The 60,948-nt window shown below is 40.7% G+C and overlaps 1 long non-coding RNA gene across 1 annotated transcript; it reads right to left on the bottom strand.

The window, feature by feature from the left end:
• Positions 1–3,634: 3,634 nt before the first annotated feature.
• LOC130175060 (uncharacterized) lies at positions 3,635–52,186 on the bottom strand. The gene is made up of 3 exons (XR_008828686.1): positions 51,909–52,186; positions 51,303–51,404; positions 3,635–3,821 (listed from the first exon to the last, which is right to left on the bottom strand). It is a non-coding gene; the product is annotated as an uncharacterized LOC130175060 (long non-coding RNA).
• Positions 52,187–60,948: the final 8,762 nt, after the last annotated feature.

The following is a 60,948-nucleotide window of genomic DNA, read 5'->3' as shown; positions in this document are numbered from 1 at the left end:
TCCAATTACAGACAAAGGCACATGGGGAGAGATCAAGCTTTCTCAATATGTAAAGTGGTGAGTACATGTGTGTGTGTGTGTGTGTGTGTGTATGTATATTTTTTAAGTGAGAGGGAGTCATTCTGAAAAAGTCATAGAATCACCTCGGCCCAGTTTGCAGCAAGGTAGTGTTCGATTTCTCCTCAATTCTCCAGTGACAGAGAGAATAACCTGCCAGTCAGCCAGTCCATCCTGTCCACCTGCAGAAGTGTTGATTTGTCTGTAAGCCGCCCAAGGCTGATTGATTCCTGAGTGAAAGCTTCAGGCATTTGATTGACAACACATGATTACTGTTCACACATGGCTGCTGTTTGCCAGACTGCAGGCCTCATCACGTTATGACCACAGATAGGAAAAATCGGCAAAACATTAAGATACTGTGCAACCCTCCCGAATGTGACACGATCGCATTTGCCGAAGACTGTTTTGCCCGTGTGCATTTTCAAATGTCTGAGTGTGGTCCGTTAAGCTGCAATATTTATTAACATTGTGCTTTGCTTTAAAAAAAAAAAAAAAAAGAAGAAGCTATTTAATGTGAAAAAAAATCCATGAGGCCATATTCCTAATGTAGCATGAAGCTAGCTTCCCTCTGAGAGTATAGAGTTAATGGCGCCACGACCCAATGAGACATCACAGAAGGAAAAAATAAGAAGAGGAAACACATATTTCCCTTTGTTAGAAAAAGACTTGAGCAGCTTGAGACCTATAGCTGTACATGTTTGTTCGGGATTTCTGCAGGGAGTTAATGGGTGCATAGCATCATGTGTGTTTTTGTCATGGATAAAAGAAAAAGCAGTGTACATCTCTTGACAGTGGAGTAAATTATCCATTTCTAATGTGCCTTTGCACCTCCTGCCCCCTGTGGAGTAGATAAAATTGGATCATAATTGAATCACTCGCAGCAATTATGATGGCGTGCCCTTGGCTATACAGTAGGACACTGTCATGATGACACAGTGTCACACACACGACTACAAACACACACTCAGCGAGCTACACATTCACACACGCACTTAAATAAGCTATAGCACTTGTGCGATTTGACTCCAACACACACATTTTCAAAGTCTAACCTTTAAACCACCATGAGTATGATTTGAAGATGACTGCTCTTTGCATGTTGTTCATCCATAAATAGATGTTTGCGTCTTAGATGTGCTAACAGCAAAAAAAACGCCGTACTTCCGTACTCACTACACGACAGCACAGATAATGTCGAGGCAGCAGCATGAAAAGGAGAAGCTGGTTAGCCTCAGATAAATGCAGCCCTTTTAGCTCAAACTCACCACCTCTTCATTTAACCCTACCCATCCTCCAAGCAGCTAGACATCCCCAATCACCTAGAGTTTTAAGGTTGCCAAGCAACAACTGCTTATAAGTGCTGTACACAGGCCGTACGGCTGTGCCTGCTCTGCTTGATCACACAGATGTGACCAGCTGGGAAGAGCAGGGGCCAGAGGCAAATACATTTCTAAGCAAAGGGGGAAAGAAACTGTGTGTGGCTCTGTGTGCGTTAGACATATTTTTTTATATATAGCTCAAATGGCATGGAGGATAAAAACCACTGTGACTGAATATCTTATTTCCGTACACTTCCAGGGGATAAATAATAACAGTCAATTCTAATAAGGGACAAAGCAATTTATCTGAGCCTTTTATCCCAAATGAAGGAACCTTTCCTTTCAAATTAGCATAGGATTTTTGGTTAAGAACAAACAGGCAACTGCATTAAGCACAGAAGCTTTAAATTAACATAATTGTCTGGGCAATTACGCTAAAAGTGTGGAGAGAGTCTTTTTCGAAGTAAGCGTGATCTTGTTTTTAGGAGATTGAATTTTGCTAATTCAGTTACAGGCCACTATCTTCGGCGGCGGCATTGACCCTGTGTTATGCCAAGAAACCGCTCGCTGGAGAAAGAGGGGTGATGGGAGGGCGTGTCATGAAATTAAAACTGTTGGAGGGTAAACACTCATCCATTATATCCCACATTTCCTGACATTCAGGGCACCTTTAGACTTGACATATGCCACACACTCAATAGCGGTGATGTTAAGTTACGGCTTAAATGACATTTCTTGTTAAAATCATTCGTTTGGAAACACCAACAGCGTTGATCAAAATGCATAAATTTGATCGTATGACTTTTACACGTTGATTAAGGAATTTAAAACTACTTTTTTATTGAAGCTTAAGAGACATATGGGTTGTTGAAATAGAATTTATAGCTAATGAATAATAGCACGATAATTAAAGCATTTTGGTTAGTATGTTGTTCCAGCCATCTGGAAGTATAAATGACTGTATTCCTGACTGAAAATAAAGCAAGGTGTAAGATGACTTGAGGTCTGTTTTTGTTTCTCTGAGTGTGTGTTGAGTGTGAATGCGCACGAGTCCATGGGTGAGAGAGCGGGACTGACAGGTATATTTGTTTGTCTTGGCCTCTGGCTGTGACCTTGGCTCCCTCTTTGGTTTGTTCAGCGTGAAACCAAATCCCTTAATCAATCCTTTAAACTGCCCTCACCTTTTCCACCATTAAAGCAATTATGCTTTAGAGGCCACCAGGTTTTCAAACCCGACAATAACGGCGGGTGTGCTGCACCCCTGACTCCGTTGTTTCAGGGCCCGTGGAACCAATAAAGAAGGATTTACACTGAATATATGATATAGCTCCAGCAGGAATTGGATGCAATCTCTGTATAAAATAAATGAGCAAAATATTCAACATAAAAATCTTCTTCTTGTAGCTTCCAGACTTGCAGTTTTTTTTCCCTTTAAAGCCATAGTGTCAATGGGACACTAGCGTTACTGTAATAAGACAGATAAGAGTATATGGTCAGGATACTTATTCTCTCATCCTGTGGCAGACTACTTTTTCTTTTTTCCCCTGCAGTAAAATCCACAAGAGGAGATACCAGATAGTAAAGACTGAGACTGGTGTTGATATAGGGGACTTGCCGCATTGCTGAGACTCCCCAGGTTGGAAGGAAAGTACATCACAGTACTGCGCGGGAAACAGCAGAATTTCTTTGGAAATGAAGGCACCTAAAGCAGTGTTCCTTTTGAAATCAAAAATACAAGGACGTTTGGGTCGGAACTTTAAAGAAAAAAAAAAGAAAAGAGTAAGGAAGCAAGAAATGTAGGTCAACTATCTAAATAAATGCTCAGCATTCAAAAGAGGGATGACTTTATCCCTTTGTGTTCACAACAATGAATCTCAGCATCCATTTTTCCGCAGCTGAGACGACAAACAATAGCACTTCAGTCGCCTCTTATCTCTTTCCGATCACATCACACTGATGAAAACTCATGCTTGACCACCCATAGTAAAATGACTATAGTGCAAAAACAGATGTGGACTTGTCTGTGTTGCAAATATATTCATTTCACACATTTGCAGATACTGCTTCATATTTAGCATTTTGAAAATCTTGTTTCATGCGACGTAGCTGATGTGTAAGTGGGCGTCTGACCTCCGCTGACCTCTGCCCTTCACGGTTCATGTGACCTATATTGACTCTGAGGATGACTGCCCATGCTAACTGCACATAACAGTGTGTCTGCTCACACAAAGGCTGGCTCACCCGTTATCAAAAGTCAGATCTGGCTCTGACTACAATCCATTTCCCTCGTGGCTCTCGGTCTCCTTTGCCACCTCATGACAGCAGCTTTTCCAGCTCATTTCACTTGAGATAGCCACGTCACGCTGAAGACAGGGGGGGGGGGCATCTCTGCATTGACCCTGCCTCAATCAGCGCCGCTTTATTTGATGGAGTTCTGTAGCACTGCAAACAAGGAAGCACAGATGACATTGTATCCTTGTAAATAGGAACTGAGGAGACACCACTCTGAGCCAGCGAGGTCTAAAGGGCACACCAAGGTGAAGTGTTTTGCTTGATGAGCTTTTAAAAGTCATTCCGGGTCCAAATCTCTTGAAAGGTTCATTTAACCCTGATCCTCCTCTTGAAATGGCAATTTGATTTGTCCGGTGGTTAATGTAGTAGAGCGCCTTTAATGTAATTTGAAGGCAGGTGGGGATTGTTGGTGGCGAGACACAGGCAGAAATTATTTTAAGTAAAACTCCACAAAAGACTGGAGTGCTTTACAGTTCTCTCCCAGCTGGCCAAAGGAGGATTGAGGGCATCTCCGGCTGATCAGTGCAGCCTCTGATGGGACCAACAAAAGGCACCAGTCTTTGGCTTTATCTCGCCAAGCAGGAGGACTTTGTTAGCCACACCATAATAAACTGAATGCAGCCAGGCACTGGGCTCTAATTGAATTTTCTGGCTTGGTAACTCAGCTGCTCACCTGCTACTATACCATTGTTACTCACGACCTAGTTTCTGCTGCCTCCATCTCCCCTTCCAACCTGATAATGCAAACCACTTTACTACCACAGCGTTTGAAAACAATCAGATCAGACTAGTGTTGGGCATTAACGTATTACAGTAATATGATTACGTCTTTCCTGTAATGAGTAGCGTAACTCTATGTTAATTATTTGTGTAGAGAGGGTGGTTAAAATTCATTCTGTCACTAAGGAACATCGTCCACAGCATTATTAATAATTTATTTGGGCCTTCGTCTTGACTAGATAAAAACTACAATCCCCTCCCCCAAATATCTAAATATAATAGTATTGATTCAACAAGATTCACCAACAACTAAAGGGGCAGAGAATAAAGAATTAAGATGGTCTATGGTGGGTGGTATGTAACCTAACCAATTTTTTTGCCCTTTATCCTTTTGTTAATTAATCTAGAACGGAAATGAAATAAAATATAAATCTGGGTTGATAAAAAATTAAAAGACCTTGCCCTGCTTTTACATAAAGGTACATAACCCTCCCCCTTTTCTGATTTCCCATCCCTCCGTAATAATTTTCATACAGTCCCTGTAATAGCCCTGGAACTACAGTTACTAAATACAGTAATGCTCCATTTCGGACAATTCAAGGGTTAGCCTGATGATTGTCGTAGCCCGAGTTTGATGAAAGTTGAAATTAGTTTCTGTGCGTTTGGTTGAGAGACAGGTCAGAAAAGTTAGCTTGGTGAGGGCGCAGCTAGCTTCTACCACACATGGAGAAATGCTACAACCGACAACTGTTGTAATATTTACACATGGTGTGGTCTTATCTGAGTTGCTAATGTTAGCCGCTGGTAAACACCTGGTTTTGTTTCGTTACAGAGTGTCTCAATGTCTCAACTTCACTGTGAGGACAGAACCTCTGAGCGGTCAACAGGGCTAACGTTAAGCTAGTTCTTGATGGTCACAAACTACTTTCAAACTATAGCCCTTTTTTTTTTTTGTTCTCATTTTCTATTGTTGATATGAAAGATATTTTGGGTGTGGAGGCTTAGAAATGCAACTCTAACAGAGTTGGGCTGAGTAATTAAAGTTATGCGACTATTACTTTTGCTGTTGAGTAATTAGTAAAGTAATTAACTTTTTCAGTTGTGTAATGCATAATTGGTTCCCATACACCATTTTCTCAGGTATCAGATAAACTTAACTTTGAAGTTAACAACTAATTGAATCCAATTTCTTTAAATCAAAACATTTCATAGTATAATAAAAATGGATTATAGAAAGAAGTAATCTGAACAGACAGACAGACGGAGAGGCAGACGGACGGCTGTACAATCCTAAAAAGTAAAAACTCTTGTGAAGGGTGGTTGACCTTGAGCGAGCCAAGGTTACACTCCTGAGCACAGCTGGTGAGAGAGGCTGACAGTTTACTCACTGAATTAATGATACAAGTCAAGGTCAAGTGCTAAGTGATTATGCGCCCCATATGCAGCCAGGGGAAAAAACATGCTGCAAATTCCTTTACACCTGGAGACGCGATTATGCACCAATTCCTAAGTCACATTTAGTTTTCTTTCCCCCCCTCAAGCAGGCTGAAAGAGCAGCAGGAGCAGGCACCAACGGAAGAGGTACTTCAGGCACGTACGCTTCCTCTGCATGTCTGTGAAACCTTTGTTTTTTTCTGTTGGCAGTTTGGAGCCCAGCAGAGTGTGAGGAGATCGGTCACAGAGGCAGAGCAACATCCTGAAAATATGTCATCAGTAGCTTGCCGCTGTTAATTGAAGATGTTAGTGCAGTGGAGTGGGTAATGACATAGGAACCTTCTTGTTCTGCCACAGATGGACTCCAGACCCACACACACACACACACACACACACGCACACACACATTTACTACACTTTGCACACCACGAGCATCTTACATCCATCCTTTACAACATTTTTACCAAAGGTAACATGATGGAGGAGGGTACCCCAAGACCACCTCAGACTCAAAAAAGCTTTGACAGCTGAGGTACAAGGAAAGAGAGTAAAAGAGGCAACGATAAGATGCCTGATTTACATTTTCATTATAAGGTTTAAGATTCATATCTCAATTTAAAAATGATCTCATGAAAACAAAAAATCATTCAATTCTTGGAAATATATCAATACAAAATGTTTCCTTAAACATGATGCAGGTACAAAATTAGAAGTATTTGTCTGACACCTCTGAACAATCAGACTCCCACAATGCCCCCTAGAGGTCAGTATCAGTATTATGAGTATGAGGGGGAAAGAAAGAAGAAGTGAAATAGGTTAGAGCAGTGGTTCTCAAACTTTTTAACATCAAGGACCCCTGAACTGACACAAGTTAGATCATGGACACCCATCTGATATGATTTTTTTCATTAAATCATTCAATAATATTCTATATATGTTCTGCTCTAACCCCACTTTGAGAATCAGTGGGTTAGAGAATGTTGTGGATTTTTTTTTTTTTCAAACACAGTCTGAATTTATGAATATCAATCAGCAACACTTCTCATTCACATGCAAAGAAAAATTTTGTGATTTTCATGAGTAAATGACACTCATAAAGAAGTACACTTCTCCACGTAACTTATCCCCCCTTGACGGATTTTTAGGAAAAAAATATCTGTGCGTTCATACTGAGAATGCAAGGCTCCATAACTGATATGTCAGTGTTCAATCTTCCAGCAGAGCACCTCAGTAGCCGTCACCCAGCCCCAATGACTTGTCAAAGACTCTTTGAACTCCTGTGCTCTGTGAAAAAAAGTTCATCCTGATTACCAGAGCTTTTTCAGAGGATGAGTATGATGGTACCGTCACTCACGCAGTAACTGAAAAGAAAATCACTTGATGAAAGCTGTAATTCAATCAGCAGCTATGCTTCATCTGTGTCACTGCTAGCAGCAGCAGCAGCAGCAGCAGCAGCAGCAGAAGCAGCAGCCTCCCGCCAGGCATGGCATGCCTGGTGTTTATATGGCAGGAATAGGGTGCTAAGGATTCCAGCAAACAAACCTGCCTGATCCTCATCTGAATAGAGGCTGATTATCTCCACATGCAGCCCCAGCGTGTTGCGAATACACGGCCAGTGGAAGTCTACTAGAACCCTGAAGCTTTACAGGAAAACAGACAGACATCACCACCACCCTACTGCTCCCACCAAAATCACCATGAGCTTTAATTAGAAGCATACCTCGCTTTTCCCTCTTCCTCCCTCTAGGACTCTCTTGCTTGATTTGCTTGGATCTCTTACAGGCAAGTGACTTTTGTTTCTACCTCTGACACCTCTGGGGGTCTTGTAAGAGCACAGGAATAGTTCGATCTACCAAATAAGACACACAAAAAAAATAAAAAACACACATGCACATGCCACATGGCACCATCACCCCTGCTGTGCTGCACAGGGTGTCCTGTCACACTGTTAGGGGGACAGAAGTGGGGGGGGGAAGCACACTAATGCACAGCCATCAGTGGTGATGACAGCCCATCTTTAGGCTGTAATGAAGCGAGGAAGAGAGTAATGAACTCCGCACGTAGGCCAAACGTACAACAGAAGCAGAACAGGATGCACAGACACACAAAGGCAGTGAAATGGAGATAGAATAGGGGGGGATAGATAACAAGGCTGAGGTGTGACAAAAGAGTGTGTTAACCACGAGACCTTATCCAAGGAATGACAGAGGAACACACCCCCCGTTAATGCTCTCGCAACAATAGTCCCTACTCCATTTCAGGCCATTCTGCTCACTTTCCTCTGAGACATGGATTCATATCCTCTGAGTGCAAACCTGAACAAGGCTGACTGAAGCCAGCTCTAATAGGAATGTTTGAAGGATAAATAGCCGCTACCAAGCCATTAAGCCATTTAAATAACAATGCACACAGATGCATAAGTGTCGAACAGAAGTGCTTGTTTTTGGCTTCCTGACTGGGCAGACTTGGCTGGAAGGAGGATGAGAAACGTTTGGCTACAGCAGTTGCTTATTGCTCCCTATGTACGCAGGCAGGCGTAGCGATGTGGCAAGAGAGAAATTACTTTATCACAAGTCCCCCCCCCCCCTCCCTCCAGGATTTTCATTCTTAATCAAAAAGCTCATTACAGCACATGCAGGTTGGCTTGTCCTTTATGTCCTGCAGAAATGTGATATGACTACCTCCAGAAGTCGATGCAATTATTGACAAGCGAGACAGGAAAAAAAAAAAAAAAAAAAACATGGCTTCAACACATTTCCAACAGTTGTGTAACCTTAAACATTTACTCTTGCTTTTTGTAGTTTTCTCTGCAGTTCTGTTTGATTTCTCATTACTCCCAGAGTAACAGAATGAAAGCCACAGACGATAATGAAGCCTCTTTGTTCTGGCCTGCAGCTCTGATGGTCATTTTCTGCAGTTCCTAAAGAAAGTCATTCCATATTGGGTTCCATTCACCAAAATAGCCCATCATCATGATGCAATATATAACCCTTGCCACAAATTTCCCTCTTGCAGTCCCCCTAAAAACCTGCTGTTTTTGATCAAACAGCCCCTGGAGGCAGTGATAATGCGCCTAATGTATAGCATTGTTGCAGCTGAACCACAGTGGAAAGCAAGAAAAATAGACCAGAAAGCTGAACAATGACGTTTGTAGAAAATTACTTTCTAATTGAGGCATATGCCATGGACATGACAGATAAATTAGCCATTGTCAAGGCACTCAGCTGTGGTGCGTCACTTACAGCTTTGTGTGTTATTTGTCTGAGCATTCCAGCTGAATGTTTTTGTTTGTGGTTGTGTCTGGCTTTATGCTGATGTTTATCCTGCATTCACTTTCAAACTCAGCGACTACGACTAATACGAAATACATTTTACTGCTTCCACTTTTTTCAGCATAAGGAATGTTTCTGTTAACATTAAAAAGCTATTTGCCCCAAAGGTTAATGTCCAACAACCTGAACAGCCATACAGGTCTTTTTTTTTTTTTTTTTCCAACCCTCTGATACGGCCCATGGGAGTGTCTGCTGAAATTCTGCCTCTACGGCGGCAGACGTAGCAGACCTTGGTTGTCATGGTTACGATAAAAAATATGTGAACTGGTGAACTGCACCAACATTGGCATACCGTATCTTCATCGCCATGGTTACTATAAATGGCATGGCTTGGTTAGGTTTAGACATAAAAACTACTCAGTTAGGTTTAGGAATACATTGTGGTTTGGATTAATATAAGCACGTCTTTAACATTAGACAATCTTTGTTGTCATGGTTACAAAAATAACAACATGGTTTACTTTGTCGGACAATCACGGATAGAAGGGGCAACATAAACTACTACTTTCACGAGGGAATGGAACACCGATCTCCTGTGTCATATTCTTGTGTTTTGTTGACGCATCCATCCACCCAAAGCTGCTCCTAACGCAGACTTTGTTGCTATGTACTACGTCATCCTGTGCTCCTGTCATAATTACTACGGCTGCTAGATGTCGCCTAACAACAAAACATAACCATGGGTCATAATAACCTGCTGCACCAACGACATATGGGCTCGTTTTGGTTTTTGGTTTGATGGACAGTCTTCATGTCCAAATTGAAATCACATTTTTAATGAATAATAAAGTCCATCACATCAGCAGATGCTCTCAGATTGTCAGTATTTTGTCCATGAACCAGAAAATAAACCTAAAACCAACCCAGATATTATTACTGTAGTGACCGAGAGGCTTTGATTAGTTACACACTACACAAAACAAAGTGAGACAAATATTCAAATACAGTAACACTGACATATTGTAAATCCTGTCAGCACGTGTGTGAAAAGGCTTTTCGTGTGCAACAGAAGCGTAAAACAAGGAATGGAAAATGACACGACTGGTTTTGAACTCTTTCACATATCTTTCACATGCCTCTTGTCTCTAGAGATCTTAAGGAATTTTGTGTGATGTTTTTGGGACATGTATTTGTAATGAGCAAACATGGGTGTGAATATAAATTATTGCAAAAATAATTTTATTAAATTGATTTAGAAATTTTTAAAAACATTTAATATCATTGCCATTCCAAATATTTTTATTCCTTTAGTAACATGGTTTGGTAATCTTCTCCAAACAACTGCAGTCAGTTTTGATGGATGTATGCAAACACTTCCAAAGAAGTGTAAGATTGTGTGAGCCATCTGTACACAGAAACAACTGGAAAACAAAAAGTCTCACAAACTAAGATACTGATGCGTACAGTTTTTTTTTTTTTTTTTTGGGAGGAAGCACAGGCGTATACTGCTCATTAAGGAGCGAGACAACAAACTTGTGTATAGGAGTGTTTCATGTTCCTTTCTCTTAACAGATGGCGACGCAGCCTATTGTGCCACGAGTCTACCCAACAAACTTCTGAAAACAACTGGGCTGGGTTTAAACAGCGAGTGCAGACTGCTTTGGTGGAACTTGCAGAACAAACAAAAGTGGGCATAACAGAAGCTTTTGTGAAACGGAGCCAAACTTGTGAAGTGATGCAGCTGCTAGGGTGGACCCACAGCGGGCTCTCGGGGCCTTGTTTGGGAGAGGTGAACATCATCACTCGTGCCGGAGCTGCTCCACTGTTGCCTTCTGATGGGCAGTTTTTTGGATTTGTGTTCAGCAGTCACAAGATTATGTTCATCCTCTTGTAAAAAAAAAACTATTAGTTTTTAAAAAGACTATTTGTCTCGTGTTCTTTGAATCATCATAGAGAGTTAACACAAAAAAAAGGCTCAGAGGGAGCAATGGCTTATTTAACACTACATAATGAGACAACTGTGCTGAAAAGAGATGATGAAAAGGTGAGAATCAGTCACATGTAGTTTTCATTGTTGAATAAATACTCAGGAAGCGCCAACATCCCTCAACCGCCTCATCTCGTACCCGCTAGCTGGGCCCTTGTTGTAAAACCCAGCCCATAGTCCCAGAGTGGGAGCTGTCGAGTCCCAGTCAGAGCTGCTAGGCATGTGTCTCTAAATGGAAGTAAGTGTAATTACAGGATGACGAAGGCAGGTAGCAGCCAGCCAGGCAATCATTTTCCTTGATTGAGACAGAAAGTTAAGGTCTGAAAGGCCATCGGAGTGTGAGCCCACGGCAGGTGCAATCTGATGCCTCAATAAACCTGGCTGAAATTAGAAACTTTGTGTTCCATGCTTCCACAGCTCCTGGACGTGGGAGTGATTCTTTCATTGATGTGCCGAGTCTGGAGCTGGTGTGATGATATCTTCTTTAATGTCAACACGGCCCTCCTGTGTTTTGAGTTTCCGCTCCCCACTGCAACATTAATCACTTTGAAACAGGCAAAGCTTGGCTGTGTGAGAGCCAAGTTATTCGATGCATAGGACGTAATTGAATTTATTTATTTATCCAAAGCAATAACAGAATGTATTTCCCAGGCGAGATGTGAGTGTTGCATTTCACCGAACCGAGCAGGGAGATTTACCGTGCATGAGCACAATTATAAACATCCCGACAAAATTCGTACGTCAGAGCGAACAGACATTTGGAATTAAATTTTTTTTTTTCTGCAGATTCTGAGTCACTGCTATAATGCAGCGTTTTGTAACTAATTAATCATGACTTGTCTTTGTCTCAGAAGAATAAGTACACCTTAGGCAATATAAATCATTCCTGTCGGAGATTGACACTGATCGTACTAATCCCTTTATTTATGTATTCCACATCTAATCCTAGAACAGGCGCTCTGTCAACACTTTTCATGCAGGCTGTTTCTTTGGTATAAAATAGTTCCACTGAAAACTGTTCACAATGAAATCTGAGGATTACTTAGGAACATTGTTGCTGGAAACTGTATTGAGTGATGGTGAGAATCATCAAACGAAATAAAACCATATATATCAGCATGGCTTGATAGGCTAATACTGGAGAAAAGTTTTTTTTTTTTTTTTTGTTTAATTTTCACACATTAAAGGTCCAATATTGTATAATGTGAGATTTCAATGTCTTTTTTGATTATAAAGCAGCTCTAGGTTTTTATATTAACTACTGTGAAAGTATCAAAGTGCTCAGTCCACAGGGAAATGCACACAGGCTGTATTCAGAAACTGAGCCTTAAAACAAGCCGTCTGGACTTCCTGCAACTTTGTGATGTCACAACAAAGCAGTCACGACCCTCAGCCACACCCCAAGCCCAGACCCACCATCCATCCTTGCAGGATTATATTTTTGAGTGTTAAAATCTGAAAACTGAAATCTATTTTTTAATCTGATCACTCGGGAGACAGCCAGCAGCAGCCAGAAGAGAGGGTCCGGGCCTATCTTCTGATTGGCTCACCAACTTGTTGTTACCAGAGCCCCACAGAGAAGCCTGAGAGAGGAGATGTAAAACTACCTTGAGATGGATTTTGGTACTTAAAACCACAAATATATCTCTCATGGATCAACACAAATAAAACACCGGAAAAGTGTAAAATATGGGACCTTCAACGAAAGAGTTGTCGCACATCCAAAGGTCAAAACACAAGTTAGGATCCTGCTATCACTCAAATTGTCTAAGCCTTTAGCCCCCATATACACAAGGCCACAGATTATTATAAATGCTAAAAGCCAAAATCCCCAACCAGTCTTTCAACACTGAAAAACATTCATTTAAATGGAAAAATTGGTCCCAATATAATGCTTTCTTCCTGTCAGCAGAAATCGAATAGAAAAACACAAAGAAGTCCAACGGCGTTTAGCCATTCCACTTTAGCAGAAAAAAATAATTTTTGGCCCAATGTTTAGGAAAGTTCTGTGGGCAGATTAAGAGGTGCACTTAGCTGCACATGGGTGCCACGAGAGTGTATATGGGTGGCACAGCGGGATGCGAGGGGTGTGGAGAACTCATTGGCATCAGCCATCAGCCTCCCCAGGCGAAATATCCTCCTCTGCATTAACCCCGTGCTGTGAGATGCACTGCTGATGCTGAGCCTATAATTAATGAAGAGTGAGAGAGTGAAAGGAAGAGGGAGAGAGAGAGAGAGAGAGACAGAGAGACAGAGAGAGAGACAGAGAGCACCTGGGGAAACAGGAAAGGTTGAGGAATCTCCAAAATAGTATTTATTTATTTTATTTACTGTTGATATTTCTCAATGTCTTTGCCAATTTGCCATTTGCATTTGAAAAATTCTAAATTAAATCAAACTCTTAGTTTGGTCATATTTTTGTCAGGCATCTGTCAAAGTTTGTAGAGGGGTCATGTTTGTGTATTAGCTAGCCCATTAAAAAACTATGTCTTCCGGATCAGAAATGGCTTGTTAGCATTTTTTAGTATTCCAGTTTGACACAAACCAATACTGAAACCACCAGGCACAAGCTGCAAGTTATCTTATTAATAATGTAGCTGAAATACAATAAAAAGCTGGGAAGTGTACATATAATGGGAGCAGAGAATGTCATGCAATTTGTTCAAGAGTTGAATATTTTTGTTATTCATAAATATGCCAATAGGTAGTTGTGAAATGCCACCACTTTCACACAGGAGCACCACACGGAAAGAATTACAATAATGCTGTTGGCCTGAAAATCCCTCTAAGTCCCCAGGTGAATCAGATTTAATCTTTGCCTCTACTATGAGTGTCCAAACGTTTGTAGGTTTTTCAAGGACCATATTGATGCTTTCGCATATTACTTTCCTTTACTTCAGATCATGAATATTTTACATGATGGTACCAACCAATTTCCACTATTTTTTGTAGGTTTTAGAATGTATTTTTGTACCTTCCAGGCAGCAATAGTTTCCATTAGTCTACATAAGTAAGTAAGTGAATTTTATTTATACAGAACTTTTCACAGACATATCAGATAGTCAGAAAGTGTTTTACAGATAAACACAAAACATACACATTTTTCTGGCTTAAGATGAGGCGGAGGTTGTACCATCCTGACCATGGATATACATGATGAAAAAAATCAGCTTGCTTGAGATTCCATCAATTGAAACATTTATCTGTATTCAAGTTTTTCAAATGCAAAATACGTGGAATACAAAAGTTTTTTCCCAACTGCCAAAAAGAAAGCATAAATTGGATAACATGTTGGAAAAACTGGTACAACAATTGTGTGGAGTTCCACTACAATTACTGGGTTTTAAAGGAACTATTTGTAAGTTCTGCTATCGGCAGCCCGTTAGCCCCCTGCCCATCTCATCCCTTTTCCATAGAGACTCACTGTAGCCTCCAGTCTGCCCTGATGATGAAACGCTGCTCAGAGGACGTATTATAAAACTCTTGTATTATAAAGACAATGATGACTGAAACTCTTGTCAAGCGACAATCACCATGACTTGCTCTCGGCAAGAAACCACATTCGACGGTAGAGGAAACTTGCAAATAGCCCCTTTAAACCAGTAAACTGCAGACTGCTGATCGACTTTTATCTTATAAATAAAGTGCAGTGGAGGGTGATCATGTGTCAACAAGACCGCCCTAACACATGGAGCTGGTTGATTTAAAAATAAAAAGAGATGGATTCAATTAGATATTGCGAAGACAAGTATTCAAACCCTTTTGACACAGAGAGCATGAAAGGAAGGGAGACAGGGTTGTTAAACACACACAAGCACACACACACATGTGTATATATATATATATAAATATATATATATATAAATAAAACGGCAACATTTTCTGCAATAGCTGTCATTCCCAAGGGCAGGAAGGCCTCATGAGCCACGATAATAATGGGCTAGAGAACGATGAAGTTTTAAAGTACCAACTGGGTTTAGAAGAGCCCCGCTTTCATAAAATCAATGTAGCCTGAAGATGAGAGGGGAAATGGGTGCCAAGGAATGCAATGCAATGTCTTGATTGCTGTCGAGGGGAGCACACTCTGCTGATCAATATTGATTTATAAAAAAAAAAAAAGAAAAGAGCCGTCAAGCTGTCATTTTTGTTCTTTTCTTCAATGAACACGAGACACATGTAAAAGAATCGTCAAGAATGTCAAGAATCATGGCACCTTCTGTGTTTTGTTTTTATTAAGCTGTATTTGTATGACTTTTTCTAGAAATGATTTCACACATCTTTACTGATTTACCATTACCTAGTATACAGTTAAGTAGCTCCTACCCTGCGATATAGTTTCAAACTCTCCAGGTAAATTAATACTTTTTTTTCCAGATCACGTGTCACTGCATATCTCAGTGTGACACTGCAGGCTTTACCTTTGTTGGCCCTCCTAACGCCACAGGAGTATTGTGCTGATGGTGTCCCAAGAGAGCAGGTGTAGGAAATGCAACATATTAAATATTGCTTTGGTTGTATATACGAGGCAAGGTCAAAAGGACTAAAAAACATCATTATTCACAGCTTAAGTTGCAGGGGCATGCTATCAAAGAGCAATGAGTTGAGCGCAGCCATGTGAAAAGTAAGGACTTGATGGTTTTTCATCTTTACCTCCCCATTTTCCAGCACCAATGAGGAATTCATGCCCTGTGAGCAATTTAACATATCTATACAAATGTGAAGAGACAGATTTGCTATGCACTACCAGAAAGGTTCTGTAAAAAAAAGAAAACAGAGGGTGGGCAATGCAGACACAGTTCACCGATGTGCCACGCTTCCAAGCAAAACACTTTTCAAGTCAAGATAATGAAGAACCCCCCACCCCCTCAAAATACACAAATATGCGTGGACACACACTCACAATAATACAGTACATCAGCTTTAGCTGTCATGTAGACAGCCAGGCAGTGGCATCTATTCACAATCAATTCAAAATGGTCCCTGCCACTTTTATTGAATTTCACATCAAGAGAAGGGACAATTAAGATGATGGGTTTTGGTGGGCGGACAGATGAAGAAAACCATGCCCACAAGGCAAACTGTCCCTCCACAGTGTGCATTGCCTGATGGGAAGGGACTGTGTGGGACTGCAAATGTAGGTGGCACATACAGCAGAGAGATGACCGTGTTGCTGCCTCCTGCTAGAACAGTGGGTGAGCAGTTAGATCAGGGGTGTCGTCAAAAGTGTTGTCAAAGTGCAAACTGATGGTTTTTGAAGGACACTAATCCTGTGTGATGAAGAGATCCTGGTCCTCTTAGGTGATATTTCAGTGAAACTCACACCAAGAGCTGTTGGCAGCATTGTGCATAACGACAGAAGAAAACTCAAACAATTGAGACTTGCAATGATGTAACAAGCAGGGCTGCATGATTTGGTGAGTTTATATTGCAATTATAGTGGAGAATATTGCAATTACATGCAATTTAAATGAGCATTAAAAAACTAAAAAAAAAAAGAAAAAATTTGAACTGTACTGTTGTCAAAATAACTTAACATTTGCAAAATTAAATAAATTAGAAAACTCACAAAAAAAAATGTCAAAATAAATTTCTGTGAACCTGTTAGATAGTACAACTAAATAAAATAAATAGAACAATAAATAAGATAAAACAAATTTGCCCAAACAAACAAGGACATTTAAGCAGGGCGTAATATATAAATTAGCAATTAAGTTATAAAATGCAGCATAGTTTGTACCAATTCTTCTAAAAATGAAACTGGATGTAAATTAAAAGTGATGCTTTAGGTTTTATCAAACCCAAAACCACTCAACCTGTTGTCTAATGTAATCATGTTATTAAACTGTCGAGTTGTCCCTTCATATCCTCCCTCTTAATGGTCCCAGCTGTCACTTCTGAGGTTCTTTGCCAAATAAACCAGCATGTCCACCTTGTCTGGTTGCAGACAGGAGCGATGTTACCACCGGTGCTAAAAGCTCTCTCTGATGCAAAGCTTGTTGCTTGTCTGCACAGATACTTCTGTGCTGGTTTGCAGAGCCAGAGGAAGTTTTATTCACTGCAGTGGATCTTCTCCATGATCTACAAAGGGCACATAAATGTGTTGTTGTAGCTGATGTTGCTGAACTGCTGCGGAGAAGCACGCAGGTGTGTGTTCACCCCTGCTGCGTCTCTGCTGTCACCAGCTCTCTCTCTCTACATACAGTTTGCAGGTTATTGGATTGATGAATATTTCTTCATTATAAATTCATTTCTGATTTATTTTTGACAGAAAATGTCAAAAGTGCCACCGTCTCCACAGCTGCTAAAATGGTTTAAAAAATTATATTTAGAGTTTTTTCATGTCTGTGAAACATTCAGATTAGGCCTAGACATTGAAACTATAGTGGAAGTGTGAATATGACAACAACAGGCCTTTTCTCTGTCTATTTTCGCTTGGTGCTATGCGCATCACACGAGAAAAACAGGCGCGAGTCTGATTCTCTAGATCAGGCACATCTCACATAGGCAGTGTGTCCGCACCAACCCCGCTAACATGTGCGCCGAAATGAAAACCAAGACATTCCGCAGGCGCCACACAGCCGCCACACACACGCAGCGCTTCTAGTGTGTTCCCTGGCCTAAGGGTTGCCATCAGCAGCCACTGCTTCTCTTAACTACACCACTGGATCAAATGTGGTTGATGCTGATTCTGCTGGCATTGTGTGTGTGTACGTGCTATTCTCAAGGAAGCTGGCCAAGGTTTTGTTCTTGGCTTCAGCGACAGGTGGATTTTCCACATCCAGGCTATCCTTCTTTGTGCTACAGAAAGCTGCTGGTGAATCTGTTACATGGAATTATCAACAGTTAAGTAAAACATATTTGTGAGCGTGTGTGGTTTCACACGCCGTCAACTCAGACATCACTTGTTCCCTTGTGGTCTGGGTCTCTTCTGCACAGGTGTAATGTGTTAAGAACCTTGGGTCCAGGAATTTTGAATGTTGAAGTAGTTTTTGCTTTTACTGACTTAATCAGGTCAGTTGCCTCTTCCTCTTCAGCCGGTACTGAGGTGATCAGAATCTGCAGAACAGGCTTCAGGCTTCATATGCTCACACAACGTTCCCCTGACAGGGCATCTGTGAAGTCCTGGAGCGGGCTGAGGACCTTGTTCACAGATTCCACGTCCACATAGCACCGTTGTTGATGGCATGTTGTTCTGTAAGGTTGAGTTCTCTCTGTGCCTCCCCCAAGGCCCCCCTTTTCTTCAGCTGTGGGCGAAGTGACCCACGATCATCTTTTAGAGCATTTACTGTGAAAGAGGAGTGGGTGAAAAAGACGACCCCCGTAGAAATATTCTGAAAAACTGGCCCATGGTATTATCACTGCTGTTTTCTTAATAAGGCTTTGTTTGCGAGTGTGACATGTTTTTTTCTCTAACATTGGTTATCTTCTCTGTACAGGTTGGAACAAACATGCTACAACATCCGCAGCGAGCAGAGAAGAAGCTTAAGTATTCATAAAGATTTATTTTTAATTAAACAGTTTATCATTATTGAATAGTATTTTAGTTTTTAAAAAAACATATCATAAGTTGTTGATTTTATTAAGAAAAAGCAAACTAATACAGTGCGGCTTTGGAGCCCACTGTAGCCACATACACAAACAAATCTCAGACTGTAATCCAACAAAAGAGTTGAAAATAACCCAGTCACAGTAACCTCATATTTGGGAAAGTATTATGACCCAGCCTGTTGGGTTATTCTTACTGTATATGAGTCAGTTTAACCCAACATGTGTTCTGTTACAGTGACCCAGCGCTGGGTTGTGGAAATGATCCAACTGGATTGTTTTTAACCCTGAATTTTTTTGTGTCTGTACAGGAGTAAAAAACTAAACGTTCTAATAAAATAGATCATATCAATTTAACTGGACAATGGTGTGAAGTCTGTGCCCTAGTGCAGTGATTAAGCTCCACCGCTTTAACGATGTTAGTGCAGTTGTCTGTTGTGATATCGAGCTGACGCTCCTCACACGAGTCCCACACAGCTGATGCCTCTTTCAAGCCCAAGGCTATGTTCTCTCCGCTGTGATCCTCGGGGGAAGTGCAACATTTTCAGGCAGCGGCTTTTCAGTTCAAAGTCATTGTCAACAAAGTGCACAGTTAGTCTGATGTATGGTTCACTCATCCTGCTCGACCACATGTCTGTAGCATCTGAATAGAACTTCACTGGAGCCATTTCCACTTGAACCTCACCGGAGCATTTGTTGTTGAGAAATAGTTTCTTGAGGGGAGCTGGTACCTCCTGTGCAGGATGTGGATCATTTTCTGCAATCTCTCTTTTCTAATGGTGAAAGTGAGAACCATGGCAACTGGCAGGTTATGGAGTTAAGATTATTTCTTTTTTCATCCATATGACGTAACACCCAAACATATCTGTGATTGTGACTGACTTTCAGCTGTCTCTTTGTTCGTCAGGGCTGTTGGAGGTGGTGATACAAATTTATTATCCCACCGCGCAACTTTCATTTTGCATGTTCTACAGAGTACGTCTTTCTACTCTTTTTCTTTTTCTTTTTTTTTTTTTTTAAAGCCACCAGTTCAGCATCAGCTGACCATGTGACCATATAGCACACACCTAAACAGAGACTGATTGGTCGCCTCTTTATTATAGGCATAGATTATGGGCAGACTGCACACAAACAGAGAATAGGTTGCCTTGTTCACACATGCAGATTTTTTATTTTATTTAATTGCAGCCTTTTGCAGTTATATAATCGCACGGGCTGACGTACCATTTAATCGTGCGACACTAGTAACAAATGAAGATGTGTTTCACTTTTTCATTTTCACAGTGTAACTGTAAGTGGTTTTTCTTCATGCTGAAATACTGTGTTTTCTGGATAGATATCCATATAAGGGAATAACAATGCGCAAACTTTAGTATAACATTGTACATGCAACAAAAAACTATGCATCCAAAACAAAGAAAAAAAAAAAAAAAAAGGAATAAATGTGTAGGAAATGAGACCTGGAGGAAAGTGACAGTGCATGAAAGAGACAGCTCTCAATATAAAGAGAAATGATAATCTCTGCTTTGATCATAAATATAACATTAATGCACTTCTCTTCAAGAGAATTACGATATTAAGCCGACAGTGTGCGACATTGACCTTTCAATAAAACAAAGCCATTACTGGACAACAGAAACATTCATCTTTTGCAGATATCCTAGATTGGTTATTGAATGAGATCTATCAATAAAAGATATTGTATTTATGACCCACAGTATATGGCGCTCCGCGAGCAGCATTACAGTGATATCATGTTTCAACTGGTTGTTGTGTCAACCATAGAAATCGAGGACATTGAGAGGCAGCCAACAAATGCAGTGACACAAACATAAAGTGCTAGCCTTGCTTTAATGGTCTGCCCATGAATAGCCGGAGAAAATGGCAACCTAAAAGGCAGTTAAGTGACTTCTCTCTCAGCAAGCCTGGGGCAGAGACACAGGGGCAGAGCAGTGAAAAACAAAGAAAGTCGTTGTCCTGAAACATGGATGTTTGTGTCCAGAGGACAACTCCTGGCCTCAGGGCCTAAATTTTACTCCATTAGGTGAAGTGACCTGGACAAGATCGGGGCAAACATGCTGAAAGGACTCACTGAGAAAGACAGAGCGGAGAGAACAACATTTTTTTTCACTTTGTGCAGAGGAACATCGGTCCCTACACAATGACTGCTGTCTGATGGACTGACCTAAAGGGAAAACTTTTGTATGTGTGTATATGTGTCCGTGTGTGTGTGATGATTTCTTTATGTGACTGTATGTGGCTGATATATCAGCCACTTGAGGCTTGCTGTCAGAGATGTGTGACAGAAAAAAGCGAAGGCCATGTTGGACATGACAAACGGAGATGAAACGCAGGGAGGAACATTCTCTGTACAACAAAGATCGTCTCCATGGTACGCAGCGGTGATCCGGGTGGTTTTTTTTTTTTTGTTCTTTTTTACAACACGGCTTGTTGCTGTGATTGTGCCATGTGCATGTGGAGGACATGAATGTGTGTGTGTGTGTGTAAATGGATTCTAATTATTGTTGCATCCTCATTCTGCACTGTGGTTGAGTGGCCGAGTGTGACAGACACAGCTGCGAGGGTATCAGTGGGTGTCTTGGATTGGTGCTAGGCAGGAGGACAAGGTAGCTCAGGGGCCCTGCTTGACACACAACACTGGTCTGATTTCCCCTACCCCCTCCCCTCTCTCTCCACTTCTCCGCCTCCCTCTCACCATCCAGGCCTCTAGCCTTTTCACCCTGCGCTGATTAATGAGTCTCGTCAGGTACCGTCCGTTGCCACTCACGCCAATTAAGACATTAGGCATTTCCTCATGGCTTCCTGCTCTTAAACAAACAGCAGGACCGCTGGGTCCATCCTCTCTCTCGCTCTGGGCAGACGTCGAGTCTCTCGCCCCAATCAGTGTCCTGCTGACCCAGCGGGGAGCTACGCTTGTCCTCATTGGGGAGGACAGACAGGAGAGACAGTCTCGAGCTAGGGCCTGTTAGCCTCCTACAGTGGAACCCAGCACAGAAAAATGGAGCAATCAAAGCTGAGTGTCAAACAGTCTCTGTGTGACAGACAACCCTCCACAGAGATCTCGTCTTGTTCTCTGAGCTTCAGCCTGCAGGACGCCGCTGCAGGACTGCAGCCAGGTCTGAACCAAAGTCTTAATTGGATCGACCACTAACTGGCTTTAGCAGTGCAATGAGGGGGAAAGCAAATTACTGTCTTCTTGACTTGATTGGATGCTTTTAACCCTGATTCTCACCAGACCCTTCAAAGTTAATTGTCTCTGACCCTCTGCTGCCCATGTCAAGAAACTCTCCAAACCCTGGTTGAATACATTATCCTTTCTCTGAAGTGGACAATAAAATATCTTCCTCCATGATGGAGTGTCTTGTGTTTGTGTAATCAACGATAATACCTAGCCTGTGCAGCTTCAGCGGCCAACCTGTCCCCTGTTCTGTGACATACCCTAATGAGATTAGCCACGGATATCAGCGAGTCACATTATTTAGTACAGGACAGAGGGCGAGAGAGACGAGCTCTTAATGTGCGGTGATTCGTTCTGTGTGTCCAAGCGTGTTTTCTGTGTGTCAACGACAGGGGCCGCGCGCCTGCAGTCTTTATGTTTTCAGCGCCTGTGGTGTTCGCAGCCATCGCGTCACATTAGTATGCCAGTCAATCAAGTGGCGGGAGCCTGTCTCTCATCAAGGTGCTATGCATGATTGCCAATGCTTGAATGCGCAGAAATTTGCACCTCCCCGGAGAGTCCCCGCTGAGAGGGAAGGACTCATCTGTCACACAGACCACCGTACCAATCCACAATGACAGATGTGCAGTCTGACTCAAACGCATGACAGCACAGTACAGGAGGCTAAACAGTAAATGCATGTGGGGACACTGACATACAGCTGGCATAAAATGTTGGTCTACATGTGTATTGATGATATATAATCGGGGCACACTGAGGTATGAATATTGATTGTTTTCTATACACCCTTTTGTGATTTTTTTTTTAAGGATCATATAAATGCATTGAGTGTAAGGATTAGCATTTTATTCATACTAATCAAGGACGAGCAGGGAACAGTGAAGGTATTCTGCAAAGCTGTGCAAAATAAAACAATAACCTTAAAACTTCAAAAGCAAGTCTCCGGATATATTCAGCATCTCAGACTGCTGACTGATCCCCCTGCATTTTTAACTTTCCTTTCTGAGTTTGGATGTTTATGAAAAATACACAACAGCTACAGCTTTCTAAAAATCTTTCAGAAAATGTACTTGGTGCTGTGTATCTTTTCTGTTGGTAATCATTTTTCCTTTGTTGAACCCAGTCACATTTTCATCCATTTCACTCCCTGGTGTAGTGCCACCAGGCTTTTGGAACTTTGTCAAGTCTTTTGACCTGTAACAGAATGAAAAGGCAGAAGGCAGTTACTGCAGCACTCAGGACCAGGGAAATTAGGAGAGAGAGAGAGAGAGAGAGAGAGAGAGAGAGAGAGAGAGAGAGAGGGAGGGAGTGGGAAATGGAGGAAAGGAGAGGGGGGCCACAGAGCTGCAGAGTGTCGGGGGAGGGTGGAGGGCGGGAGGGAAATGTTTTCTATGTCACTGCAGTCCCATATTGTCCCCAGAAAATGTCACTCTGCCCTTGGGAGGCAGCGCTCCGAGGCGAGACTCATCTGTCTGACCGCATTTACCGAGATGTTCTGTGGCCAGATCCCGAGGAGCCTGGGAGGCGTCCCACTGCACTTTGTCTGCCCACCAACACCTCTCACATTGACCGTTTCCCACAAAACCTACGATGAACGGCCTTGATCTTTTCCGCCACACAACGGTCTTTGTTTTGAATATCATATTCATATTTTTATGCAGGGAGGGAAAGTGTGGATGTACACATATTGGAAAAGTCAAAGGTGCACTCTACATGTAAAATATCCTTATCTTTGAGTTTTCAAAAAAAAAAAAAAAGAGACAGAAACAATAAACGTGATGAAAGCTAAAGTACACGCATCGTCATGTTCAGTCACTCATTTACAATTCAAGCATCTTTTCAAATAATTATCCCACTGGTCCTGTCAGTCTGCTGTAATGACATGCAAATCTATGCATGTATCGAAAGTTAGCTGAACTGTGCAACATTAATGGTTCATCTCACGAAAAGCCTTTTGGGGGGGGGGGGTGTATACAGAAAGTATATATGTTTTCACTGAGAGCAATTCTCTTACTTCCTTTGTTGCTAACATCAGTTTATGCTGTTTAAAGGACAATGATAGAGAACCTGAATACTTTTAAAGGTCCCATACTTTCCACTTTCTGGTGTGTTCATATCCATAAGAAGATATATTTGTATTTTTAAGTACCTAAAACCATCTCAGTGTAGTTTTACATCTCCTCTCAGGCTTCTCTCTGGAGCTGTAGTAACAACAGGTCAGTGACTGTTTTCTGAGTGATCAAATAAAAATATAGCAGATTTCAGGTCAACACTCAAAACAAACCAAATCAGTTACAGAAGCACAGACGGCTCGTTTTACGGCTCAGTTTCTGAATACAGGCTGTGTGCATTTCTCTGTGGGCTGAGTGCTTTCACAGTATTAATACAGAAGCTAGATCTGCTTTATAATCAAAAAAGACATGGAAATCTCACTTCATACAATATAGGACCTTCAACAGAGAACTGATTTAAATAAATACAACTAACATGAAAACAGGCGCTACAGCTGCTAATAATCCCAAAGGGATGAATCACCCATATTAGTAATGGCAGTTTGTACAACACAAGCTTTTGATACGAGCATTGAAACAGACATCAACTCTAATTCTTTTGCATGGGATTCTTAGAATGGCTTGTGTTCATGAATTAGTACATGAATACAAAAATGTGCGTAATCCTCTAATCTAGTACATTTTTGTCATGCCGAAAGGCAAGCTGCGTTCGCTGCTAAGGATTAAAGCAGCTCATTAAAGAGAGGCATCCATGATTGAAATAGGCCAAGAGCTCTTTTCTCTGAACTGAATGGAAGACAAAGAAGCTCAAGGAAATGAATGGTTTATCAGGTCTGGGCAGAACCCTCGTCTTGTCTACCATAAGCCCCGGACACGACATCGGCTGCATCGACTCGGCTGAGCACCAAGATTAAATGGCTTATTGACTGCGACAGGACAGAGGCATCAAAAATGTAGACTTGTAGAGGGAGTCACCTTCAGATGTCATCCACCCAACAAAGTCTAAGAGACACACACAAGGATGCCACAGTGGGTTTGTATGCCAACATTTGATTTTTGTTTTCAGTGAGAAAAGAGAGTTCAAACAGAGCTGCCACAAAGCTTAACATGCACTTTGATTTGTAGTCTTCTTCAGTATTTACCTCTTGGTAAAATTTGGTTTTCAAATAAACAAAGAGAGACCTCGTTTTAAAGTGTCAGTCTATAGCGTAACATATAGAATCAGCATCAAACTCGAGGAAAGACACTTTAATAAATATTGAAATGCCGTCTCTTCGCTTCTCTCCTCCTCTGAAAGATTCATAAAGGCCAGTTAGTGACTGTGTCACCTCTGAGAGCAGGTGGACTTAGCTGGAAATGCAATGTGGGAATAGTGGCTTGTCTTTGCAATAACTGATCACCCCCCCTACATCACTGACATTAGCTCCTCAACTATTAGTTTCCCCCAATACTTTACTGGGGGGGGCATGCTTTAATAATTTATAAAGGACTCAGGGGCATCCATGGAAGCCAGATTGAATTTTTCAAATGCAGTTTATCTGACACTTGCAGCTGGGGGCCTCTTGAAGGTGTATTCTGCAGCTTGTCAATATGCTTTGCCCGTATAGGCTGTGACATTAAATTAAATAGGTTATTGACTGGCAGGTGAGTTGGCAATGAGGCTGCTAGAATGCACACTCACTGGCTCACTGACCCAACCTGCTATGGATCAGTGGTCCATAAATCAGAGCATAATAGATCTAGATCTTTGCCTTCTGTTTCCCTCCACATCCTTTATTTGTTTTTAATTTGTACTGATGGTAATCCCTCGGCTCGGCTCAGATATACAGAAGCAATAACAGTGTAAATGCCACTGCGTCTCCTAGGATGCTTGTCGGTCGCTCACTTTGTGTGTCTTTTCCGCAGTAAGTGAAGATCGGGTGTGTTAGTGGACAACGCCTTGGCTAGTAATGCATTTGTCGATTGCTACTTGATATGGCTGGGTTACAAGACAGCTTGTGGAATCACTCACTCGCTCTCTTACACACACCCGTTGAACAAGTACATTTAGAGTTCAATACATTTATTCTGCCACTGTCCATCTGTAACAACATCTAGAGTCACTTAGTTGACTGCTACTGTCTGTTATACTTAACTTAAATATGCCAAATTGTCCAATAGGGCAACGACTGGTCATATCTCATCTAGAGCCACAAACCTCCATGCTTTAGCAATAAGGCCAGGAACACACTGGACATGTGACAAGTGCGTGGCGGCTGCGGAATGTCTTGATTTTCATTTTGGCGCCCATGTTGACGGGTTGGAGCGGACACACTGCATCATGTGATCTAGATATTTGGCCTTTTTCACACGTGACACCCACATCTCGCAACAAAAATATACAGAGGAGAAATCTGTTGATAGTCATATTGACATCATACCAGCAACATTACATAAAATTGACACCTTTCACTATAGCTGTTTATGTCTGGGCTGAATCTGAATATGTCACAGATTTAAAAAAAAGAATTGATATATTTTATATATTTATTTCTGTGAAAAATAAATAAGAAAAAAACTCAACATTCCAGTATTCTGCAAACTCTACGTAGAGAGATAGAGCTGGCAGTAGCAGCGTCGCAGCCGCCACGCTCACGCAACACAGGGAGTCTGTTACCGGCGTAAGAAAGGTTATGGGAAATAAATGTTAAAGAATGGTTTTAGGTGAAATTACATGATGTTACATGAAGACTGTGGTGACGATTAATAAAAAGGCAAACATTTATTACAGGACCGTGACCGGAGGCCATGTCTGGTCCCCTGTATGAAAGTGGGACATGTTACAAAGCCCATCCACTACCCCCAATCTCCACACTCTTACACTCCAAATCTTCAGCAATGTTGGGACTGAGAATAAATGTTGAAGTGCCGATTCGACCATCATGGATGTAATTCCAAGGGATTCTGAGTTGGGAATAGCCATATCTTAAGCTTTATAAGTCAAAGTCACATTGATGAATCTATTCCCTGGCCTCAATCTTTGCCTCTGTCCTTGACCACCAAAAACCTTAGCTAGTAGTGTTGCCCTGGTCAGACACAATGCCTTGTGCACCCCTTCTACTTCACCCCCACCACTGTCAGCACATTTTTTTATCTTAAAGAACAACTTAACACCACTTGACAATATTGTTTTTGCTATATCCAGTGAATTAAATGTACATAACACTGTATTTATAAATTACAAATAAAAAGATATGAGTACCTATCAGTCTTTTTCCATATCCATCTCCTGACATAATGTTCATAAAGGCTAGTTTTTATTTAGCTTGAGGCTTCAGGTAATGGCCCCACACGTCGTATATTTTACCTGCATGAAAAGATAACACACTCACTCCAGGGTTTTCACAGATTAAACATTATTTTATATCCTCTTTCAGTCTTTTACTGCTGTCTACCTGCGCATTTAAAACCCGGAGAAGCCATAACCAAAGTGTAGGTGCTAAAATAAACAGTGCATCTGCAATATTCTTGCATCCTGGTGGATAGATGCAACACCATCAAGCCATTCCTATGGAAATGCAGGACTGTTAGAGAAAACAGAATAGGGGGGAAAAGAAACACAAATTACAGCGAGCAGCCATTTTCCTCATTCCGTTGACCAATCTTGGCAGTGCAGCGTTTGATCGATGCGAGGCCACCTGCCATGCCGTGAGGTGTGCTTAGACACTGGAACATGTTGCCAGCCAGATGTAATTTGCTTAATGTTGTGTAGATATTGCTACTATAATGACAGAATATCACGTTGCAGGTTTCCTCTAATGCAGCAGAGGACTGGGGAGAAGATGCCAGCAGAGTAAAAGTGAAAATGGTGAAAAGTGGAATGTGCGGTTAGAAGAAAAATAGAGAGAAAAAGATGTTGCAATAAATCAAGAGCAGGAGCTAAAACTGTAGCAGTGAGGCTCATTGCACAAAGGCAAAAAATAAAAGCAGCTTGTGTAAAATCACGCACAGTTTCTCCACCACACTGACCACACAGCTGGGACCCCACTTAAACCAGTCCAGATGAGGGATGACATCACAGTTTACTGGTGACACCAGCTGCTGCACGGTAGCAGATGAGGGATTGGAACTTTTAGTGGGATATAGACAAAATGATCCATAAATTGCACTGTTCCTGAAATATTTTGACTTTTAACGCAATCACTCTGAGAATATATTGATGAAAGTTCCTTCTAATTCTCGCCTCATCCTTTCTCGCCATCTCTTGAACAAACAAAGCTCCATGGCTGAGAGAAGCCAGAGAAAGGAAATGGATTTCCAAACATGGTAATGTATCTCCTCTTCTTCACTGCTTTTTTTTTTGTATTTACTTTTAATTTGTATTGATCTTTCGCCTGCACCTCAATTTTGCTGATGTCAGAAAGGTGAGGGAGCATTACAATATACAATACTTTTTCTCCTCTCTTATCGTGGAGGAAATGAAAAGCAAATGGCACCTTTGTCCAGGACGTGAGATCGTCCAGGCGGAAGGGCTTTGAAGCGTGGGGGTGAAATTGAAAAGGTTGCAGGTTCACATCCCTGGACAATGACAGCCCCTCTGCCTCCACTCCTGCAGCTCACAGGAGATTAGAAGAGCGAGAGAGATAAGGAGCAGCATTGGCTAAATGTTTTTTTTTTTTTTTTTTGCCTGGGCTGGACAGATCGAAAAAAAAAAAAAAAGCTGAAGTGCTCCAGTTAGCCAGAAGACACACAAATAGACAGAGACAGACTGGCAGAGCGAGGACACAAAGTGAATCATTCAGAACTGACCTTGACTTGATTGTTGTGCGTAAACTGGTCTGCTGGTTCAAAGATAAAAAAGCGGGGTACACAGGATCAATAATGAAACAACACAGTATCAAAAAGTAGATTTAAAAAATCAAACATTATTCAGCAAGAAGCAGCAAGAGTGACGATGTCTGAGGTGGTGAAAATATTATCATTCTAAGCCCTAATGTTCAAGATTTAACTGTACTTATACATTTTTTTATGACCAGTGTACATTCAACTGGAACTTAACACACACACACACACACACAGACATAAATGTACACAAATCCTCTTGAGTAGTGCAACTTCTTTGTGCTTTTCATGACCCACATAAAATATGATAATTCATGCAGTCAGCCTGCAAAATAGGTGAAGCTTTAGGGAAATGATAAAGGACCACAGTGCAGCGAAGGCCACCGCGCACACTGCTACTTAGCAGACATCCTGCCGCTCCCCTGAGACACACACTGTCCCCCTCACTCAGACTGCAGGCCGCTCAGCCTCCAAATTAAAAACTAAATGAGCCGCTATCATCGTCGCATCTATAATGCTATATTCACAGTATGTCCTCGAGATTTAGCCTCAATTGTTTTTTGTCTCTCCTCATCCAAATGGCTCAGCATCGTGAGAGAAATAATTGTTCAATTTATTTAGACTTTCAGAAGGAGTCGATTATACTTAAATTTTTTCTTTTGAGTTATTGAAACTGAAAGTGTTTACCACACGCGGGGCTACAGTCATGTGGCACTACATTACCATATTTCCTGTCGAGGCACAGCTTCAACACAGATCTCATCACTCCTCCATCCAGAATTACTCTTCGTACTATAACAGCATGAAAAATGTCTACACGGCGTCTATCTCGCAAGCAACCAATCAATTTCACTAAAGGCTCCGAGAGAGAGAGAGAGAGAGAGAGAGAGAGAGAGAGAGAGGTAGGAGCTGCATAGAGAGAAGGGAGTGAAAGGGAGAGAGCAGTTGTACTAAACATGTCTGCATTTTTATGTGCCTTAAAAGAGAATTATTAAAGTTAAGCTTTGGGCGAGAGTCTGGTGGGTCCATCGGCCTGTCAGGGCTGTGTTCTCTTTTTCCTGTGTCACCTGTGGGGTTTGGACCCACCTGATGTTTGAATTAGCTGGTTTAAATGACAGGGCCGCCTCGGAGAGACGCCCACAGGCCCCGCTCTCCCAGGGTTTCAAAGGCCCGGCGACCCGGTTGCTGTCGGCTGTCAGGGAGGAGATGGGAACGTGTGGCGGTGAGATAACCTGTACGGGACGGAGCCCAGAGTCATGTGCCTCTTTGACAGGCTTATTAACGGGAAACCGCCAAGGAAAAAGCCCCTATCGGCAGAGGGATCAGGGGAGAAGAAACCTTTCCTTATCACCAGGACACCAGGGATTAAAGCCTGGCCTGCTCTGATAAATTAATTATTCTCTCTTATCTGTCATGTTTAAAGACTGTCAGACAAACCCACCTAGAGCCACAGCGCTGGACACCCTATGCTATAATGAGAGAGAAAGGAACACGAGGCAATCAGGCTGTGCTGCTGTATATGTGCACAGCGAGTTCTCTCTGGATGCTCTTTTGTCCAGTCGGCTAGCTGTCTGAAAAACAAATACAAAAACCACATTCTGTTCAAAAAGAAGAATGTATAACTGGTAGTTTAAGGAAGCAAATGAAAATCGTTTTGCATCTGGTCTCGCCTCTGATTGTTTATAAAGAAAATGAAATAACTGTTCTTTATGAAAAACAGAGTTTTGTCTAATGTCATCAGAAGCATCGTCTATTTTTATGTCTCTGAATGGATGAGATTAGGGCCAAACGATATGAAAAAAAAAAAAATCAAATTGCGATTTGAGTTATGGTTTCACTTGGAGTGGTAATTTTTGCGTTTTATTTACATTGAAAAGAAACAATCAGATAATGATGTCATTTTTGTTGGGGCCTGTAAGAAAACAAACACATTCCCTTGCATTTGGGGAATATGATTCATAGGCCGGGGGCGTCTCTGTAGCACCACAATGCTTCATTTATGGTATGTTGTGACACATTTTACCTTGAGAGTCACTTCCAAAAACCGAGGCAGAATGACGGAAATCCATCGCCACGTTTAATTGGAACAATATCGCGAGAGGAGAAAACGCAGCTTTATTCGCTTAACATGCTCGATGGAAACACAGACCATTTGCAATTGTGTTTTGTCAACTTCTCTAAAAAAGAAAAAAAAAAAATGCTTCTTTTTTGCACAAAACTGCAATGGAAACCCGGCTACTGTTGGACTTAGAGATTCATCAGACAAACAAACGAGACTCAATAGGGATGTGTTGCTAATGCTAATGTTGCTATTTGTCATATTAATTTAAGAGGTGAAATGTCAGTACTGTTTTTAAAGCTTGTGTTTGCTGCCCCAAAGTGGCCAAAAAAATCAGTTAATACATGTGTTTCATGCGTCTTCATTACTTTGTTATTGCTGCGTTATACTGTGATGTACAACTTACAGCCCCCGCAGTTTACTATATTGTTTTCATGTTGAAGAGCATTAATGAAGATGCTGGTCTAAAATTAAAAAGTGATGGATCAGTGTAGTCTCATTTGAAACTGATCATATCAGCAGAAATCATCAAAGACAAAAACAAAATGACTCTCAGTGCTCTGAACATGATTTATGTTAAAATGAGGATGTCCTAAATGCAGAGACACGCGCTGCCTGCCTGTGTCATAACCTGCCCTTTAATGCCCTTGAGGGAGCTGCTAGAAGCCTGTCAGCGGTTCTCACCTCCAGCCTGACTGGGGCAGAGAGGGAGCAGCGTACCTGGAGGGTGATTGACAGTCCGGCCAGTCAGGGGCTTCACTGGCCCCTCTGCAATAATAGCAAAATGCGAATACTGGGAATATTAATGTCCTTCATATTTTATTAATTCTAAATCCAGGGGATATCAGCTTGGTGCTTTATGAAAAGAAAACATCAATCCTGCAGAGGTAATGAGTGCAGGTGCAATTTGGGGGTAAGGGAGGTAAAGAGGGAGGAGGGAACGTGAACCCCTCTAGTTATGTACTGAGAGAGATGGAGAAAACTAATATTTGGCTGTCCGCTGTTGGGTATCGTCCGTTAAATGACTGTGCCGCGGGGAAGAAACACCGCACACTGGCTACCGCTAAGGTGTCTCATCTAACTAAATGTGATGATTTTTGTTTGACACCCTGCCCCTCTGTATTTTCATATATCCCGTGTGTATCTGCGCATGATGATTGTGAATCTGTAAGCATGGTCTTGTATGTGGATTTCAGTCTGTGTATACACATCCGCAGATCTGCATGTGTGCGTTTGATTTCCTTGATTGAAGCGTTGGGGCTTTGTTGTTCTCAAAGCTTGTCACGTTTTAAAGTGTCAAATTGACACGACAGCGCACCGACCGCATTAAGAGTGACATGTGCTTTCATAAAATTATGCATATGGAACACTAGGAAAATGCTGTCAAGGTCAACACAAGTAAAGCAGGGATGGAGTTGTCGGAGTATTACAAAGTCATGCAAAATGTGGCATTTGTGGCAAGAATTTCACACCAGCTGGCTGAAAGATCCCGTAAGTCAAAGCACAGGTTTGATGAATTACGAAGGACTCGTCATTGTTTGTTTGTATCTCCATGGAACATATCTTTAAAAGCCGATCACTGGTAAGATGGGTTTGCCCTGAGGAACTAAGCTGTTGGTTGATTCAAGAAAAACAATGGAATCTCCGTCTTCAAGGCCAAATTGCAAAACGTGTACTCTGGTGTCTCCACCGGCGTACGTCTATACGCTTTGGTGCGAGCAGGTGGTTGTCTGTGCGTTACTGTTAGAGGACCGAGCAACTGATGTGATTATGTGATGTGAACAGATGGATGTAAGAATAATAGCAACTGCCATTTACCACCGCCATTCGCTGTCATTTCCTTATATGCAGGACTTCAGAAAGACTTGATTTTACATATGGTGTGCAGGCCCCCTAATTACATGATAGATGTTTAGTATTCTCTGGGGCAGTACATTGTTCTCAAATGGGTGCAAAAAGACAGTTTAATAGTCTACAGCCTCAGTTGCCATTCCAAGGCAGCCATTATGTCTAATCATAAAACATCTGGAATATATCAGAATCTGCCTCACTGCCACTGCCATTAGGGGTCCAATCTCTCTGACTTCCTCCTCTGTGTTTATTTGGATGGCTCTGGGCTGAACGGCAAACCAAATACTTGAGACTAATAAAAGTGATAAATGATTTCTCTGTGATTCAATGAAAGTTTCAGCTCATTTTCTCAGCAATAATAAATCACACTCTGAGATGATGCCACTTGCCCATTCCCAGGCTGCATTAGTCAACTCCTGTACCTCACTAATGACATTTTATCCTCTTTCATCCTAATAAAACCACCCCACACTCGTTATTGGCTGTATTCTGCTTGCATCTTAAAATATCTACCAACGTTTCTTACCACTTCCTCCACATGTGAAACATTTGAATACATTCAACGGTATTAAATGCGCTGTTATATTTTACACACTATAGCTGACACGGGCACCTCAGGATGAGGGAAGCACAGACACAGCACTGGAGCCTGGCAGTAACGCTGCAGTGATTATGGCACTCTTCAAAAGGTCACTGTGATATAGGGATTTTAGCCTTTGTCGTCTAACTGCAGATTCTAAAAGTGGTGTGTGCAAAGGTGCTATCTGCCCTGTGGCGCTGTCATCATGTGACTCTCAAAGAAAGTTGTCAGTATGATACTGGATAAATGGAACCCAACATCCAGTAGTCGTGCACTTATTTTGACAAATTGTCTGGGTTTTTTTAGTGGGAGAAAGTTGCTGTCTTAGTGAAACTGCAATCATGTAATTGTAAAATGAGGAAGGATGAACTGACTAATGTTTATGGCATTTTATATATATATATAACATCACCTAAGCTGTGTCCCAGTTCAGGGGCCACATCCATCGGAGGGGACCGCGAAGGCCAAACCGAAATAATGATGTCTGGCCTGCAGAGGATTTCTGCTTTGCATCACCAGCTTTGCCTGCCCTTAACTGATGCGCCACAAAGTGTGGCTCCAGTCGCCTAGCAACCTTGACAACATGTACAACATAACTTTTTTTTCACAAAAGCTTGAGGTTCTAAGGCGGTTGGTAGTAAGATTTGTACCATTAGCTGTTCAACTGAGCTGAAACCCAATACTTACATTTACAAGTGTAATCGGGCTCTGTCAGTGCTGTTTGATGCCATATTATTTTCATTACTGAGGTGCAATGAATCTTGGGAGAGGTTGGTCCTATTTCTTGCAGGAGCCTTTGAAATGGGACAGCTTAGTTGCGCTGCTGTGACGCAATCGGTTTCCAAATGCAGCCTCCAAAGGATGCAGCCCCTGAACTGGTACACAGCTACAGATCTAAACTGGAAACTGGCGAGATCCCGACCACTTTGTCTTACAATAAAAAAACACAAGAAGCAACTTCATCGCTGGTCATTTCAGCCATTCAAATAAGGCTCAGAATACAATCACTTATCATCATCCTTGTATTAGGTTTGCTTGTAGCCCGCAGGGTTTGCAGTATCCAAAATTCCAACCAGCACGTTCCCCAATGCCACTAGCATCGAGAAGACCATATAGAACCAGAGTGATTATGGTCAGGATTAGTGTGGGGAATGTTACTTGAGAAAGGTAATCAATTACCTGTTACGTCTAATTAGTGAAATACATATCAACATTTTTTAAACTTAGCTCTGGTTACGAAGCACAGCTTCCCGTTACTCCAATCCTCACAGTTAAGCACTCGTTTCAATTCTTGGTTCATAATCTACATCCTGCACAGTATATAAACAATGTTTTATATTATATACCCCTAACCCACTCTCTCCTGATTGAACTATACTATTTATGATTAAGTAAAACAAATAAGTATTTTGAAAATTCTGGGATATTACTGTAGTGCAATAGCTGTTAAAGAAAATCAAAATAGTAGAAAAATGATTATTATTATTGTCATTATAATAATAAAGTTAAGCAAATGCTCTGCTGATTGAATCAGTCCTTAACTAAAATGATGTATCCTTACCAATGAGCCCACCTTGGTGTTAGGTCAGACCTTATTTCTCCATCATATATCTATATGGGGGAGTCATTTGGAGCCAGGGAATGGGTCAAATGGGCTAGACTGCATGGTGAATAATTTAAGATTCTATTAACATTTAAATTTGACATTGATTTGACACAGTCAGGCCTCTGCTAAATGACAAGAAATAGCAAGGTTGTGGAGGAAAAGAAGCAATGGTAACTGTCCAGAAAGCTTTTTATGTAACAGTTTATTTCAATTAGATAGTTTTCCTCAGAACTGTTTTATAGAAACAGGCATTTTCTTTATTTGAATATCTTTGCAAAAATATTTTTACAGTCTAATTTTCATCTTTTTCTTTTCATCTTTCTTTTTTGTCAGCAACACTGATGAGCAGGCCAGAAATAACCTTTTAGAAGGCCAAAGGAAGAGTGACACTAAGGCAAACAGAGTAGGTGTGTGTGTACATATATATATATATATATATATATATATATATATATATATATATATATATATGTGTGTGTGTGTGTGTGCGTGTGTGTGCGTGTGTGTTAATATAAGGGATCACGAATCAATAGCTTGAGGTCATCTTCTCCAGACAATCGTAACTTTGCAGATAAAGCAGCACAGGCCAGGCAACCTCATCCCCTTTTAAAGATCTGTTTACACAGAGACAAAGACAGGGAGGAGAGACCTTTTAATAGGACAGACCTGCCACTTGCATTGAGGTCATTGAATTTAGAACTTACATTTACTGGACAGATGCCTGGTTAGTTCAGGACTTTTAGTTTTTGTGCTTAGATGTGAACCAGCTCTGTTACGTCTGGATATTATAATGTAAAAATGAAATATCATGTCCCAAGTCTAACTGCCACTTTAGATAGTGTACTTGAGTCACAATTAAAGCAGATTTCAAAAGTTGTAGTCATTAGCATTCAGACAATCGCACTGGCATTTACTTTGTGGAATACAAAAGGGACTTGCTCAAGGAATAGTGGATGTACCCAAATACACAAACTTCATACACACAACCCAGAAATTTAAATCATCAAATTAATTCTATCCAAGAGGAAACTTTTTAAGAAATGTACAAAAGCAATAACAAAGACCAACTGAGTATAAAGAAAGATACAACCCTCCAGTGACTCTTCTGTATCTCAAAAAACAGTCTTATACTGCAGCATACAACTGCAAAAGAGAGGCTGTTTTTGGCTTAATGTTTCTAATTCATCAGGTCATACTACTTCTGTTGTACCGCTTTAAAGGTCCCATATTATATAGTGAGAATTCCTTGTCTTTTTTGATTACAAAAGACATTGAAATGCATATAGACATATATATATATTAATACTATGAAAGTATCAACACGCTCAGTCCACAGAGAAATGCACATAGAAACTGTGCCTTAAAATCAGCTGTCACGACTTCCGTAACTTTGTGATGTCACAACAAAGTAGTCACCACCCTCAGTCATGCCCCAAGCCCGGCTCACAGGGACCCACCATCCAACCTTGAAGGCTTTGGTCTCTTTGAGTGTTTACCTGAAATCTGCTGGATTTCTATTCAGCCAATCAGAAGAGAGGATCAGAGCCTCTCTTCTGATTGGCTCACCAACTTATTGTTACTAGAGTGCCACAGAGAAGCCTGAGAGAGGAGATATAAAACTACATTGAGATGGTTTAGGTACTTAAAACCACAAATATATCTTCTTATGGATCAACACTTCAAATAAAACACAGAAAAAGTATAAAATATGGGACCTTCAGTTGGATATCTGTGGAAGTCTGCAGCTTTATCTCTGGTGAGAAGAACTTTCATCAAAAGCAGATGAAATTACTTTTTTGTGTCAAACCTGACCAACAATATGGTTCTGTCTGTCAGCGACTTCACTTGTAGAGTTCTAAAAAAAAAAGCAAAGGATAAAAAAACAGCTCTGGCTACAGAATGAGCTTCAAAAACTGACAACGTAAATATATCAAGAGAAACCTGGGAATAAATCAGAATGTTCCTATAATTAACTTGTTAATAAACTAAGATAACAGCGACATGGTTAAAAACTATTTTTATCTCCAGTCAGTACTGGAGAAGATAACATATAGCATCCTAATCATTCAGAGCAGTTTTTTTTAAACTTTGCTCTACAGGCCGAGTATGTTTGAATATGGAAATGAACGAATAAAGATGCTTAAAGAGTTAATACTTTTAGCTGTGGATCATAACAAAGCTCCTTTTTAAACAAGATTATGATATAATTTAAAAGATGTATTGAATAATTCTGGGGAATCACACAAGCGTAAAATAAGTTTCTGCTGGGAAGGTATTATATTTCTCCTCCACCTCAATCTCACACTTTTTTGCCTTTAATAAGCTGTCGGCAAAAAAGGGTCAGGCTGAACTTTGAGCGCAACTGTGCGACAGTGAGTTTTAGCAGTACACATGATGAGTAATACTGCAGAGAGACAAGTGCCACTGCTGTTGGTACTGCAAAACAATGGCTCAGCCTCAGGACAGAGGTTGCTTGCTTTTTGTTGTGAATGGGCAGCTTTAGGTTTTACACAGTCTGTAGAGACAATAAAGTAGTCCAATAAAAACAACTGATTATCTAAAAAGTGTTTACAAACGTATATCAGAGATGGTATTACATGAAGTGCCGAGCTGTTGGTCACAATTTCACTGCTTTAGTCGGCTCTATCTCTTTGTTAATTATTCTCACTTTCAGGTCCACTTGAAAGTCATTTGAAAAGGACCATTGCCTGCAGTCGTTCAGCGCCTATGGAGAAAAGGGGAGGGCAATGAAATGCCACACACTCGAATGTTACACAGTCCACTTCTGTGCATTGAAATGGCTAACAGAGTAATCAACAATAAAAATAGTCCTCAGCTGCAGCCCTACTTACAATCACAGTGCTCTGGTGCAGATGCTGGCTGACATGTTCCTGTAATTATATTTGATTCTGCAGTAATATCTCGTCAGGGTGGTGTCGAGAGCCAACAGGAGATCTCCTATCTCTCCCAGGACCAGAGTGGCCAGGAAAAGCTCATTACAGTGAATCACACGCGCTGAAGAAAGAGCAGCCAGAAATACCTTTATCCTGCTAAGGTGGGTCCCTTGTGGGACTCCAGCAGCTGTCATTTACCATCAACTCCAGCTGTGTTAATTCCATATAAACCTCTGACTGCAGCAGATCGCAGCGTCTCCTGAGCACTGGGAGTGTGACTATCATCAGTCAGGCCTTAAAATGGGGCAAATTACAGATAGGGTTAATCCACCGTAGCTTGAGGAAGTGCCAAGATCTCTGTTGTCATAGATACTGTGAGGACCCTGCAGCACACAGGCTAGTTTCCACATAGTTTTAGGAATCCCTATAAGCCAGCCTATAGTAGTCATCCAATCACTATACTGTAGAAAAATCTAGTGTAATAAATCTAAATTCAGGTTGAGGAACAGCTTAGCTAGCTTATCTGGGTGATGTGATTGTATTCCTGCAAGAAAAAAAAAAAATTTGATTCACTCTTCCCTCTTCCATGAGCCGCTGCAATGTTAAAAGATAAATCAATGACAGTTCGCATAATAGCCCCCAACTTTCTTGCTTATCTCAAAGTGTCTCAGAACAAGTTAGAACAGAAGGTATTACAAAGAGAGAGAGGTGTACAAGGGAACGGTTTCATGCAGTGACCTCTGTTGCACCGGAGTGATAAAATGTCATGGCTTCTATGCATTTAATCCATCAAACAACACCCCCCCACCCCCCCCTCAGAAGGCCCTCAACTGAGAAAGGCCACCGTGGCTTATCATAACGTTTCCTAAAATGAAGATGACAATATACAAGGGATTGCAGAGTGAGCTGCATATATCCATCAGAGAGGAGATGAGAGTGTAGCTCATTTTTTGACATCGAACCATACTATAGCCAACATATGTTAACAAGAAAATGTGTGCAACAAACCAACAATGAATACATGATGAGGTTACGACCAAATAAAAGTCACGCTTTGCCCCTGTCACTTTTACGAGGTTACAATGTGTATATATATATATATATATATGCAGTATACATGCGGTCATCCAGCAGATGAAAGTCGTTTTATGCAGTCGTGTCCAGAAATGATGGTGTCTGCAGGTTTCTACTCAGGGCTAAAAATAGTTGGGATATACGACGTCTTGAGAGCCGTGGATGCTGTTACGGGCACAGGGAGCATGGGAAGCAAATAAAAACAGTAAATTTCAGTGCACTGTGGTGGGTGAAAACTGTCTCTTGAATTAGATTTGTCAATTCACGTATTACAATCACTTAGTCAGAGCAAGTAAGCTGCAGGAGAATAAAACAAAGATGGATGGCCTGACGCATCGTATTGCTAGCTCCACATAGTAAAAATACCAGAGGCATTATTTAGCATTTCTGTGTAAAGGCAGTTTTTATTGTATTTTTGTTTTGTTTTTTTCAAAGCGACAAATTCTTTATTGAATTTTAAAAGAAAAGAGTAAATGAATTACCACTGGGTTAAAACTTTTTTTTTTTTTAATTAGCATTAGCTTTACACACATATTCCCTGTGGATTTAGTGCATTTACAAGCGTGTTGAGACGCGTCTTTCAGAATTCGGGGCTGCAGATGGTGGAACCTGTTTCACCTACCGGAGTTGTCTATTAGAGAGGTGACAGGGTGTCTGTAATCACCACCTCAGCAAAGTTCAGACAGCCTATTACCCCCCCCCCACACACACACACACACACACACACACACACACACACACACACAACACACACACACACACACACACACACACACACACAACACACACACACACACACACAACACACACACACACACACACACACTCTATAATCAGTGAGGCAAGCCAGACTTCCCTCATCATGACCTCGGGAGACAGGAGATAGAAAAATCCCACCAATACCATATCTCCCTGCTCTGGCGGATAGCTAATGGTAGAATAGCTAATAGAATAGTATGGTGAGACTTTTTCTTTTTTTTTTTTCCCCCATTTCACACAAGGCTGGGAAACCCACATTGCACTCCATCACTGTTAGATATCCATACCACCCCAAGAACCTGCCCTGAGGATGAATAATTTTGCATATGAGGTAGTGGAAATGATCATTGAATGAATCATTGTAAAGCGAACGTCATTTGTCACTGTACAGATACACGGACGACCAAGTGTGATGGATGAAACGCCGGGGTCAAATCCTGTGACAGAAAATAAAGCGAGAGCAGGATGGAAGGGCAGGGAGGGATGGAGGGGGGGGTTGGGAGAGAAGGGATGGAAGTTTGTGCTAATGATATGGTCATATGTACACAGTGGAGCTCAGATGTGATTAAGGCAATGATATGATGGGTGGTGTCAGTGCCGAGCTTAATGACTAATGCAATGAGATGGAATTGGAAGAGACACTGGTGTCAGGCTGAAGTGGAATAATGCCTGGAGCCTCTGCAGCAGCAGACACATGGAACTGCCACAATGAGCAGCCTCATAAGCACAAATCGTTACGGTAGCTGGAGACTTAGACATGCATAATTAGCCTTACTGCAGAACAATACCAAATTGAAATTCAGTGCTTTTGACATTCTGTCAGGCAAATGATAAATAACCAGAAATAATAATGATGATTATTTCACTTATTTGTCATGAACCAGTATCCAGTGCTCTAAATGGATGCACACTGAAAAAAAGAAAGAAAAAAAAAAGAAGAAAAATAAAAGAAAGAAAAAAGAAAATGATTCAACAATGGGACAATGACTATGTGGAATAATGAGCATTCTGACATTATGTACACAAGTATTCATAACACAGTGAACTCGAGCGTCCTCTGTGCTGAAAATGAGTAGCCATACACCACCAGTCAAAAGTTTTTACAACACCTCCGTTTTTCCAGTTGTCATTGAAATTCACATAGCTTAATATCTCAGCGTTTCTGAAATGAAAGCATAGAAAAAAGAAACAATTTGAGATTTAAAAAAAAAATAAATCTAAATTTGTGACTCAGCAGCAGAAGAACACACTCTTGCTTTCTACAGTGTTCATCAAATCCTGTTCAGAAAGGTTGGTCCCAACCCTGTTTCAGAGGTTCGCACAAATATGTTGCACTTGCAGGTTGCTTTGTTTTCACCTTCTATCCAGTTCATCCCAAATCAGCTCCATGCAGGTTAAAGTCTGGAGACTGCTGCTCTCCCATCCTTTGCAGGCCACCGTCGAGTTCTTTCTTCTAATGTTTTGGGTCATTATCTTGCTGTAGGATGAACCCCCAACCAACCGGTCTGTCTTCCTTCTTCCTCTCATCATTATGATAGAACTATACACTACGACTTCCTGCAGTGCATTACTGTCCAAATAATACTTCTGAGGGTGTCATAACACAGTTTGCTCCAACACTGCCTTTGTACAGACAGATGGTTTGTAGGTAAACGACAAAAGTTTGGACCCCTGTAGGGAACTGTCTGCAATAATGTACAAGGCTTAATCTGCTGGAGAAAAGTTATAAATTGACTAATTTCCCAGACACAGTCTCTTTTATATTTTTATTTAAATTATTTTCAGTTGTGTTTTAATTTTTCTTGTTTTATCTGGGCAGTTTATCACTTATTTTTTTGTAGGCTCTGTGTTTTTCACTGGACAGGAACTACTAAAAAATATGGGTGTTCTAAAACTTCTAACCACCAGTGTAGTCTAAAAATAAAAATTAGAATTACTGCCTTGCGGTTGTATGCCTCTGCCAACAAGTCAAGTTGCAAGAATTATGGTTAAAATCTCACTTTCCTGAGTTAAAGAACTGAATAATGGCCAGAAGTGTTTTTGCAGAACATGACGGTTGACCGGATATAAAATGTCATCCCTTCATCATTTTCTCCTATTAGACATTTGTGTTAAATTGTGTCATAATTAGTGTATGAATTCTTGAGTTATGGCCAAAACTGTGTTTTTTTCCATCACAGTGACTTTGACCTTTGACCACCAAATTCTAATCATTTCATCCTTGAGTCCAAGTGAACATTTGTACCAAATTTGAAGAAATTCCCTGAAGGCGTTCCTGTGATATTGCTTTCATGAAAATGTGACGGACGGATGGCCACAGCTGTTGCCGGCACGAAGGCATAAAAAGTACGTCCATCAGTTTTTAATGCCACTGAGATACAGCTCCCATGTTAGACTGGAATGAAGTGTGCGTCTATCTCCATATGTCCCCTTCAGTCTGTGAGGTGGATTCACATCACAGTCAAAAAGGGAATATAGACTCAAACTACAATGAACACCTCGGGGGCATACGTACGTACGAACAGAGGGACGACCTAAATGCATAATGCCTTCGGCCACAGCTGTCGCCGAGAGAGGCATAAAAAGGGGTGAAAACCAGCTCCATCAGGATGACCAGGAACATGGCCCCATTCCACTTTATTGCTGCTTGGCCTTTCAGGAAAGAGAACTGCTTGCCATTGCACATCTCCAATAATATCTCTCTGCATACATAAAAAGGAGGATGGTGAGGCACACAGGAAAGCCCAGGTTGTTTATGGTTGCAATATAGATTTTATACAGCTCCCTGGAAAAGGGAATTACGTCTTAAATTACAAAGATGTCTCTGTGAGTTGTCAGCTGCATGAGTTATATGGGCCTGGCGGCTAGTGTGCCTGTTTGGCTGCGGGGGACACTGGGGAGCTGAAAGCCCCAGAATGGGTCTCAGCAGAGACGGCTGACCTACAGTATGCAGAGTCAGCTCGAAATAACAAAGTTACTCAAACCCCCTGATGAAACAATGGCCCAGATGAGGCAAATGTGTGAAGTACAACAAAGCACAGAACGGTAGGAAAGCACACACAGTGTACGCACAAACACAGAGACAGACACACACCCACACACACACACACACACACCTCTTTGTTCAAGTGTAGGATATATACTAAGCCGAGTGCAAATCCGCATCTGTCTTTTGACAGCAGCCAACTCCTGCTGTTTAAACTACAGCAACTGCAACAATTCAGATAAATATAATTGAAGAACAAGCAGATTCACAAAGAGCAAATTATTTGTTTAAAACAATGATAAAGGGTAATAATAAACCAGACATGATTAGGATGACTCTTCACAGTCATTACTGTAGGCACAATCTATTTCCCCGTAAACTGTTTGGGACAAAAACATTACTTTTTCAACACTTTTAAGTGCAATATAATATGTAATGAAAGGTGGGTAAGTACTCTATTACATTGTTGAATGGGATAGACACAATCTATAATAGATGAATAGACAAACAACAAAAGGAAACATTACTGAATAGGAAAACAAAGCAGTTTAGATATGAAGCGATGTTGTATTATAGCACTGAATACTAAAGATGTCAGATGTGGATGAGACTTTCAAACTCAGTAACGTCTTTTAATTTGATTCTAATAATTCACTTTTATCACAAAGCTTTCTCATAGAACTTATTTATTGATTTGTTTATATTTGTTTTTACAAATATGCACATCTGTGGGAATGTATGTGTATTTTATATTTCGACACCCTCTTAAAATAATGGCCTAAGTCATTTTTTCAGGTTTTTCAGGAAACACAAAAAACTTAACAAAAGAGTCACACTTTTGACATAGGCCATTATACAACAGGGGTAGAATTGCATGTTCCCCTCAACTGAGGATTCAGGCGATTTTACCAGAGGTGGCCAGCATCATGAGGGGGTGATTTAGGCAAAAAAAACATTTTTGTCAAAAAATGACTTAGGCCATTATTTTAGGAAGGTGACGATTTGCCTTGTAAATCACTTTGTAACTGCTGATTCTGATAAGTCAGTGTTTCCCTCCATATGCACCCAGTTGTAAATAATGAACTGTGAATCCATTCTTTAACAAAATTTGGCCTTCTGAAATGCAATTAAATTACTTAATTCATTCCCTCCAATAAATGATTTAGGTTCAGAAATGAATGTATTGTGCCCCCGATTATTAATTAATCCAATTTAATTAGGCTAAGAGTGTTGAGTTAGTATAGTAGTAAGAACTGCACTTACAGGTTCACTTTCTGACAGAGTTTTCTACATCACATTATGTCACTATGGCCCAAAGCAAAGTTGTACTTTGAAGCCAAATGTCTGCAAACAAATGATAATTACTACATGTTAAAATTACATTAGGATGCACAGTCCAGCGTAAATATCCAAAAGGGAAAGTGGTGAGTTTCTTTGCTGCTACTGTATGTGACTGTTTGGTTTCGTCTATGAATAGCCTTATCCCATAGCATTACAGTGTCAGGGTCCTGATCCTAAGACAGGGGAACATTTATCACAGAGGCGGCCCATTTATAAAATGACATTCCTAACTGGCCTGCTTCCAGCTACGAGAACCAAACACTGGCTTTACTGAACACTGAGGATAACAGGATAAGCTGAAAAGGCAAAAGGAGAGTCAAGAGGTGTAACAGAGCCTTCTATTTCCTCTGGATCCTTTCTTAAATGTTATAAATGTTACAGAGGAATTTACCCGGTGCACAGTTCCCTGGGATAAGAGGAAAAGTTTACCAAGAATATTGGTCAATAACAATCCAATTACCCCCCCCCCCCCCCCCCCCCAAACACACACACTCCTCAGTGCACAGCAATGCCTCTTTGCTGATGTCTTTATAAACAGGATGCTGCCTCAAATTCTGATCAGTCATTCAAACGCACAGTGTGTGTAAGAGTGTGACATTTACATTGTCATTTACAGAGACAGTAGAATATTCATTATTAATTTAAAGCGTGTTGAATTATTAAATATAGAGAATGTTATCTGAGATTATAGCACTGAAAGTGTGAACATCTACGGTTGAGTCAACAAATAAATCCTATTTTCATCCCCTGCTGAAGGGCGGCGCTTACAATGTCAAATGGAGTGGAAAGAGGGGAAGAATATAAACATGCATGATTTCTTGTTCCCCTGCAGTTTTGGATATATGCCACGAGGAAAACAGATTTGCACAAAGAACAGTCGCCAAGCCTCTAACTATAAGCACTAATTATATTTTACGCACTCATTACATGATTTAGCACTGGACTTACTTTAAGTGTGCAACGTCCAAGAAATGAGAGAGAGAGAAAAGACAGAAAAAGGTCTCTCTGCAGATGATGACATATGTACCTGTGCTCACAGTGAAGGACTTGCCTCGGACGTCCAGAGCGTCAAGCATCAGACAGGACGACCGGGCGCCATCTCTCCATTGAGGATCATAATGCAAGGGACAATTAGGGTGTGTGTACCACCCCCACCCGCCCCACCAACCTCCATCCACATTGCCACCCCGACTCCCCCCCCCCCCACTTTGATCTCAAGGCCCAGAGATCGACGTGACAGTGACATTAACAAGCCTTTACCAAGGGGGCCAACTGCGCGCCCCCTAACAGCCTCTTGTTAGACTCATTATGGGACATATGGTTTAAATCACGGCTCAAGGAGATAGATTTCTGACCTTTTTTTGGCAACCGATCTCAGGGCTTGACACTTACATTTTTCCCAAGGAGCACATGTGCTCTGAAGTTAAAAAATTTAGGAGTGCATAAAGAAGTTTAGGGCCGCAATGAAACTGTATCAAATCATGTGTTTTGCCGCAATAAAGGGAAACAAAGAGACATTTACAAGCAGAATGATTTAACTCATTTTGAATACAAAAAGTACAATAGGTTTGTAACTATTTCTGCTTCAAACTATATTCATTTAATAATTATGCTATATGTCTATTTTAAATTACTTGAATCTGTATAAACAGTATGAATGGTATGAAGGCCTCTATAATAAAGTCGTTCTTCTTAGTTCTAAACACCAAAAAATGTCTGTTTAGACACATATCTGAGCTCAGCCAGGAGTCCACAGCAGGACTGGGATCAAATTAGTGACAGACTGATTATTCGGGATTTTGAGATACTCAGCATCATCCAATGCCTGCAGTCCCAAGGCTGATAAACAAAAAATTTAAGTTTTTTTTTTTGACAGTTTAATTCTTTTTATTACTTGTGGACATTCTTTTTAAATCTAAAATAAGTACAGAGTCCACATCTACAGAGACAATGCACATTCTTTATTTTCAAATATTTCTCAATGTGATCAAGTGAATAATACATTAGTATTAAATAAATGTTAAACAACATGATATTGGTATTATGTATCAGCCATCAGCCCTGCAAACTAAATATTGACATCAGCATCAGCCACTGAAAAACCCGTCTCTGCAGCTTCTCGTTGCAGTTTTGACCCTTTGCGTTACAAATGGATCACATGGTTTTTCAACGGACCGAATTGGTTCAGCTTAGTGACTGCAGCATCGTCATTGTTGTTGTGTTACCAGTAATGTCATTCACACACATGCTCCTCGATACATTTTACGTGACAGTGTCGGATCAGGAGATAAGCATATCATCGCAGCCCAACTGAACAAATACTAATATTAACATGCATGTGCGTAATGACAGTGCCAACATGCGTATGTTTAACAGGTGCTGTGTGTAGCATGTTCATCATCTCAGTTTGTGGTGTTAGTATTCTCATGTTGTCTAATCGGCTGTAAACACACAGTGCAGCTGAGGCTAATGGGAATTTCATCACTTTTGCAAGTACTTAAAATATTTCAGTCTGGATCAAAGTGGTGACATGAACAATAGACCAACATTGCCCTCCCCAGAGCCATGTACCCTAGCATTTCATAAATATTACAATTGGTCGATTAGGAATTTATTTCTCACTGAAATAAAAATTTGCTAAGAGGACGGGGGGTGATGATCATGATCAGCTTTAATATTCAAGCCTCAATTTAAAATTTAAATTCAAATAAAACTGAAGAATCATTAAATCACTGGCAAGTGTAATGGTTATGTAGTCTAACACTTTACTCCAGTAGCAATTGTGCTGAAACCATTTTAATTCTGAGTGTTGGGCTTAGTGGGCTGATTACATGACCTCATTTTAAATGCTGAAAATGTTTTAAATATGCTTTTGTAACAAAGCGTCAGTCTGTATCTTGTTGCGTGCTGCTGTGTTTTGAATGAAGATGTGAAGCAAAGCCAAGATATGTAGACATACAATATGTGCGTTGGAGTTTGACTCAGACAGCTCCCAAAAGCACCATGCAAAATATTTAAGTAAACATACTGACATGACAATAGAAGTGTTCAGTAAAATCCTAATGTTAGTTTATCTATATTTCTGGTTTATCACACAGCTTTACTTACAGCTCAAGAGCAACCCTTCAAACTAAACTATGCAGCTTTCCACCTTGCTTGTCGATTCCGCTCTGTCCACTGGAAGTGACAGGGATCTATTTTCAGCGCTGCTGTAGATGTACCATGCAAATGCCATGACAGGCAGGAGATGGGAAAACAGAACGACGGGATTTTTTGAGGACAGACTATGATGTCAGTGCGGACGCAGGAAGAGAAAAGGACAACAGATGTAACAGAGTTCACGCCTTGTCCACTTCACCCAATATTGAATAGCAGAGAGACCTCTGGCCTAATGAGGCCTCTAATTTGTGCTTTCCAGACAAAGCTATCTGCAGACGTGGGGTGATTTAGGGAAGAAGCAGAATACGTTGTACAGCGGACGAAAGCTGAGTCATCACATCAGTCTTCAGCTGTTCCTAACAAAATTGCTACATCTCCTCGATGGTGCTCTAAGGTGAGATTTGAGGGGGTGCAACGCGAGGGTCTGAGTCTGCATCTCGTATATGGCACTGCTCCAAACTTGGAAAGAGGAGTGAAACACAATCCAACATTACTCTCATGGGTTTTAATCTATTTTCACATTAACCCTTTGCATCAATGCTTGACCTGCAAGGCTTAGAACACGGCGCCACCGTGTCAACAGACAGATTCATGTGTCAGCTGGCATCAGTGAAGCGAAGCAGGGCAATATTGTGCTGTTTGTCGACGTGATGTGGCTGCATGCCGTGACTCCTGTGGCCTGAGGAGACGGGCACGGCCAGGCCATAGGGCGCCTAGCCGGGTAATAAATCACTGGGATGACAGGAATAGTGGCCTTTACATTATGACACACACACACACACACACACACACACACACACAGAATTGTCTGCGGAGACACACACACACACACATATAGTGTGTGTCTTCAACTACCAGTTATACACTACATTACACAAAACATACAATTTCACCTTGCACTTTACACTTCAACAACTGATGTACCACTGGACACACAGAGGTTACTTTATCATCATCACAATGAGTGCCTCATCACCATCAATCATTATCTTAATTTTTTATAGTATATCAGATAGTTTCATCTGTTTTGTCAATTAAAAAACAACAGCCTGGTAGCTCATAAGAATTTCATCAGCCTGACATCCTTAATGTTGCAATATGAGGTTGGTGTCATGACTGATATCACGCACAAAACAAATCAATACGCCTAAGCATCGCATTCCCTAAGATAGCCCATCTAATCAAAACTATCAATCCTGCACGTCTAGTCTGGTCTGTAGTCATTACCAGCCTGCACAGCCCAAGGCTATTAGCGCCGGAGCTACCTAGCGTGCTGAGCAGAGTACCTTCAACATTAGTGTGGTCAAACACCCTCAGCGCCGCAGGATGAAAGGATGAATGGCAGGGTTGTGGAGCCAGCAAAGCATGATCATACTAATGGGCCATGGTAAATGGACCAGCTATGGGTATATTATGGGCTGACTGGCCTGCTCTGTGATCCAGAGCCGTGGCCATTTCATGGTGTCTGCCTGGGACCTGGCTATACTCACTCACTGAGATGGAGAGCTCCATGAAGGAGCCTGAATTTCAAGAGGGGTTTTGTCTGAGGTGCCGGGACAATCGCTAGAGACAAAAAGGGAGCTGTCTGTACTTGTTAAGTTATGGGACGACTGATACAGCTTTGTAAGAGGAAATCTGCCTTCGCTGAGGCGTCAGCACTTCTCAGCATCTCACAGGTCTTCTGCTCACATGCACTGACAGCTAGCACTATAGATAGCATTGTGGACAACATCCATTTTAACCACTATTTGACAAATTGAGCAAAATTAACAAAATATTTCTTGGATTTATTGAACATACAAATTTTTACATAATCACTAATATACAGCAATCATATATTCATGTATTTTAGGCGTTTTAGATAGTTATTTATATTATATTAAACTAAGTTTTTTTAATTAAGTTATATCAGCCTGTTGCAATACAGGATAAATTTATTGCTGGTTTGTGTCTTGTTTTATTCAATTTTTTGATAATAATGAAAAATTTATAAAAACATACTGCCTTATCCTCAAATTCATTTAGCCTGTGATATGCCAAAATGAATTGACTAATGCCAAACCAAGCCTTAAGTAAAGTCTTAATATTATCTATTCTGTCTGACAGCTAAGGGAATAGGTTTCATCTGCCAGAGATACAAAACAAGAAAAAGAAGAGAGACAAACAGAAGCTCTAATCAGCGAGTGTTACATGACATAAATTATCTGGCTAACAAAATGGTCACTGATTGATTTTTCTGTCATTCAACTGATTGTGTATTTGACATACTATTTCAGTACCGCTATGAACATATTACTTCCAATAAAATAAAGTTCATTTTTACAGCTTTTACTTCAAATGTATAAACTGTACAAATTCTGTAAAAACTGTGTCTCTTCCATAAGAGATTCGATTCCAAGTAAGTTATTTCGTGCAGCAAGACGTGTTTTTCTGCCTTCAAATCCCACTGGAAAATACAAGAAAATAATGGGTGTAAATCAAGCAATGTCTTATTGTCGCCTGAAGCAGTGCCTGTGATCTGAACAAACTCATGACACTAACCACAGCTGACGAGCGCAGAAAGCTGAGCAAGCCTTCCTCTGCTGATAATGGCCAACAGAAAGATCCAGCAGGAGGAGGAAGAGGTCACACGTCAGTGATGGTCAAGTTGATCATGTTGTGTGGAATTATGCTTCACATTAGAACACAGTGTTGCACGTGTGAGTTTTTTCTTCAGACAATATGGAGCTCACTAGAAGAGCTCATTGGCATGCTGGGGAAAAAAAGCCTCTTCATCCTCATCACATTACATGCACAGAGCAGGACAGAGTTCTTCATTAATGATTTTAAAGTGCTAATTTCACTCCAACAGAGATTTATAATGCTAATATAAAACTGTAACTTCTGTGCCATAGAGTAAAAAATAGACGATAGAACATATATTTACATAAATGATTCACAGTTCAATGAATTCTTCTGATGAAATATTGGACATTTTTGAATAACAATTGTGTGATTTTGTGTGATCACTTTTACTAATGTGTGTCAATATGAGTTACGCTGGATGTTTGATGATGAGAGCAGCTTTCCGATAGTACTGCAAGCGGAATAGACACTTAATCTTGACTGTTCTCGGTGGAAAAATATGAAGTCTTGCCATCTGAGCTTTAAATAGTACTACAGTAAAACAGAGCAGGAATGAAATGGGGGGAAAAAATGAAATGGGTGAAAATCTATTTCACTATAGTGGAATAAATTTGACTCAAGGAGGTCATTTGGATTTTTTTCTCATGTGGGTAAATCTAGAGGGGCATTGTGACTACATGTAAAAATCTCCCCTGAATTGATATCCAAAGTATTCAGGGGTTGTTTCTGTTCTCAAATAAAAGCATGCCTTTGCACATGTACATTTAGAGTCTAAATTAAATGTTCAAAGAAATGTAAACTGTAATGATACTGTAGCTATTTTTCAATTTTCAAAAGAGGATAAAACTGTATTAAGACATATTAATGGAAACACATTGTCTAAACTTCAAGCCTCTAGTTGGACATTTCCCAGGCAGTGGTTGACTGACATCTGTGAGCTAGAGTTGCTAGGAAACACGCTGTCAGCTTCTATGGTGCAGTAGCGACTGCAGAAGATCATATTCCTTAATAGCCTCCTGATGATTCGCCGTTATCGATATTATCGATAAGCCCACACAAGCATTGGTTATGTACCCTTAGCTGCTTGAGACTAAGATCATTTTCTACTCAGAAACTGGAATATTGCACCCATTAATGCAAATAAAATGACTTAAAAACAACTCTAAGATCTCTAGATCTCTAGATAGATAGATAGATAGATTGATAGATAGATAGATAGATAGATAGATAGATAGATAGATATGTTTACGTGCCTCATCCATTCACTTATTATACATAGAGGATCCTACTTCTTCATTTTCATCTTGTTTTTAAACATTTTTTTTTCTTCTATGGTGCCAGTCTCTGAGAGTCATCAAACCTAATTTTGTTGTACAATGACAAATAGAACAATGTACAAAACACTTGTTTGTATTTCACTTACGAATCTAGCCATCTCCCAAAAGTTTCAATATGGCTTGAATTTCTTAGGAATGACCTTTTAAATTATGATCTGAAAAACTGACCTTTCAATATCTTATTTACCCAGCTTCTAACACTGAACCAATATGCCCACACTGTCACACACACACAGCAACTCAGAAATAATGCCCTTTAAAATCAAACAATTATACAGGCCTAAGTCTTGGCTTGGGAGCATAGTGGCCTGAAATAGGTCACTGCTTGTGCAAGTTACTTAAATAAACGCAGGTGCAATATAGTACTCACAAATCAATGGATTATGGTCTGAAGCAGGGGCAAGGGAAGGATGGAGAATGGACTTCAACCTGGGCCCTGCCCAAAAGCATCCAAGAAGAGTTTCCTGGTCATCTGTCCAATAAATACAAATGTCAGTTTCCTCACTCACTTTATTCACCAAATACTCATGTCCTAACTGGCAGAGTTAGTTTTTAGCCTTAAACGTACTGAAATGACTCTTGAAGAGTATTTAAACAGGGCGATTTGCATGAGACAGAAGGACTGTCATGTTATCTTCCACTACACAAACTGAGATTGCGCTTCTCTTGGTTGAGACTCGTGATCAATGTATATCGTTGTTTTTTCTACCTGAAGCTTAAACAGAGGAAGCAAAAGATACACAGGGGGCTGTGTTTCTTAAAAACCCACCTGTGCGCTGGTGACTAGTTTAAAGCTAATGCAAAACAAAGTAGCAACAGGATAAAGATATAAATGCTAAAACTTTAGCCGATGTTGACATGCTACACATCGTTAGCTCGGATTGATTCTCCACAATTCAACCGTTCTTTTACAGAAACCATGAGCACAAAAGATCAGATCAGAAACCAGCAAGATGCGAAATGGTGGGATCCTTACCTTTTAAATGTTCAAATCCGATTGTCTGTCTGTCCTCCATTCTTTATATTAGTCCATATAGCCTAGCCCCGCCGATCAAGAGCTTTAAAGGGGTTTTTCATAAAAGTATTCCAAGTTGTGGATATTTTCATGTGAAATCCATTGCAGACTGTCAGCAACTTCTTCACATGTTCCATCATGACACTTTTTTTTTTCAATTTCCTAAGGGGCTTTGGGTGTGTTTCTTTTCGTTAGTTTACTGCCAGGTCATGAACTCCTAATGGAGTGAGTCAGCTAACCCTTTCTCTGCCTAGTGACAACGAAAAAAAAGAAACTGGATAACTCTATTTCTGGTTTTTAACCCTTTCATTCTAGAAGTAAATTTGATAGGACACAAACACACACACATATATATATATATATATATATATATATATACAGACATATCAAGCTAGCATATCAAAATATTTGTATTTCAATGTACTTTACTGAAACAACAGTAAACATTTTTCATACTGCCTAACAGTCTCTTTTTATAAATTTACAATGTATGACTGAAATTACCAAAATTAATAGGTTTTAATACAAAATTTTGAAAATATTTGAAAGGTTATTTATTCATCTCTATTCATTTCTGTCTACAATTGAAATTTTAGATTGGGTGAAGTAAACAAACATGGTGCAAACAATAATATGTATTGATATTTGCTTCTGGAAATGGGAATATAAATACTGGGCTACTACTTACTGCCACATACAGTATTGGTTACTTAGCCACTGCTATGACACGGGCAGCTAATTTTAATTCATTCATTTTCAAATAATTAATTAATTCGTTTGAAGTCCCCACTTCTCAAACTTTGAATTTTTTTTTTTGATTTTCTAAAAATTTATGCTGGCCATACTAATGAATTCCATGTACAGGACCTCTTTGGTAAGGTTCCTGCTTTAAGGGGAGAAAGTGTAGTTCCTTCAAATGGTAGTTCCTTGGATGCCTGTGGCTCAGGAGGTAGAGCAGATTGTCTACTAATCAGAAGGTCGGTGGTTTGATCCCTGGCTCCTCCAGTCTGCATGTTGAAGTGTCCTTGGGCAAGATACTGAACCCAAACCTTTGTATGTATGTGATAGGCATAGAAAAGTGCTGTAGGAAGGTGTGTGTGTGTGTGTGTGTGTGTGGCTTGAAGTATAAAGCACTTTGAGAGGTCTCTAAGTCTGGAAAAGTGCCATATAAGTGCAGTCCATTTACTCCAAATACGCTCAATTACATGCTCTAAGAGATGAGAATAAAAGGGATATTTAAGAAAAAAGGCCACCGAAAACTATACATACACTCATTTTTATACATGTGTCTTGTTAACATTGTCTGTTTTCAGCACAAAATATATGGATAATACCACACTGTACAGTTACATGTGAGAGCTCGGATGTCAAAGTGAAGAGGTATTGACATATGTTACAATCTAAAATTGACACACATGAATGTAATCTGCAAAAAGATACACTGAGGTATTAAAATGGCACATGCACATGCTGCACTATGTAACTGATTAGCCCAAGCTGGGGCACCAGCACCAATTGATTGAATCAGCTTCCCAGGTTCAGAATATGTATTGCTGCATCAAAGCCTTTAGTGGTTCACATCATCCTGTTAACAACCTTTCCAGTGAATTGTGCTGTACCTGCGGAGATGACACCAGACTACTTATACCTCCTAGTGACAAGCCTGAGGGACTGTGAGCCAATCAACACAGGAAGCAAACAATTCATGTGGGAGGGAAAAGGCCAAACTCTGAACCCTGTAAATGACAAATATCAATGTAGGGAAAATGAATGCACAAGGAAACACTAAGTTATTGTACCGTGAAGTCCATAAATCTATCAGAAAGGTCAGAGGGGCTTTTAGCTGACATTAATCACACTGAGAGGCAGATAAAAATACAAGGAGCAGGGTGACAGTGAAAAAAAACTCTCTCCTCTCCCTCTGTCGGTGTCTCCTGACTAAATCTCTGAAATTGCACACATCTGTCCCTGTTACTCCCAGAAATACTTTTCAGAGAGATGTCTTTCACAGGGATGTAGCTCTTCCTCACACAGTAAATCAAGGTGTTATTTTTCCATTTTCTGTGTGGGAGCTCTGATTACTTTTTTCCCACTGGCTGTGCCTCTTGTTTGTGGCCAATTTTTTGTTGTTTGCTTCAATGGCATGTAGGCCATCTAAGTGAGATTTACCTTTAGTTAAACTCTTAACTTATCATCTATTCTAGTACTTTAAATGATTATATTTCTTATAGGGTTTTGTTGATATGTTTGTTGGGAGAAAAAGGCACTGTTATTAGCAAAAAGCCTTATTTAATGACATTTTTTAAACCCAAGTTTTAAAGACATAGGTAATATTGTACTAAATGATTCAATGTGACAATGTGATTCTGAATTACCTTTTAATGGCATACAACTCGTAAGTCTGTTCAAAAAGAAGCCTGTCATATGCCCTGGCTCTTAAGGAGGTGTAAAAACCAGGTGTTGGAAAACCAACACAATTAAAGCAGCACCAGTGTTGCAAGATGAGAATGGAGGGGAAGGAGGGATCGGTTGTAGTCGAGATTGAACTGAGAATTGGGAGGAACAAAAAAAAAAGTTAGAAGCATGACAAAAGTGGCAATTTGCCTTTATCCAAACCAGACAGACACTGAATCATTACAAATAAGCAGAGCTGAATTTCCTTCAGTTCATTATCCCGTGCTTAAAGCACACTGTTGAACAGCAAAGTCAGAAAAGATTTTGTCTTTACCTTCCTTCTTCAACCCCTCCACCCCACAGTTGGATCTCTTATCATTATTTATTAGCATTGTCGATATGCATATGGCAGTATAAGGGCATGGGGGGGGGGGGGGGGTCACACTCAGGTAAAGGCTATGGTCCCCTATTAGAATTTCTATCCATAATTTATCGGCTAAACAAATGATGCACCTTCCTCCCATTTTTCTTGTGCCCTTATCTTTCCGCGGCTGTAAGGAGTTGGAGCACAAAGGGTAGCAGAGACAGAGGCCTGTGAGCAGAGAGCAGATGATAATGATCCGGCCAATCCGTACAATTGTGGGTTTCTGCATCTTCAGCCACATACCTGTTACTGTAATTACTTACAATCTATTCATTACTGATCCTGAAAAAGAAAATGCATTTTAATGATATTCTCAAAGTGATAACAATACACTCACAAGATTCCAAATATTTTAGTGAAGCTGCAAAATGTGATGGATGCATACTGCATGTAAAACTGCAACCACAGTACATGCTGTAGCTACAGGGTTCTGCCATGTGATTCACCTGGTACTTTTATTTTTTTGTGTGTATTTGTGTTTTTGACATAAAAAATGTTTTCATCAAAAGGCCATGATCCATCTTGTGTTCCATTTAGCTTGGAGCAAATCTATATCCCAGCATGCATTTGCTATAATTACATACGGGCAGAATTCATCTTTTCCTGCTGCAAAGACTGCATGGCTCGTCTCATTTGTAAATAGGAAGCCTATGTGTATGTGATGCTCTTCATCGCTGCTTTTTAATATTCTTATCAAGTTACTGATGTGAGTAGAACACCTGTTTTGCTGTCACACCTCTTTAGACTTTTTAATGCATGAACACATTTCTGAATTGTGTGATTAAAAGAAGGAATATAATGCCCATACATGACGGTTGGATTACAGCTAGTGCTGTTTATGGGCATTTACCGCAATGAAACCAGAGGAAAAACTGATGTGACCTTTAAAAAAATGTTTTTCTATTTATCTTCATTATTTCAGCACCTCCTTCACAATCCAGTATACAGCAGGGTTGTGGACAGAAAAGACTATAACTAGAAAGCTACGACTCTGTATCTAACACTTATTTGCAATACCATAGCTAAATAAGATAAATAATTTAGCATCCTTGCGTTAGGCAGTGTAATAAAGCTGATGTCTTTATACAGGGAGGAGGGGGGGTGGGGGTCTGGCTAGCTGTGCAAGTTTCTAAGTGAGATGGATGAGGCGAAGCCCAAACTGCTGAGGGGTGAAGTGAATTAGGCTCACATTAGAGCTTACATTTCACCATTACAATCAAAATGGAGGAGTCTGGCAAAATCTTTTCCCTGTGCAGAGAGAGCCCATGCATGCCTATAGCACAGACTCAGCTTAATGAACAGAATTAAAACCGAATGAAACCAAGAGCAATTAAGAATTTAGATAAGAATGTCAAGGGTTATCTAACATATATGTAACCTGAAATATATGTGTGCACGCGTGTGTGTGTGTGTGTGTGTGTGTGTGTGTGTAAAATTGTGTACACTCAGAGTGTGTAATCTGGTTTGAAACATAGAAATGACTAATTATGAGAATGTAATGCGCTTACTGCACATATTTGACATTCTGTTATCAACCTTAAAGAAAATTAAACAACCTGTGAATGTGATGAATTCAATTTCTACCATGCAGAAAATGGTATTGTTTCTCCAAGTTGGTTTAATTATCTCTAAAATAGAGCATAGTCATTTAGATCCCTATCTATTAAATTTGTCACCAACTATGGAAATGGAAAAATAAATCTAGTGTCAAACAGAAGCTGAATTAACATTAAAACTCTGTGTTCTTACTTCTTTCTCTTTTTTTCTTGTATTTTTCTCATAAACTTCTTATATTAAAATAACCTCCATAATGCACACAGTTCACCTGCAAATTCACTCTGAATTATCAAACAGCGAGGATTACACTATGAGAGACAAAGGACAGGAAGAAAGTCTTCTGACAGGCTTTCACCTTGGCTATGAAATGTCAGAGTGTCAAGGCTCTCCGCTTGGCACTACTTGCAGAAGCCTCATTTGATACCCAATAAATGTATGACAACATTTCAGTGGAGCAGTCAGGCAAAGGCCTGGGTCGCATTTTAAAAACATCTCCTGACCTTTCCACAGTGGCGGTAATTGCTAATGCCAGACAAGAAGAGAATGTAAGTCTCTTACGAGCCACAGCATTGAGAATTGGGGCCGCCGGTGACATCAGTGATGGGAGAGAGCTCACGAAGGACTTAGACAAGCAAGTCACAATTTCAAGGAAAAAAGAAAAAGAAAAAGAAATCTAACACCAGACTTTATCAGACTATAAGTGCAACCTAATCACCCCCACACACTGAACAGATACCTCAGCTGATAATGAAAATAAAGTCCACATCATATCCTTTAGAACAGACACCATACTCTGAGGGATCTGTGTTTCATTTTCTTTACCTTAACTCTGAGTGTCAGGGGGGCTAAAAGTTGATGGCAGTGTGAAAACAAATCCATTCCTCCTATTTCATTTCTCTGTTGCTTTTACCCAATGCGGCAGTGTTGTGGCAGAGACAGATCAGAGATGAAATTAGAGAGACATAAAGATGACTCGAGGAGTTGAAAAAAAAAAAAAAAATCCACTTGAACTGAAGAAACAGCTTCACTTCGCAGCGCAGTCAGGAAACTTCTTCTACCAGCGAGCGTGTCAAGAGGAATTCATCACTGGGAATAAAAATAAAAATCCTTTCATATTGAGTTATTAGGTCTCATTCTTCCTGCAGCGGTTATTCTTACTGATAAGATACAGTGTCTGGTTCATATTACATCTAAATAAGTAAAAGTCTAGAACTCTTTCTGATAAATGTTTTTGGTGTGATAGAAACTCTTCAGGTCTCTTATGCTGTACATTCATAACAAAGAGAATAATGGCATAGCTGTTGAACATCTCAGCGAACACTATGAATTTCACCAGCCGTGGTCAGTGAGAACTGAACCATGAGATAAATAGTAACAGGTGCAAATTTAACAAACAGCACCATGTGCTTGCTAAAACTATAATGGCTTTTCCCATTGTATGATCCCACCCACGGCTGCCACCAGTCATGGGTTCTCAACAACCCCTCTGGGCAACAAAGCAGGGGCATTATTCTCATCACCTGGGTCCATTGTTGATCACACTAATCACAACCAGAGGAGACTCTGGATAGATGGAAATATATGTGTTTATGGGGGCCTGGAGCAGGACTTAGGCAGGTGTTTGGTTTCTGTGCCATCGCGGGCGCCAGTGCTCACTCACAGCCCATTCGTATTATAGCCTTCAGCCAAAGAGACAGCTTGCGAGGCGCTGGCCCCTGATCCCAGCACATTAGTTTAATGCCTAGATCTGTGGAACTGTTCCTGACTCCCTCTCCAACCTGGCACAGCAGCCTGCCAGACAGACAGACAGACATGTACAAACCAACACACACACACACACACACACACACACACACACACACACACACACACACACAACAGACACACACACACACACACACAGTCTGGCCTCATCATCCTGCAGCTCAGAAATGCAAAGTAGCATCTTTAGAAAGCTGCTTGCTTCTACTTTCTGTAGCTTCTAACAGGCATCAGCAGTGAACAGCGGTGTCTGAGTCAGTGAAATGGCCAGAGAATGTCTGTGTGTTTGCACTGCTGTCTTTTTTTTTTTTTTTTTTTTTACACGATACGTGTGTGGATGTGCACTAGCAGGATTTATTTATTTGGCTCTTCCCATAAGCACAGCATGTGCTCGCGATTAGAAGTTATTTACTCAGAGTAAATAAGATCTATGCAAGTAGATCATTGAGTAAATACACAGCAGGTTGTGAGATGACCAATTGTACCTTAAAAATAAGCCCATCCATCCTTGTAGACGCCATCAGAGCGAGACCAAGGGGGCAGCTAGCAACCCATCTGTCTACGTGTCAGCACCTATGTGTCACTGCTAAGGAGACACAGTCTGTTCAAGATAACCTGCCAAAGGAAGGGAGCAAATAAACATCTGCAAGTATATTTATACAGTACATCCAAGCCTCCACCCTAATGAGTATTAGGTGCACTGGTTGAGGATCTGGATTTGATTCCAAGCCAGCATTAAAGCACATCATCTGCTGAGATGCTCTCGTCTGTCTTTTTCTCAGATTCACCTGGACTCTGAGACACGTTGACAGCTGCAGCAGCCCCTGGAGTGGAGATCTAGGAGCAGACATATGGGCTGTCGGTAGAATGGGAGAGACAAACTCTTGTCAGAGATTCTTCATTTTTCTCAACAGTTGTTGAGGATGGAGATTTTTTTTTTTTTTTTTTTGGAAGGTTGGCTGAAGGGTCTGTCTTTGACAACAGGACGCCTGTGGTGAAAAGAAAAGCTAAATCATCAAGGTGAGATGCAAACAGAGACAAATCTTGGCAAAGTGACAAAGTCATTTATGAGTGTATTTTCAATGCATGTGAACAATGTACATTTAATGAGATATCTGATGGACAACGGCTTTTGACAAAGAAACTATTTGGGTAAAGAAAATAAAAACTGGCGTCTAAAACCTTGCACTTTGAACCTTGCACACTGTGACATGGAGCCCTGTTGAAATCTTAAATGAAGGAGATTTAGTCTGAATATTTCTAGATTAATTTTTAAGATTTTTTTTTTATAACTTCAAATTGGATTTTTGTTTTTATGGTAAAATTTAATTTGTTTCCACAAACACTGGCTTTGACTTAAGTTGCTCAGAATGGTATTTTGTTCAAATAAAAAAATAAACCTGCAAGTTAATCATTGTTTGTTGCACTAACACTTAAAAAGACCAGGGCTGTGGTCAAAAAGTAAAAAACTACTATCAAATGAGATGGACTTTTGCAGTACACACACACACACACACACACACACACACACACACACACACACACACACACACACACACACACACACACACACACACACACACACACACACACACACACACACACACCTGTCGCCAAAGCCTTGTCAACATCGGCCTCCATCACAGCCCCTCCTTGCAAAGTCTGATGTGACATGAACATAAGGGCGTGTTTGAACGGCTCATAAATTAAAAGCTGCAAATGTTTGCAAAGTTTAACCTTGTGTAGGTGAGGGCTGATTAAGGAGTACAGAAACAGAGCCTCGTGTGTGAGTGTGAAAGTGTGTGTGAGAGGGAAAAGATGGCCAGACGTGCCTATGTGCCCCCTTCAGCTCCACTACAGGCACCAGTTTTCCTCCACACTTTTTTTCTTCAGTAGTTTCAGCTCCTATGTTCCCTTAAGACAATTCAGTCCTTAGGATCCTTCACCTTCACATTCCCTTTATCCTCAGTTATGCGTTTCTTCCTAAAGCTTCCAAAGCAACCCAATTGTTAAAGAGGAGAGAGTTGTTCTTGTTCTTTCTTTTCTTTTTACAAAGAGAATCCGATGAAGAAGATAAGGAGCTGCATCATTTCAGTCATGACTCTGTGGGTACAAATGGTTGTGTGTGAAATCTGAAATCTCAGGCAGACATAGTGAAACACTGAATGTGGTGGCAAATCATTTTACTGTTAAATAGGTGTAAAAAGAAAACTCTAATTTTAAAAATCTTTGCTGCTGCAGTATATTTTTGCAACATTATATTATGTATGCAGTGTTATGACAGTCGCCACAAAGAGAGAACAAACGCACACATTGCGCCATCTGTTGTTGTGTCAGCTGAGTGATGTTAATACTCTGCCCTGGGAAACATCCATATGTAAAAAGTTTTTATAGCACGTAGTCGTGTCGCAGCTGAAGGTAGCCAATCGACAAATTTAAAGTAGTCACTAAAAACTGCACATTTTAAAAACCAAATTGTATTTTATATTTTTGTGTTAACGGCTGATCTAGATCCTTTATAGCACTCCTGGTTAAAAAAAAAAAGAAGTTGACAGGGTCTGTAGTTTTGCAGTTTTTTAGTTTTACAAGGACAAGGACAACTGACTTTACGCACCACCTGCCAATAATGTTAACAAGGACCCACAGCCCCACGCTGATGTGGTCTGTTCCAGCACTGGAGGGATTGCTGGCAGTAATGGCTATATCTCTCCCACATGGTGTCCAGCTCTCAGGAATCCTCCCTGCAGCTCGCAAGTGCAGTACGCTCTCTATATTGCCGCAGGAAACAACACACATGTCGTGCATGGCACAGCAACGCTCCAGAATAACCAGACCACCTCCATATACACTGAATACAATCACATC

The sequence above is a fragment of the Seriola aureovittata genome, chromosome 9, assembly GCF_021018895.1.
Source record: "Seriola aureovittata isolate HTS-2021-v1 ecotype China chromosome 9, ASM2101889v1, whole genome shotgun sequence".
In the NCBI taxonomy this organism is placed as follows: Eukaryota; Metazoa; Chordata; class Actinopteri; order Carangiformes; family Carangidae; genus Seriola; species Seriola aureovittata.
This window is presented reverse-complemented; position numbering and strand designations above follow the sequence as displayed.